The sequence below is a fragment of the Oncorhynchus keta genome, chromosome 17, assembly GCF_023373465.1.
Source record: "Oncorhynchus keta strain PuntledgeMale-10-30-2019 chromosome 17, Oket_V2, whole genome shotgun sequence".
NCBI lineage: Eukaryota > Metazoa > Chordata > Actinopteri > Salmoniformes > Salmonidae > Oncorhynchus > Oncorhynchus keta.
Window position 1 is genome coordinate 23,104,767 of NC_068437.1, and position 71,480 is coordinate 23,176,246.

At 42.9% G+C, this 71,480-nt stretch overlaps 1 protein-coding gene across 1 annotated transcript; it reads right to left on the reverse strand.

Moving 5' to 3' along the window:
- Window positions 1–6,589: 6,589 nt before the first annotated feature.
- Window positions 6,590–47,023, reverse strand: sf3b3 (splicing factor 3b, subunit 3). Its single transcript, XM_035790959.2, has 27 exons — window positions 46,883–47,023; window positions 46,167–46,293; window positions 45,907–46,062; window positions 41,419–41,589; window positions 41,045–41,217; window positions 40,586–40,727; window positions 35,671–35,783; window positions 35,368–35,505; window positions 35,016–35,119; window positions 34,749–34,914; window positions 33,631–33,726; window positions 33,159–33,231; window positions 29,919–30,070; window positions 29,495–29,650; window positions 29,186–29,341; window positions 28,725–28,868; window positions 27,154–27,276; window positions 26,891–27,045; window positions 25,861–26,035; window positions 25,220–25,425; window positions 21,943–22,099; window positions 16,362–16,487; window positions 14,408–14,620; window positions 14,123–14,221; window positions 13,596–13,739; window positions 8,676–8,780; window positions 6,590–7,423 (listed from the first exon to the last, which is right to left on the reverse strand). The coding sequence occupies exons 2-27, from the start codon at window positions 46,234–46,236 to the stop codon at window positions 7,283–7,285; spliced, it is 3,654 nt and encodes a 1,217-aa protein (XP_035646852.1). The 5' UTR covers window positions 46,237–46,293; window positions 46,883–47,023; the 3' UTR covers window positions 6,590–7,282.
- Between the last annotated feature and the right edge of the window lie 24,457 nt (window positions 47,024–71,480).

Below are 71,480 nucleotides of genomic sequence, written 5' to 3' on the forward strand. Positions count from 1 at the left end.
TCCAAAGAATAAGCACCTCTTCAAGCCATAATAACAAACATACACTGGGGTGCAACACTGATCACACAAATATGCACAAACAACCTCACTGAAAGATACCACATTTAGTTTACAAACATCTCTCTGCACTATGCCTAACTACCTATATTCCCAGCAATCTCACCAACCTCAAGAATGGCACAACACCAACCTCGAGAATGGCACAATGGTATTATGTTCTGCTGTTGAATGACACGTTGAAAATTAAAAGTAGAGGAAGAGGCAGTGACTCAAAATAACCCTCTGCTAAATACATTTCAATATCAGTTGTCTTAACTTGAATGATCAAGATACAGGTTAAATGTCCAAATACCGTCACAACATTGACTAATTTGTCTTACTACCGATTAGTAATGCACCAAAATTGCTTATCAATGAAAACTAAAATTGAAACACAGTGTAGACATTGTTAATGTTGTAAAAGATTATTGTAGCTGGAAATGGGTGATTTTTAATGTAATATCTACATAGGCGTACAGGCCCATTATCAGCAACCATCACTCCAGTGTTCCAATGGCACGTTGTGTTAGCTAATCCAAGTTTATCATTTTAAAAGGCTAATTAATGGTTAAAAAACCCTTTTGCAATTATGTTAGCACAGCTGAAAACTGTTATACTGATTAAAGAAGCAATAAAACTGGCCTTCTTTAGATTAGCATCAGCATTTGTGGGTTCGTTTACAGGCTCAAAATGGCTATAAACAAAGATCTTTCTTCTGAAACTCAGTCTATTCTTGTTCTGAGAAATGAAGGCTATTCCATGCGAGAAATTACCAAGACAATGTTGTGTACAACGCTGTGTACAACTCCCTTCACAGAAAAGCGCAAACTGGCCCTAACCAGAATAGAAAGAGGAGTGGGAGGCCCCGGTGCACAACTGAGCAAGAGGACAAGTACATTAGAGTGTTTAGTTTGAGAAACAGATGCCTCACAAGTCCTCAACTGGCAGCTTCATTAAATTAAATAGTACCCGCAAAACATCAGTCTCAATGTCAACAGTGAAGAGGCGACTCAGGGATGCTGGCCTTCTAGGCAGAGTTGCAAAGAAAAAGCCATATCTCAGACTGGCCAATAAAAATAAAAGACTAAGATGGGCAAAATAACACAGACAATGGAAAGAGGAAAAAAAAGTGTTATGGACAGACGAATCGAAGTTTGAGGTGTTCGGATCACAAAGAACATATGTGAGACGGAGAAAAAATGAAAAGATGCTGGAAGAGTGCTTTACGCCATGTGTCAAGCATGGTGGAGGCAATGTGATGGTCTGGGGGTGCTTTGGTGTTGGTAAAGTGGGAGATTTGTACAGGGTAAAAGGGATCTTGAAGAACGAAGGCTATCACTTCATTTTGCAACTCATTGCCATACCCTGTGGATGGAGCTTAATTGGAGCCAATTTCCTCCTACAACAGGACAATGACCCAAAGCACAACTCCAAACTATGCAAGAACTGTTTAGAGAAGAAGTAGTCAGCTGGTATTCTGTCTATAATGGAGTGGCCAACACAGTCACCGGATCTCAAACCTATTGAGCTGTTGTGGGAGCAGCTTGACCGTATGGTACGTAAGAAGTGCCCATCAAGCCAATCCAATTTCTGGGAGGTGCTTCAGGAAGCATGGGGTGAAATCTCTTCAGATTACCTCAACAAATTGACAACTAGAATGCCAAAGGTTTGCAAGGCCGTAATTGCTGCAAATGGAGGATTATTTGACAAAAGTATGTCCTTCAAACATGGCTTATTTAAATTAAAACCCATTATATATAACCTTGTTAACATCTTGACTATATTTTATATTAATTTTACAACTCATTTCATGTATGTTTTCATGGAAAACAAGGACATTTCTAAGTGACCCCAAACTTTTGAACGGTAGCGTTTTTGAGTGCGGTTTTAGTGCCAGCATCGTTCTATGGTGGTATGTAGACAGCTATGAAAAATACAGATGAACTCACTAGGTAGATAGTGTGGTCTACAGCTTATCATTAGATACTCTACCTCAGGCGAACAAAACCTCTAGACTCTCTTAGATATCGTGCACCAGCTGTTTACAAAAATACATAGGCCCCCGTCCGGTGTCTTACCAGAGACTACTGTTCTATCCTGCCGATAGTGGACAACCCGCCGATAGTGTATAACCCGCCGGCTGTATGTTATTAATGTCGTAGTTCAGCCACGACTTGGTGAAACATAAGGTATTACAGTTACTAATGTCCCGTTGGTAGGATATACATGCTTTCAGTTTGTTCCATTTATTTTCCAGCAATTTAACGCTAGCTAACAGTACTGATGGCTCACAAGGCACCCCAATCTCTTTCCGCAAAATCTGTTTCTTTCACCAGCTAATGACGGGGATGAGGGCCTGTTTGGATGTTTGGAGTATATCCTTCCCATCCGACTCATTAAAGAAAAATTATTTATCCCATTCGAGGTGAGTAATTGCTGTTCTGATGTCCAGAAGCTCTTTTCGGTTATAAGAGACGGTAGCAGAAACATTATGTAGAAAATAAGTTCCAAACAATGCAAAAAAAAACTAACTAGCAGTTAAAGAGCCAATAGAACAGATTGTCTCGCAGAACCAGTTTCCTTCTGTTTTCTTTGGCATTCAATATCCCAGAGTGCAAATAATCTCAAAGGAAGGGACATAGATATGGTTCATTCATACATAATAGATGTATCTTACAATCCACATCTGCATGTATGATTGGCCAAGCCTCATCCTCTACAGCACATATGTCAGAGTCAAGGCCCGCGGGCCACATCCGGCCCGCGAGAAGGTTTTTTACGGCCCCTGGGATGATCTTGATTTATTATTAGAACCGGCCCGCAGACCGCAGCAAGCCGGCAGCCCGCAGATCTTTTACACGCACCAATACTACATTTCCCACAATGCAACGGTGACGCACCGAGCAGTAGGCTGCTTCATTTCAATATTTATTGGCACAGCAGTTGTCAGCATCACAGTAAAATTAACTTTCAGATACCCATCAAAAATGGCAAAACGGAAGGTGGACACTGAGAACCGGGGTTTCAAACAAGGTGGGAGTCGGAGTATTTGTTCACGGAGGTAGCTGGAAAACCTGTGTGTCTTCTGTGTGGAGAAAGTGTGGCGGTACTGAAAGAGTATAATCTGAGACGACATTATGAAACGAAACACGCGGACAAAAACAAGAATATGGACATGGAACAAAGGCTACAAAAGGCAGAGGAATTAAAACGAGGCCTCAAATCTCGACAGGCTCTGTTCAAAAAAGCCAAATCACAAGGCCAGGCTGCTGTCAAGGCCAGTTTTATTTTGGCAGAAGAGATCGCTAAATCAGCCCGGCCATTTACGGAGGGGATTTCATCAAAAACTGCATGATTAAAGTTTGTGACGAAGTTTGCCCAGAAAAAAGGCAACTCTTTTTAAATGTGAGTCTGAGCAGAAACACCATTGCCGAGAGAGTAGACCAGTTGTCCATCAATCTAAAAGAGCAGCTTGTGAAAAAGGGAAAAGATTTCATTGCATATTCCTTGGCTGTGGATGAGAGCACCGACATTTCTGACATTGCCCAGTTGTCAATTTTCATCCGCGGAGTGGACTCCAGCCTAAGCGTGACAGAGGAGTTTTTGGCTTTACGTCCTATGCATGGCACAACTACGGGGCATGATTTGTATGAAGAGGTGTCAAGATGTGTAAATGAGATGGAGCTGCCTTGGGAAAAACTCGTGGGTTTGACAACCGACGGAGCACCTGCGATGTGTGGACACAGGAGCGGACTGGTGGCGAAGATACGGGAAAAGATGCAAGAGGAAAACGCGACAGGTGAGCTGACAGCTTATCATTGTATCATACACCAGGAAGCGTTGTGCGGTAAAGCCTTGAAAATGGAGCATGTAATGAGCATCATCACGCGCACAGTTAACTTTATCAGAGCCAAAGGTTTAAATCACCGCCAGTTCAAGGCATTTCTGACGGAGTTAGAAACGGAGCATGGTGATTTGCCTTATCACACAGAGGTGCGATGGCTAAGCCAGGGAAAGGTGCTTCAAAGATGTTTCGAGCTTCGTGAGGAGATTTGTCTGTTCTTGGACAGCAAAGGGAAAGACACAACACAACTCCGAGACGAAATGTTTCTGTGTGAAATGGCTTTTCTGTGTGACATTACGAGTCATCTGAATGCAATGAACTTGCAGCTGCAGGGTCGGGATCGTGTCATCTCTGATATGTACAGTACAGTGAAGGCATTTAAAACCAAACTGACTCTGTGGGAGACGCAGATGCGGAAAGAAAATTTGAGCCACTTTCCCAGCTGCCAGACCATGAAAGAGAAGCTCTCTACCAGTGCGTTCCCGAGCGCACAGTTGGCTGATAAAATAGGTATGCTTGCCGCTGACTTTCGACGCCGATTTGCTGACTTTGAAGCACAAAAAGCAGGTTGGAACTGCTCGGTAACCCATTTGCTGTTGACGTGGAAAGCTCACCACCAAACCTCCAAATGGAGTTGATTGACCTCCAATGCAATGATGCACTGAGGGCAAAATATGCGGCAGTGGGTGCTGCGGAGTTCGCCCGTTTCCTCCCGACACAATGCCCCAGCTGCGCATCCAGGCTGCTCAAACGTTGTCTATGTTTGGCAGCACATACCTGTGTGAACAACTGTTTTCTTTGATGAACTTGAACAAAACATCACACAGAAGTCGACTTACTGCTGAACACCTCCACTCAATTCTGAGGATTTCCTCAGCTCAGAGCCTTACCCCGAACATTGATGAACTTGTGGAAAAGATGGGACACCACCAAGTATCACCCTCAACCTCAAACAAGTGAACATTACTGTGCAATCACATATTTAGAGTTTTTACTCAGTTCAAGTTTAAAAGTTAAAGTTTAATATTTGTTTTCACTGCATGTTACTTCTCCTTAAACAAAGTGTTGTTTTTGATTAATAGATTTTTGCACTTTATTTTATTGTATTTCAATCCAATTATATTTTAGAAATATTTCAGTTGAGTGGATGATAGAAAATTGCTATTATTGTTTTTTTCTGTGAAGTAAATTTAGCCCACTTTTGCTAAAATAGAAAATATAGGCTACTGATGGTGCCTTGAATACCGGTTTCTTTCATTTAATGTTCATGTTATGGGGATTTTTATATAAAGGAAATTTGTCTTTTGTGTCTGTTGAAAATTAAAGATTACTGACAGAGCCATAAGAAAATATTGCTTTATTTATCTGATCATATTGGAATATATTTGTTAGGTTTTCAGTAGGTTCAATTAGGTTCACTAGACTATATGCGTCATTTAAAAATTTTTCAATGAACATTCGAACAGTCCGGCCCTCGGCTTGTAGCTAAATTTTTTATTTGGCCCTCCGTCCATTTGACTTTGACACCCCTGCTCTACAGGATGGGTGTCCCTAAACAGGACGGTTGTTGCTGACATATGCCAATGTGACTAGAATGTTGTTGCATACAACAGCCAACTTTCCAGGACAAACATGTATTTTATAGGCAGAAAGTTTAAATTCTTGTTAATCTAACAGTGTCTGCAGTGTCCAATTAACAGTAGCTATTACAGTTAAAAAATACCATGCTATTGTTTGACAAGAGTGCACAATAAAAACTTTTATCACAGCAACTGGTTTGATACATTCACCTCGGAAGGTAAATAATGTACTTACGTTCAGTAATCTTCCTCTGAATTGTCATCCTGAAGGTCCCAGAGATAAAATGTAGCATAGTTTTGGTTGATAAAATATTTATGTTCAAATATAGGAACTGGGGTCTACAGTTTGACCCCACTGCTGTCTCTGGCTCCACACCCACCCGGCCCAGACATCTAGATGTGTGAAAGTCGGTGTATAAGCAAATTATCCATTATGAGTGACATTCCTGGGAGCGTGTAAACTTGAATGTTTTATTACCAAAGCATTTTTGTATGTTCTCTATAGTTATGCACTTGCAAATGTATCAATTCCGCATATTTTGGCAAACTCCTGGCAGACTTGAAACAAAATATTGTGTAATGTAATTCTTCACTGGATCAGTCTGAAACTTTGTATACACACGGCTGCCATCTGGTGGCCATAATCTAAATTAAACCTAGACTCCTATCTGAAAGTCTGTCCTTTGTATTTTATTTCAAAGATGAAGAAAATAAATAAAGGTTTTGTTTGTATAATCATTTACCAGATCTAATGTGTTATATTCTCCTACATTAATTTCACATTTCCACAAACTTCAAAGTGTTTCCTTTCAAATGGTATAAAGAACATGCATAACATTGCTTCAGGTCCTGAGCTACAGGCTGTTAGATTTGGGTTTGTCATTTTAGGCAAAAAAAAAAGAAAGGCTATGATCCTTGAGGATATTATAGCAGTTTCACCATTTCAGTGAAAAATTCCATCCATGAGCAGACTGAAAAACAAGACACAGAAGACCTATTGTAAAATGAAAGCCAAAATCAGAGCTGGCTTTGTAATCCAATTAAACAGTAAACTATGCTGATATTGTTAAAACTCACTGCTCCTTTGCCACTCCCACATAATTATAACAGACAATGTGACAAAGCATTACAAGAGATAAAAAACAACACTTTATTTACAAATTTGCCTGCCTGTTTTCTCATGACGAATACGGAATGGTTTCGCTCTCCTACAGTGCGAGTATTCCTTCGCTGTTTTTACACAATCCTGTCATCCTGTGTAATAGATATGGACAATTTGTCCAAAGGAATATACTTTTTAAGCACTAAATAAACAGCTGCTGGACACTGACTTTTAGGATTCAAATCGATACAGAAAACAAAATCCATTTGTAGCACAGTTACAGAAAAATACTTAAAATGGATCGTTTAAACAAATCACACAATGCAAAAACAGTTGAGCTAATTCTATCAAAGGGTTTACTAGGCCGTGCTTCTCACGGTTGAAAACCCAGCGACTGCTCATGGAAAGAGAATAAAGCACTGATGCTACACACATGATACATTCCACAGAATCCGTCTAGGTTTAAATGACATCCTGTGAGTGAAACCCTTGGGGTAAATATTCACCATAGACTGTTACCACCATTCACCACAATTTGTGACATTTTATAGGCCTAATAAAGAAAACAGGGCCTAAAGATCGATTCAGAGTGTTCATAGATTGTGAAGAGGCAAGGAAACTATGTTTTGTCGACATCTCGGCAGGAAACCAAGAAAGCTCTCAACTCCTCATGGTAACATAGTGAGTGTATTTGTGTATGTACAGTACAGGAGGGTTCTAGAAGGCATAGCGTGTGCGGATGTCCTCCAGTTTCTTTGAGACCTCAGGTGGTGTACGGTCCAGCTCCTCAGCAACACTCTTCTGCTTGTGGGGGTCCATGGAGTTGAACTGCTCACACAGATCTCCATCAATCACATTCTGCACAAACAGACAGGAGAGAGGGTCAGACACAGTAGGTAAGAGACTGTCTGGATGGCCAAAGAACAAGGCTTCCGATTTCCGCAATCATGTTCAGAGACCGCATGCAATCTGTTAATAATTCACAGCATGTCTACAGTCCCCAAGTCCAGAACAGACTATGGGAGGCGCACAGTAGTACATAGAGCCATTACTCCATGGCATCAAGTAACTCATACAAGCAGTACAATTTGATTTATTTTTAAATACACCTCATGGAACAGCGGGGACTGTGAAGCAACACAAAGACACATGCATACAAACACACGATAACACACGCACTATACACACACGTTACAGATATGTGGTAGTAGAGTAGGGGCCTGAGGGCACACACTTAATCTGTTATGAATCTATTGTCATGTTTTTAAAATGTATAACTGCCTTAATTTCGCTGGACCCCAGGAAAAGAAGCTGCCGTCTTGGCATGAACTAATGGGGATCTATAATAAACCCCAGGAAGAGTAGCTGCCGCCTTGGCATGAACTAATGGGGATCTGTAATAAACCCCAGGAAGAGTAGCTGCCGCCTTGGCATGAACTAATGGGGATCTATAATAAACCCCAGGAAGAGTAGCTGCCGCCTTGGCATGAACTAATGGGGATCTATAATAAACCCCAGGAAGAGTAGCTGCCGCCTTGGCATGAACTAATGTGGATCTATAATAAACCCCAGGAAGAGTAGCTGCCGCCTTGGCATGAACTAATGGGGATCTATAATAAACCCCAGGAAGAGTAGCTGCCGCCTTGGCATGAACTAATGGGGATCTGTAATAAACCCCAGGAAGAGTAGCTGCCGCCTTGGCATGAACTAATGGGGATCTGTAATAAACCCCAGGAAGAGTAGCTGCCGCCTTGGCATGAACTAATGGGGATCTGTAATAAACCCCAGGAAGAGTAGCTGCCGCCTTGGCATGAACTAATGGGGATCTATAATAAACCCCAGGAAGAGTAGCTGCCGCCTTGGCATGAACTAATGGGGATCCATAATAAATACACTAATTATACTGATCCAGCCAAATGAATGTCAGGAACCACATGCAGTTGGTTGCTGGCATAACTTTTCACCCAAAATATTTGGTATCAGATTCCATTTGTTAACAGTGGTGTCCTTTGTACATATTCCCTCTACATCGCTGGGAGTATAAATTGTGGCTTTCTTTGCCCCACCATCCTAGGGGAATAGTAATGCAACCTAATCAGGTAGTACCCACCTTTACGGGGAAGTAGTAGGAGCGGAAGCTGAGGTGGTCCCTGCCACACAGAGGGGGGAACTCTGAGCGCATATGCATCTCTAAGTGCTGGAAGAAGTCATGATCCTGAAGACAGAGAGGAACACCATAGATTAATTATCGACATCAATTAATGCTGTCCAGACCCCAAAAAATATTTTGACCAATCGATTGGTTGAAATTGTAAAAACATGTATTTTTCCAAGCATTCAGAAAGTTATCAGACACTTTGACCTTTTCCACATTTTGTTATGTTACAGCGGCATTCTAAAATTTAGTAAATTGTTTTTTTCATCAATCTACACATAATACACCATAATGACAAAACATTAACCGGTTTTTAGAAATGTTAGCACATTTAATAAAATAAAAAAACGGAAATATCACATTTACATAAGTATTCAGACTCTTTACTCAGTACTTTGTTGAAGCACTTTTAGCAGCGATTACAGTCGTCTCTTCTTGGGTATGACGCTACAAGCTTGGCACACCTGTATTTGGAGTTTTTCCCATTCTTCTCTGCAGATCCTCTCAAACTCTGTCAGGTTGGATGGGGAGTGTTGTTGCACAGCTATTTGCATGTCTCTCTAGAGATGTTAGTCCGGGCTCTGGCTGGGACATTCAGAGCCTTGTCCCGAAGCCACGCCTGTATTGTCTTGGCTGTGCTTAGGGTCGTTGTCCTGTTGGAAGGTGAACCTTAGCCCCAGTCTGAGGCCCTGAGCGCTCTGGAGCAGGTTTTCATCAAGGATCTCTCTGTACTTGGCTCTGTTCATCTTTCCCTTGATCCTGACTAGTCTCCCAATCCCTGTCGCTAAAAAACATCCCCACAGCATGACGCAGCCAGGTCATGGTGGATGGTGCCAGGCCATTTTTTAAATCAAAATGAATTCTTTGGCAGAAATTCCTTCTGGAACATGTGAACTTCCATGTGCCTTAATATTAAACTTGTATCCCATCCTTAAATACAAATAAAATGGTTAAATTACGAGCCTATTTTAGCCACAGAAGAAGACAGGAACCTTCCCACTAGTCAAGATTGGCTAAGATAATGGGGGGCTGGACATGCCGGGAGATGAGTTTGGATTGGTCTGTCATGTAGCATGCTTCTGTTTATAACATGAGCTGCCCAGTATGTGTTGATAGCCATCGAGAAATACAAACATTATGCTACTTTTCTCAACAACATTGATGCCCTGAATTTAGCAGGCGCTATTGACAATCAGTTGGATATAGTTATTTGCTACTTTCTGCACACGGTCAGTGTGAACCGGAATGACTTGACAACTCTGGCCAAATAAGTTGTTGTTAAGTAAGTTGATGTTGCTACAAACAAAACAGAGTTAAATGGTCCCAGTCTGCCGTGAAGCATTCATCCATATACACTGGTAAGAATCTAGCTACATTTTCAGGTATTACACGTTTCTAATTTTGGCAGAAAGTTGTTTTCATGGCAAGTTAAAAGCGTACTGTTAGCTTGCTCGCTTGCTATGTTAAATGTATAATCTTTGTTGATTCATTCAAATCAGAAATCCATTTGCATTCTTTGTTATAGCCTAAAGTTAGCTATCTAACATTGAACCTGGTTGGTTAGCTTTAGCTACCTGCAGATTCATACTACAGCTATGACTATGTTTGTATTGGATGATATTAGTAAGATTGGGGATAATGCCGGTTCCTTGTTTAGCTAGCTAGCTAGCTACATGTCTAAACAAAATATTTATAAAATATTTTTATCTGGACACTATTTTTGAATTGCTACTATGCTATAAAAAAGTTTAATTTAACCTTTATTTAAATAGGCAAGTCAGTTATAACAAATTCTTATTTACAAGAAACCATTTCACTGTACTGTTTACACATGTATTCTGTGCATGTGACATATAAACTTTTTATTTATATAGTGTGGGTTTACTAGAGACAGTAATGTGAAGAATAATGACATGCACCAGAGTCAGATTAGCAAATAGGCCAATGACTAGATAGTGTATTTTTACCTGGAGTTTCTTTGTTGTAAGCTACTACTTTTACCAATTTTAGTCTTGAAATCTTTGTTTGTTAACTAAACTAATATTTTGGTTTAGCAAATGGCCTCACATGAATCCTTAAAGAAATGGGTGGTGCTATGGCTAAAAAGGGTGTGAAAAAGGCTGAATGGGTGTAGACAAAGAAGAGCTCTCCAGTAGGTGTACCAAAACGTTCCAACGACCATTTTCTCAAACGTGGGGTTACAAGTTAATCAACTTAACGCAGAATTACTTAACCATTGTTCTTCAACTGCAGTGTATAATATACCATTTTCTAGCTCTGAATCTCTACTTTTATCCAATGTAAAAACACGAATTTCAAATTTTGCTACATAAGCCCGAATCGAGGCAGTCGGTCACATAGACAGTTGTATGCCTTTCCAACCATGTACAATCAATTGAATTTACCACAGGTGGACTCCAATCAAGTTGTAGAAACATCTCAAGGATGATCAATGGAATCAGGATGCACCTGAGCTCAATTGAGTCTCATAGCAAAGGCTCTGAATACTTATGTAAATGTATTTTTTATACATTTGCAAACATTTTAAAAAACCTGTTTTTGCTTTGTCATTATGGGGTATTGTGTGTAGATTGATGAGGAAAACAATTAATGTAATCTATTTGAGAATAAGGGTGTAGTGTAAAAAAAAAAGGTGGGAAAAGTTGAGGGGTCTGAATACTTTCCGAATACACTGTAGACACACCTAGTGTGTTTTAATCATATCAACTATATATGCATTGAGCTTGTCTGATGCTTTAAGTGCACTGTTTAATGAAAGACACAAATTACTAGAGATACATCTTCCAGTAATCTGACCATCCTCGTCCCGCTCCTACTGACTTTACCCTCTTGAATTTTCAGATAATATGCTACACGCGGAGTCTGCAACCTTTCTCACGTGGATTTCCAATTTGAAAAGCAATCTTAAAGTTGGTCCACAGATTTTCAATGGGATTCAAGTCTGGGCTTTGGCTGGGGCCACACAACGACTTTCACATTCTTGTTCTGAAGCCATTCCAGCATTGCTTTGGCTGTATGCTTGGGGCCATTCTCCTGCTGGAATGTAAATCTTCACACCAGTCTACAGTAGTTTGCACTATGAAGCAGGTTCACATCAAGCATTTGTATTTGGCTCCATTTATTGTTTCTTACCAGTCTTCCAGTCCCTGACGCTGAAAAGCATCCCCATAGCATGATGCTGCCACCACCATGCCCTATAGTAGGGATGGTGTTAAACAAGTGATGATCTGCCAGACAAAGCGCTTTGCATTCAGGCCAAAGAGCTACATTTTTGTCTCATTAGACCACAGAGACTTGTCCCGAAGCCACTCCTGCATTGTCTTGGCTGTGCACTTAGGGTTATTGTCCTGTTGGAAGGTGTACCTTCGCCCCAGTCCGAGGTCCTGATCAAGGATCTCTCTGTACTTTGCGCCATTCATCTTTCCCTTGATCCTGACTAGTCTCCCAATCCCTGCGGCTGAAAAACATCCCCACAGCATGATGCTGCCATCACCATGCTTCCCCGTGGGGATGGTGCCAGGTTTCCTCCAGACGTGACGTTTGGCATTCGGGACAGAGTTCAATCTTGGTTTCATCAGACCAGAGAATCTTGTTACACATGGTCTGAGTGTCTTTAGGTGCCTTTTGGCAAACTCTAAGCGGGCTATCATGTGCATTTTACTGAGGAGTAGCTTCCGCCTGACCACTATCATAAAGGCCTGATTGGTGGAGTGCTGCAGAGATGATGGTTGACCTTCTGGAAGGTTCTCACATCTCAACAGAGGAACTCTGTCAGAGTGACCATCAGGTTCTTGGTCACCTCCCTGACCAAGGCCCTTCTCCCCCCCGATTGCTCAGTTTGGCTGGACGACCAGCTATAGGAAGAGTCTTGCTGGTTCCAAACTTCTTCCATTTAAGAGTGATGGAGGCCACGGTGATCTTGGGGACCTTCAATGCTGTAGACATTTTTTGGTAGCCTTTCCCAGATCTGTGCCTAGACACAAACCTGTCATCTCTGAGCTCTACGACAATTCCTTCAACCTCATGGCTTGGTTTTTGCTTTGACATGCACAATCAACTGTGAGACCTTGTATAGACAGGCGTGTGCCTTTCCAAACAATGTCCAATCAATTGAATTTAACACAGGTGGACCAGTCAAGTTTTAGAAACATCTCAAGGATGTTCAATGAAAACAGGATACACCTGAGCCCAATTTAGAGTCTCATAGCAAAGGGTCTGAATAAGTATGCAAGTAAAGCATTTGTTATTTATTTATAATACATTAGCAAACATTTCTAAAAACCTGTTTTCGCTTTGTCATTATGGGGTATTGTGTGTAGATTGATGAGGGAAATGAATTTAATCAATTTTAGAATAAAGCTAAAACTTAACAAAATGTGGGAAAAGTCAACGGGTCTGAATACTTTCCGAATGCACTGTATGACTCATCACAATTCTATCTAGATGTACAGACAGTTCCTTTAACCTAATAGTTTCTGCGCTGACATGCACCGTCTATGGAACCTTTTATAGACAGGTCTGTTTCTAAATCATGTCCAGACAATTGAATTGGCCACAGGTGGAATCCAAACAAGTTGTAATGATGGAAATTGAATGCACACACGCTGAATTTGGAGGGGTGCAAATAACTTATGTAAATTTGATTTCGGTATTTCGGTATTTCATATTCATTATCAATAAATTTGCAAAACCTTCTCAAAACATATTTTCACTGAAACATTATGGGGTGTTGTGTGTAGATTGGTATTGTATTGTATCAATTTTGAATTCAGGCTGTAACAACAAAATGTGGAATAAGTCAAGCGGTATGAATACTGTCTGAAAACACTGTGTGTGTGTGTGTGTGTGTGGTACCTCGTGGGAAGTGAAGGGCACCAGGATGCCGATGCCTCCAGACAGAGTTGTGTAGACCAGAGATTCCGAGCCTCCGGGGATCAGTGTGGTCTTCTGCAGTGACAGCACCGTCTCCCCAATGTGGTAGTTCATGATCACTTCAGCCTGACACGGGGAACAGACATGGTACAGGGTCAGGCACAGACAGGGCATTACAGAACAATTCTCACCCATGACACACACCCAGAAAACATTGCTTATATGCACCCTTTTTACCAATTGCCCACAATAAATCCAAGCGGAGGGAATTTCCCACTGACTATCTAAACATCTTCTCGCTCTGAAAAGCTTCCAATAAACAGCTAAAAGGAAAACAGTATATTTAACAGCAAATTGGCTTGGAGAGCTGCCAAGATTTGAAGAGCAGGTCTGGCCTCGGATGAGGCAAACCACAACATCACCAAGACAAACAGTGATCGAAAGCGAGAGACCGACAACAAGTCTCTATAGAGCTGTGATGCTGTGATAGAAGAGCAGAAAGCCTGTACCTTCTGAGAAGCTCCGTTCAGCAGACCTCTATCCCACAATGCTTTGTTCCCAGTTGGGTCCTCATCCACATCGTCACTGGTGTTAGGGGGAAGGCGCACCTGAGGGGGTACAAAATGTAAGTGTAAAAGCCTTCAAGATGTTTGTGGCATCATTGAAACATCATAAATTGGATAAAACTGTTAGTATGACGCGTCTGGCAAACACTCCCTTTTAGAGAAAAGGTAGTATCTAATATAATACCCAACACCTTTGACAGAAAGGAACAATAAAGAGCGACCACATACAATGCTGATGTTGCCAAACTTGTCGGCTGAAGCCATGGTGTCGTAGTCCAGCAGGCAGGCAGTGGTGACCCAGCGAGGGTGGGTGTCGTCAGCGAAGATGATCAGCTGATTCTCGTTACGCTTGTAGCGCACCCAGAACAGACTCTCCTGTACATCAGTCACTATGACCCGCTGACCGATGGTGTGGATACCAGTCACCAGGTTGGGCACATGCTGCAAACGAGACAGATGACATCAACTGAACACCTTTGTCCTCAATGGACTGCCATATGGATTTAATTTGGAAGGTCTGGAACCTAAACAAGAGGTGGACAGTGGTAAATTGTCCTTTGGTACAATGGATGGATGATGCTGTGGCCTTTTATCTTTGATTTTGGAAGGTGATTCTTACAAATCAATCTACTCCCGAACATGATTACTGCACTTAGATCGCTAACAATTCTACAGTGGTTAACTTGATTCCTTTGAGACCTGAACCTGAAGTACTTTAGTTCAGTCTTAAACTAGGCTGGGTGACAAATTCTATTTTACTATATACCGGTATCTATCCAAACAATGCTGTGGATAGATGATTTGTTCCATTAAATAATTCACTAATGATTCAAAGAATATATAGCAATCATCAATTTTAAAATCAGCAGTAAGAAACTGCTCTTCAGCTGAGAACGACTAGCAAACTTGCAAGAACAAGTCAACAACTTCGGGAGTAGAGACCCCTAGAAAACGGCATACTGCCATCATGTTGCGAAAGTAAAAACTGAAATTGAATAGGTCAAATAGAATGATTAATCTCAAATAAATAAGAGGCATACTAAGACAAAAGAAATGTGACAGTATACATGATAAACTACTGCAGGAAATTAATTGATTACATTTCTTGAAGTTCATGTTGGAATTAATTAACTATGCAAATGGTAACCACTGGTCGAGTACCAGGGTTTGTGGTTACAAAGGAGGATTTATATTCAATGTTCTACAAATAAGACTACGTCAACCTAAAATAATAGGATAAAAACTGACAGTGAAGTTTAGTTGAAAAGTATAAAGCAATCAGAATGAAGAAAGCCCATTAAAACAACTTAAAATTAATTTGCACTACTCAAAGCATGTTTAGAACTATTAATATTCAGAAACATCAAATACCATCATAAATGGACATAAATAAATTCACTAAATGTCAATGTCATAAATCATTTTAAAAACATTAATATGGCAGTTGTTACCGATGTCTAAAAACACTAATATTTTAAGTTATAAACGGTACACGACATGATTGCAAATGTAAAACAAGTGCCGTGCTAAGCACTTTCAACTCTTTGCGACAGCCCTTTTTTATTTCGGCTACATCAATGAATTTTTAAATCAGAGAAAAATAAAAAATAAACACAGCAGGTTACAAAGTAGAGCTTCATAGCCATGTTTTAATGTATGGGTTGACAGGGATTGGTCCAAATTTACATCCAGCATCCCCATTTCCATGACGAGTGCGAGCTTGCTAGCTGTGTGGGAGTGATTGACGCAGTTTGTTGAAGCAGCTGTGACGAGAGGCGGCATGTGCGCCATTGGCTGTATTTTGCCAGCTGAAAAGGTTGTGATTGATGGTTGAAAACGACGAGAATTCTGTGGCTACAGCCCTACAATCGATAAAAACATCGATAAATACAAGTGAATTGAGAGCACTTTGACAGAGTATTTTGTCTAGATCGCTGACAAAAAAATGATAATTATATCGATTTGAATCCCACTTTGTAACAGAGAAAGTAAAGTGGTGCAATTACAAAAGACAGTCGCAGGAGCATCAATCTGACCCGTTGACACTTCCTGGTCTGAGAGCTTGTTAGCCTTCCTAACCAGCCACTTACCACACTGCCGTCTGGTCTTGTGTTTACACAGTAGAGTCAATAGTTTTTTATACATCCTTGTGTGTGTTTGTAACGTCAAGCTCCCGTCTCACCTTGTTCTCACACTTCCGGAGCAGCTTCTTCTTGCCCAGGTCATAGATGCGCAGCAGTTTGCCAACGCCCACCAGCACACGGCCCTGGAATGGAGCGATTGCCAGAGGAACGTCCTCCACTGGAGTCTGTCAAAACAACATTCCTTTACCATGTCAACAATTGATCGTAAAGGTCAGTAACATACTACCCTGAAAGGACATTCTGTAGAGCATGTCAAAGCATACACATTTCTTTGAGTTTGGGTGGATGAGAAGTTGAGCTTCACCACCCATCTAGAGAACCTTGTCAGGGAACTCAAGCTGCGTATTGGGTTTTATTACCGGCACAAAGCTGTTTTTTCCTTCCAGACAGAAAATAGGTGATTTGTTGTACTTTTCTCTGTGTTGCTCTACACTGAAGGCTCTTAACTGTATCATGCAGCCTTTCGTTTTGTCAACAATCAGAAATGTCCAACTCACCATTGTGATCAACAGTGTTGTCGGGTGGACATCACTAGCAAAATGCAGGCGCAAACATTCTTATGTATAAGGCCATTTTAAGTATCCTCTATTTAGCACAACATTTTTCCTCTTGCCCTGCCAACACCGTAAATATGAATTCCTTAATAGACTCTAGAATACTTATAAGACCCACAGACTGGAAAAGGGCAGCCGGCTCCAACAGAGTCACCATTGTCCCTCAGGGAGTTGGGTAAAGGAGGGGGGTAAGAATGATGAATGACTCTCAAAGGGCAATTATGACCATCCCGAAAATAATGTCTGTGGTAAACACGAATTCGTAGTTTTAATAGAAATAATATGGCCCTTGATGTACATAGCATTAAACATAAAAACAAAATAGATCAATAATATTGGTCCAGCCTTTGCTGCTATGCTTGCAAATGTGCATAATATGCTGCAAAAAAAAGTATTAACTACAAATAACAAAAACATAGATAGGTTGTTGTAATATTAATATTTGTTTTGCACTGCATGAATCACCGGTGCGGTTGAAATCAGCATTGCTGTATGGTGCACTTCAAATGTCTTATAGTTGAGTAGCCAGCCTATGCTACTGCTCAAATGTTGCTGTAATAGGCATGCTTGTTTCTCCTCCGCATGGTGTTTTGTTGCAGGTTGTTTTTTTGAAATTCGTTATCAAGCTTTAAAAATAGAAGCCAGGCAGCAAACTTTTAATAGCCCAGCGAGGACTGTGGTATGGGTCTGTACAATTTCCCTCCGCTGCGTGCGGTAAACGGGACACACAATAGCAGCGCATCCGGCTGTAGTTTCATAAAATAGATGACTCAGCCGTCAATTTATACCTGCTTGTAAATCCTTTATCTAGTAACTAGATTACATTTAATGTAGGCTACAGTTGAGCAGATTATTATTTCGGATTTCCACACATGGGTAACATAATTTAGCAGGACCTGACAAATTTCAGCCCTTTAAAAACTGATTTTTACGTAATTCTATGTCCTTTCCATGACAGAAGACATTAGCTTTATCTTTTTTTTTAAAACCACACAAATGACCAAACGACTGGCTACTCCGACTGACAAACTGCGATCAATCTGGTCTTCAATTCAAACAGCCCAGACCAATAAAGCGACACACAGCTTGTATGATATTATGAAGAAATATATATATACAGTGGGGCAAAAAAGTATTTAGTCAGCCACCAATTGTGCAAGTTCTCCCACTTAAAACATATGAGGCCTGTAATTTTCATCATAGGTACACTTCAACTATGACAGAGAAAATGAGAAAAAAAACAGAAAATCACACTGTAGGATTTTTAATGAATTTATTTGCAAATTATGGTGGAAAATAAGTATGTATGTATGTATATATATGTGTCCCTGGGTTCGCGACCAGGCTCTGTCATATATATATATATACACACATACATAATATATATATATATATATATATATATATATATACATAATATATATATACATATATATATATATATATAAATATATATAAAAATATATATAAAAATATATATAAATATATATATAAATATGACAGAGCCTGGGCGCGAACCCAGGGACTCTGATGGCACAGCTGGCGCTGCAGTACAGCGCCCTTAACCACTGCGCCACCCGGGAGGCCTTCCAATAGAAATTTTAAAAACTATTTAGTTATGACTTGAACTTGAATTAAATGAGTTGACTCTTCACATGGGATGATTTCACCGAATAACAAAAGGGAATATTGAATGATCCATCGCATCTCCTAAAAACATTTTCAACATACATCTGTAAAATTATAGTCTAGAAATTAAAGCTGTGGTTGTCTTCCGCTCAGGCTTCCATGTCTTCTCCCTGGACCTCCTCAATGCACTCCGCTTGAACATCAGACTCTGAGGCCTCATCTTCACTGTCACTTTCCAATCTAGTTGAGAATGGCTTGTTGTTGAGCCTCAAAAAGCCTCGCATTTGCACAGATGGTCACCAATTTCTCAACCCTTGTATTGGTCAGCCTGTTGCGTGCCTTTGTGTATGTGTTCCCAAACAAGGACCAGTTGCGCTCTGAGGAGGCTCATGTTGGTGGGAATTGGAGGATGATGGAGGCAATAGGGGAAAGAGCATCAGATCCACAATGTGGCTGATGAGATATGTTGGCATGACTGCAATATTGCATCTCCATCCCAAAGCCCTTGCTTGAAAGTGTACTTTGCCAGACTGCCAAGAACCTTTCCCTTATTCAGGCCAAGGTGGCGAGACATGGTATTGATGACACCATAGGCCTTGTTGATCTCTGCACCAAACAGGATGCTCTTGCCAGCATACTTTGGGTCCGACATGTACGCTGCGGCGTGTATGGGCTTCAGGCAGAAGTCTTCACACTTTTGATGCATTTCAGAACTCTGCTTGGAACAACAGTGAAGTGGGCAGGGCAGTACAGATTACTTCTCTTACATCTGCAAGCAGAGCCTGAACATCTGAAAGGATGGCATTGTCTCCCTCAATCCGTGCAATGGCTACTGCTATTGGTTTCATGCTGCTTACCACTCTCTCCCAAAATACATAATCCAGGAGATCCTCTTGATGGCTCTGCATATCGGCAGACTGTGATATGGCCATTTCTTCGAGACTCCTTCCCCTTCATGAGACGTCAAACATGATGACAACACCACCCCAAAGGGTGTTGCTGTGCAGCTTCAATGTGGTGCTCTTATTCTTCTCACTTTGCTTGGTGAGGTAGATTGCTGCTATAACTTCACATACCTAACCATTTCCTTGGCTCACTTGTAGTGCCATGATGTCCTTGAGTAGCAGATTCAATGCATGAGCAGCACAGCCAATGGGTGTGACATGAGGGTAGGACTCCTCCACTTTAGACCAAGCAGCCTTCATGTTCATAGCATTGTTTGTCACCAGTGCAAATACCTTCTGTGGACCAAGGTCATTGATGACTGCCTTCAGCTCTTCTGCAATGTAGAGACCGATGTGTCGGTTGTCCCGTGTCTGTACTCTTGTAGAATACTGGTTGAGGGGTGGAGATGATGTAGTTCATTATTCCTTGCCCACGAACATTCTACCATCCATCAGAGATGATTGCAATAGTCTGCTTTCTCTATGATTTGCTTTAACTCTGTTGTACTCCGCATCCAGCAAATGAGTAGATAAAGCATGTCTGGTTAGAGGGGTGTATGCTGGGCGAAGAACATTCAGAAACCTCTTCCAATAGACATTGCCTGTGAAAATCAGAGTTGAACCAGATGCATACACAGCTCGAGCAAGACAATCATTTCCCTGACTACATTCCTCCATCGAGTCAAAAAAATTCCAGGAGTACCATGAGCTGTTGTTATCGACAAGTTGTCTGATTTATCATTTTCACCTCGAATAGAAGTAGAGGGACTTTTGTCAGAGGTTGCTTGTTGTGAGCGCTGAGGGAAATGTATGTACTTGGCCATTTGATTCTGCATCTTTGCTGCATTCTTCACATATGATTTGGCACAGTATTTGCAAATATACAGCTTTTCCTTCTACATTAGCTGCAGTGAAATGTCTCCACACATCAGATATTGCCCGTGGCATTTTCCTGTAAAGATTAGAAAACCCCAAAAACAATTCCATGTACAGACAAATAGTTAAGCAGTTAGATTGAACAACTCCTTTGTAAGATACATTTTTAAAATGAAACATGGAACCAGGTGAATTAACACTCCTCAGTTAGCAGACTCAAGCAAGCTAAAACCCATATGGTTGCAAAAACTAACCAAAAATGGTTAACAAGTTAGAAATTATTTAAACACTTTGCTGTAGGCTACTATTTAGTAGTTAACAAAAAAGCATGTAAGTTATAAAATATATTCTCCCCACCCAGTATTGCAATCAAAATTTACCAGAAAGCATGTAGTACTTGGTCAGACAGTGTAGTAGTGTGGGCTCAATAGTATCTCATTAGTGTGCAAGATCTTGAGATTCAGCTGTACATGTGATGGGAGAATGCACTGTGCATGCAGAGGGTTGCAATTCCATTGCATTGGGGATAGTTGAACCAACATATGCCACAAGACCTTGCCTTGTGTATCCCACAAAAAAAGGTTCACTGTTATAAGCTAACTTTTTGAGGAATTTAAGCAAAATCCCCCAAATTCCAGGGCTTAACATCCCATTGAAAATTTCAGACCATTTGCAACCCTAGATGTCAGTTCCTATTCAAGACAGGACTGGCATCCATTGCTATTGTTTCCATCAATTTAACAATCACATTTCCAGTGTAAGAGGTTACAAAACCCTTTTGGATTATGTGTCTATGGCCACAACCGACAACCTGTATTTGACACGCATGCTGCCCAAACTGCGGCCTACCCGAATATAGACATACCGGCAACTGCCAAAACAAAGGAAACACTTCAGTAAACGAGGGATACAAAGTATATGTTAAGGTGTGGGTTTGCTTTTTCCTGGCATGATTTAGGTCCACTTGTAGAATCTATGCCAAGGCGCATTGAAGCTGTTCTGGCAGGCCATGGAAGCGGGCCAGAATTAAATTGACAACCCAAATCATTACATTTACATTACATTTACATTTAAGTCATTTAGCAGACGCTCTTATCCAGAGCGACTTACAAATTACGAAGGCAGGATAGAAATGTATCACAGGCCTTGTGCTTGGCATGTGACAAAGGCTTCATAATTCAAAAAGGTAATGTTAAATTACATATTACAGGGCCTATTAAATTTCAGTTCTCTCGGTTTTGTTTTTCCAGGTTTCCCCTTCCCTCCATTTTTTTTTCCAGGGGTTTGCTCTCAAAATCACACCCCTTTGAACAAGAATTTGTTCCTTGTTGACTTGCCTGGTTAAATGGTTAAATAAAAAATGTAAAGCATAAAATACTGATAAGACCCGCTGAGACTGGAAAAGGGACAGAAAGTCAGAATGCGTCAACAAAGTCACCATTGTCCCTCAGGGGCTTGGGTAAAGGGGAGGGGTGGAAACAAGAAAGAGTACTCTGACTCTCAAATGGCAATTATGACCATTCAGAAATAACAGCCGGGGAATTCCTGTGCACATAGCTGTGGTCAACAAGACCAGGAAACCACTGGATTAGTCATATCCTCTGTCACTCACTCACCTTGTGCATAAACTCCAGTTTGTCCCCTCCCCCTCCCAGCCGATAGGTGTAGATAAAACCGCCTCCCACAGAGCGGGGGTTAAGGATCATGTCCCGGGCCACCCCAACCAGCACATACCAGTCATCACCTCCGCTGGCAAACCGACAAACAGTCACACTGCAGGGACAGAACACAAAGGCAAAGTAGGAGAGCGGGAAGGGATAAGTATTATTCCCAGTTTCAATCTCTACCTTTTGCGTGTGAACTGTGTTAAATGCTAAGATTAGGTGTTTAAAGCACTCTCCATTATTACTAAATCAAGAAGAGACATGAAGATTCATCACTTCAATAGCACAACTTCACTCTCCTCAAACCCTGCCTTAAATGACAGTTAAGATTTTCTCTGTGTAATTTCATAAGAGCTGGTCATTTGAACAGGAAAACCAGCAGAGCCAATAATAACATCTCTCTAGTGACCCTACAGAGAGCAATAACGTCTAACGCAGGCTAACTCCGTTATGGCTTGATGACCAAAGCCTATGGAGAACTTCATTTTTTGGGGGACAAACACCGAAAATAAGGTTTGTGTTAAACACAGGCTTAGGAGATGTTATACATTTTGTTCTATAAGATCTTCATCAGCAAACATCACTTGTACATTTTGAAACATTTATGTAAATCAAAACAAGCACATAAAGCACAATGGCTTCATAATTCATAAAGGTCATGTAATCTGACTGATATTATAGGGCATTATAAAATCAGTTATATTTTTTGCCTGATCCTGTTTGTTGTTTTTTCCCCCGATTTGGCTTTTCCGGGTTTCTGTTTCTCCCTGGGTTTTTGCTCTCAAAATCACACCTGTTTAATTGAAAAACAACTCAATTGGATGTTAAGTCCACAACAATGCTTTAACCACATCAGGAGTCCACTTTGGTGGTCTGGGAAAATCTAAGAAATTTAGAAATGTGGGTGCAGTTATCCTTTAATGCAAGTGTAGCCAGAAACCTTGTTTGGTTAGCAGTGTTTCTGTAGCGCTCATGTGATTGCAGATTTTTCTAAATAAATTGCCACTTGATTGATGCAAATACACATTCTGTCAGGTAGGCATACATAAATACATGAATGTTATTTTGTAGTTAACATTAAATTGATATGGTTTTTGGGAAATTATTTCCATCTACCAGCAGCACACAGAGACAGGCATTCCTGTGCTGCTTCAGGAAGTTCCAGGAATATATGAATCAGTAGCTAGGTTTCCATCCAATTGGTGATTTTCATGGAAATATTATAGAATCCGCATTTCCGCCAAATGGACTTATTGTGGATACAAATCAGTGTGTGATGACGTAGTGCCCACGAAACACAATTTCTCTTAAGTTTTCATGTACTGAATAAAAATCTAATGTTCAATGCTTATTCATCGCATTTTTGTCAGTTAAATAGAAAAATGTGCCACTCCGGTCTTGGCACCTACACTCAAGCCAACAGCTGGCAGACACAGTGCAGGTAAGTTGTGCGGGTTGTCTAGTCTACATGACGAGGTTATTCATATCTTGATTATTGTCCAGTCGTGTGGTCAAGTGCTGCAAAGAAAGATCTAGTTAAAACCCTTTTATTTAATTTTTTATAAAAAAAATTCCCTAAATGACATGCCCAAATCTAACTGCCTGTAGCTCAGGCCCAGAAGCAAGGATATGCATATTATTGGTACCATTTGAAAGGAAACACTTTAAAGTTTGTGGAAATGTGAAAGGAATGTAGGAGAATATAACACACAGTAGATCTGGTAAAAGATAATACAAAGGAAGAAAACCTTTCTTTTGTATTTTTTTGTACCATCATCTTTGAAATGCAAGAGAAAGGACAAAATGTATTAAAATGAAGAAGTTTAAGCTACAGCTGGCCCAGAACAGAGTGGTACGTCTTACTCTTCATTGCGGCACGTCTTGCTCTTCATAATCTGAAGGCGGATATAAATTCTAGGCATGCCAGTCTCTCTTGGCTAAGAGATGAGGAAAGACTGACTGCATCTTCTTTTTATAAGAAACGATGTGTTAAATCCCAAATTGTTTACATAGACAACTTACACACAGCTCTGACACATACACTTACCCCACCAGAAATGCCACCAGGGGTCTTTTCACCATCACCAAATCCAGAACAAATTCAAGAAAGCGTACAGTATTATAGAGCCATTATTGTATGGAACTCCGTTCCATCTCATATTGCTCAATTGAACAGCAAACCTGGTTTCAGAAAACATATAAAGCAACACCTCACGGCTCAACACCTCTCCCCTATTTGACCTAGATAGTTTGTGTGTATGTATTGGTATTGATATGTAGGCTACGTGTGCCTTTTATTTATTTTTGATGTAGTTCTGTCCTTGAGCTGTTCTTGTCTATTAATGTTCTGTATTGTGTCATGTTTCATGTGGACCCCAGGAAGAGTAGCTGCTGCTTTTGCAACAACTAATGGGGATCCTAATAAAATACCAAATACCAAAAGTAGATTACCGGGGATAGGAGCAAGAACATTTTTTCTTTGTCAAAATGCAGCCAAGTATTGATCATCATGTCACCAGAATAAGACCCTCAATATTTTTTTGGAAAGAAGCATCAAGCTCGACACTGTGCACTTTCACCACCCTGTGAAGTTCATAACTTAATTCATTTGTAGCCTAATAAACTGCATGGTTTCCCGAGTGGTAGTGGGAGGACCACACAACATATCATCGCATGACTCCAAATGTACTTTGATATGGTTATTACAACCTTAACATTGCACATAAAGGCGTTTCCACTGCCATTTCCCGCATAATGATTTTTTTTAAACACAAAAGATCCCACCATGTCAAACAAACAAATTGTTTGACTGCATCCATCACAGATGTTTAAAAACATTTTTTTTAAATACAATATGACTTTACTCGTATATGGTTCATGATGCATTTTCCTCATGTCTTATGTTTAACTTGGGCTAATTAATTAATTTTCTCATAAGTTGATTTCCTATTAACTTCAATAAAAAAATGTATGTTGTTGAATTCTGTTTAAATGTCAGGATTCTGTGATTCCGGCTGTTTTTTGCAGCGCGGATTTTATAGGGCCATAACATTATCTCATAGAACAAAACATATAAGATCTGACCTTATTTTGGCGTTTATCCCAAAACCCCATTTCCCCCCCATTAATTTCCCCCATAGGAATGGCTGAACGAACTAGAATTCATTCATTTCATTTTTTAGGACTACAAGCCGGGGAGCTCTTTCCCATTCATCCATCCTGTCCTCACCTAAAGGCAGCCTCATTCTGCTCCAGTTGGACAAGGTCCAGAGTGGTTCCCTGGATGGGGTTGACCAGACGCACCAGAGAGGCCCACTGGCCAGACCCGGCCTTGGGCGCCCCAAAGATGGCCTCTGGCAGGTTCTCATTGAGGAAGGCAGCAGCCATCTCTGCTGCCAGCTCCCTCTCATCCTCACCAGCTGCCTCAACCATCTCCTATAGAAGGGAACAACACAGAAGTGGTGTCAGCGTCAGTTACAAACAGAGAGAAAGAAAGGAAGGGAGAAGGGTGTGAGAGATATCTACATAAGTGTAAGCAAAGTATTAGTCTAATTCCCCATGTCAATCTACACTGTGTGTGTAATCTCTGTATATATGCTGAGATCAGAGATGTTTAATGCTCTCTCCATTATTCTGTCAGAGAAGAGACATGAGAAACTCATCACATCAACAGCATAACACCCCTTGCCTCAAACCCTGCCTTCAATTAATCCTCTTTGGGTTTTTAGAAAAGTGCTATAAAAAAAAAATTGTAAATGATTTATATTGAAGTTCTTATATCTACACTTTCATAATATCAGCCCACACAACCTACACGGCCTGGGTGTACAACACATAACCTCAGCCCTCTCAGTCAGAACAGAACCATACCTCTGCCATCTGCTGCTTGCGCTGGGCCTTGGTGGCCTCTGTGTAGGCATTGTGATCAGTCTCTATGAGTATCAGGTTGTTTGTCTCTGGGTGAATGACAAACTTGCGAGGTGTGTACTGCAGGGGGAAGGCCACCTGGTTGAACACGGCACCCAGCTTCTCCAAGGCCAGAATCCTAAGAGGGAGACAAAGGCAGTGTCAGAAGATGTGTACCACGTAACAGGTGTGCCATGCCACAACTAAGCCATAATGGGAACAGAAATAACATTTCAAAAAGTAAATGGAACATAACATAAGTTAAATATCAGTGTTATAATTGAAAATGAGGATGGTTGAGGGTGAATGAGAGAAAATGAGATGTGATCTGTGTATATGCTGAGATCAGAGATGTTTACACTCTCTCCATTGGTTTGTCAGAGAAGAGACATGAAGACTCATCACTTCAACAGCATAACTGCTCTACCGTCAAGCCTTGTCAAAGACATTTCCTCAATCGACACAGAGTGTACACAAAATATTAAGGATACCTTCCTAATATTGAGTTGCCCTAATTTAGCCCTCAGAACAGCCTCAATTCATCAGAGATGTTTAATGCTCTCTCCATTATTCTGTCAGAGACATGAGAAACTCATCACGTCAACAGCATAACACCCCTCGCCTCAAACCCTGCCTTCAATTAATCCTCTTCGGGTTTTAGAAAAGTGCTATAAAAAAAACACCCACTACCATAACCCATTCAAAGGCACTTAAATATTTTGTCTTGCCCATTCACCATCAATGACACACACACACACACACACACACAATCCATGTCTCAAGGCTTAAATATCCTTCTTTTACCCTTCTCCTCCCCCTCATCTACACTGATTGAAGTGGATTTAACAAGTGACATCAATAAGGGATCATAGCTTTCACCTGGATTCACCTGGTCAGTTTATGTAATGGAAAGAGCAGGTGTTCCTAATGTTTTGTACACTCAGTGCAGATGTTTACTTTAGTTCTCTCTGTGTTTGTGTGTGTGTGTACACACCTCAGGGTGTTGGTAGAGATTGCCACAATGCCCTCTGGACACTGTTCAGAGGCGAAGCCAGAGGCATATTCCAGCGTCTCATAGGACAGGGGCGTCAGATGGAATCGGGACTGGTAGGAATAACTCAGCCAGGAGCGACTCGACATGGCCAACACCTGAAAGAGATGGAGAGGTCAGAGAGGATACAAATACACACAGCCTCAATGTTATGTTTCAGCTCAATAAAGCTGCAAAAACACACCAACTAATAGGATTTCACTTACAGCTTCCTGTCCCTGCATCCTGACGCGGAAGAGCTTCACAGGTCGCGACCCCAAGTACCGAGTACGAGTATCAGACAGGTCTCCAGTCACTGGGTCCAGCACGGTCCTGAGCAACACACCATTCTGGGGAAAGACAGACATGTTAACGTCACAAATAAAAGCTCTAGTACGTCTTCCAACAGAGCACAAAATATCAAGTAATACAGTGGCAGAAGTAAACATGCAGTAACAGATAATGTAGGTGTGTATATATATATACTGTATGCTGAGATCAGAGGTGTTTTAAACTCTCTCCATTATTTGTCAGAAAAGAGACATGAGAAAACTCATCACTTCAACAGCACCACAATATCCCTCTACTCAAATGCTTCCTCAACACAGAGGACATATACACGATATACAGACAAAAGTATGTGGACACCCCTTCAAATGAGTGGATTCGGCTTGGCCTGTTGCTGACAGGTGTATAAAGTCGAGCACACAGCCATAGACAAACATTGGCAGTATAATGGCTTTCGTGAAAAGCTCAGTGACTTTCAACGTGGCAACGTTATAGGATGCCACCTTTCCAGTCAGTTTGTGATATTTCTGCCCTGGAACAACTGTACTGTTATTGTCAAGTGGAAACGTCTAGGACAAACAACCGCTCAGCCGCTGACTTGTAGGCCACACAGGCTCACAGAAATGGACCGTTGCAAGTTTGGGGAAGGCCTGTGGTGGTTAATTTCTTTACTATCAAATGAGGAGAAACAAACTTATCACAAGAGGTCAGAGTTATACTTCAACTAAATCTTTACTAACTTGTTAATAAGGGAGCAGGTCAATACAACACACACATATAAAGTGAATCGATTGAGTGCTCCACGTTAATAATGGCTGGTCAACGAATCAATTCAGAGCCCAGAGTCAAAAACACAAAGGTCTTTTATTGCCAAGATTCACCCCTTTCAGGCTACATGACAAACAGATTTATGGAATGGTCATTAGGTTAAGATTAGTATGAAAGATACTGTCTGCTGTGAATTATAAGTATCTCATTGTGTGGAGACCAGGGTCTGGCACCGGAGTCATCTCCCCCTGGTACCCCAGTACAGAAACATTAACTCATGCTCTGGAATGCAGTATTACCCAAAGGCATTGTAAATCTCCCAGAGGGACATCCTCAGTAGAACACACAGATGAGCATTCTAACAACCCCTTATTCTGTTCCATAAAACACCCATTTGATGCAATAACAGCATTATAACATACTCTTGTAATTTCTGTTCTGACGAGCCCTTTACTGTATAAGCATGACTATGCACCAATGCATTGTCCATACAGAAATGGTTTGTCAAGATTGGTGTGGAAGAACGGGACTGGCCTGCACAGACCCCTGACCTCAACCCCATCGGACACCTTTGGGATGAATTGGAAGCAAGTCCACACAGCAATGTTCCAACATCTAGTGGAAAGCCTTTTCAGAAGAGTGGAGGCTGTCACAGCAGCAAAGGGGGACCAAGTCCATATTAAGGACGACCATTATTTTGGAATGAGATGTTCGTCAAGCTTTTGGTCATAGTGTATTTTACCTGCAGTCCGATGTTGAGGTAGAGAAAGCCGACAGTGCCCTTCACTCCTAGCTCATCTTCCTTCTCCACTCCTCCCATCTCCACTATACACAGAGACTCAGGCTGGGCAGGCAGGGCCTGCATACTGAGGGGCTGGAGACAGTCCTACACCACAAACACAGAGGGGTTAGTGGCTACAAACACAGCTTTGAGAGATAAACGCATGTTAAAAAGAAAGATATCCACAATGGCACAGTGTTATTTGGATTTCAACTTAGTTTTTTCACCCTGGCTGTAATTGCAAAAAAAAATATAAAAAAAACTTGCGCAGAGTAAACGGGCTCTAGAAGAGTTTCCTTGCAATTGTCCAAGAACATGTGGTGCTTGTTACCAACTCGCAGAGCAGTCAGTATGAATCAGATCCATTCTAAACAAATGGACAAACAGATCGCACGGGCCACAAAGTACGGTGAGAGTCGTACCGAGGGGTCCAGTGAGATGATGCGGACGGTGTTGTCCACCAGCCCCACCGCCAGGAAACGGGAGCGCTGCTCGCCAGGGGGGACATTGGCCAAGCTCATACACACCACGTCAGCTGACATCTCCTTCCTCTCTGTGTACTCATTCAGCTGGCCAGACTGGGGGAGACAGAGGGGAAGGTTATCATAAACATTTATACTGTCAGAAGAAAAATAACCTTTACACTGAGCAGGAGAGACTTCTGGATATTTGCAAAAAGCAGATAAAACTGGCTGAGAAAATAGACACCCAGGGGTTGAAAGTATACTCACAGGGTCCATCTCAAAGTAGACCAGCTCTCCTCCGGTCAGAGCGATAACCACCTGCCTCTGGTTGACTGCGCAGCGCACAATGGTCTTCTTCCCTGGAGTCTTCCACTCATTCACACGCTTATCAGCACGGATGTGACGGATCCCATCAGGATACACCTGTACAATAGAGTTATTCAGTTTACACAGGGCTGGGGAAGAGGCCTGGTCAGGGTGTCTAATGTTTGTGAATAGTGCTGAGATCAGTGTTCAAGCTCTCTCCATTGTAATGTCAGAGGACATGAAGACTCATCACTTCAACAACAATATTAAATCTGTCATACACTTGATCTTCATTTCACTTTCACCATCAGCATTGTATTCCCTCCAGAACAGAAGGTGCATGTTCAGGCCTCTGTGAGAGGCGTGTGTAGTGTGGGTGACTGACCTGCACCAGAGCATCCTCCCCGAGCAGAGAGCAGGAGAGGGTGGGGGTGGTCCCCAGAAAGCCAGAGTCTGTCACTTCCTCTACGGTCTCACCGATAGACAGAACCAGGGTGGCGTTGACGAAGGAAACGATGATGTACGCGTCAAACTCATCTGGAGGAGGAGAGGTGTTTCAATGAGTAGGAATTTCACACGGAGGGGATTTCTGGACCCTTCCTTATATTCAATAAACCTGTGGTTAGTGTTAATCTGATACATGAAGCAATTCATCAAAATCATCAACTACATTTAAACTCAACAAAAAAAGAAACGTCCTCTCACTGTCAACTGTGTTTATTTTCGGCAAACTCAGCATGTGTAAATATTTGTATGAACATAACAAGATTCAACAACAGACATAAATTGAACAAGTTCCACAGATATGTGACAAACGTACATGAAATGATGTGTCCCTGAACAAAGGGGTGGGGGGGATCAAAAGTAACAGTCAGTATCTGGTGTGGCCACCAGCTGCATTAAGTACTGCAGTGCATCTCCTCCTCATGGACTGCACCAGATTTGCCAGTTCTTGCACCAAGGCACCTGCAAGTTCCCGGACATTTCTGGGGGGAATTGCCCCAGCCCTCACCCTCCGATCCAACAGGTCCCAGACGTGCTCAATGGGATTGAGATCCGGGCTCTTCGCTGGCCATGGCAGAACACTGACATTCCTGTCTTGCAGGAAATCACGCACAGAGCGAGCAGTATGGCTGGTGGCATTGTCATGCTGGAGGGTCATGTCAGGATGAGCCTGCAGGAAGGGTACCACACGAGGGAGGAGGATGTCTTTCCTGTAACGCACAGCGTTGAGATTGCCTGCAATGACAAGCTCAGTCCGATGATGCTGTGACACACTGCCCCAGACCATGACGGACCCTCCACCTCGATCCCGCTCCAGAGTACAGGCCTCGGTGTAACGCTTATTCCTTCAATGATAAACGCGAATCCGACCATCACCCCTGGTGAGACAAAACCGCGACTCATCAGTGAAGAGCACTTTTTGCCAGTCCTGTCTGGTCCAGCGACGGTGGGTTTGTGCCCATAGGAGACATTGTTGCCGGTGATGTCTAGTGAGGACCTGCCTTACAACAGGCCTACAAGCCCTTAGTCCAGCCTCTCTCAGCCGATTGCGGACAGTCTGAGCACTGATGGAGGGATTGTGTGTTCCTGGTGTAACCCAGGAAGTTGTTGTTGCCATTCTGTACCTGTCCCACAGGTGTGATGCTCGGGTGTACCGATCCTGTGCAGGTGTTGTTACACGTGGTCCGTCCTGTCTACCTGCAGCGCTGTCTTAGGCGTCTCTCAGTACGGACATATTCCCCTGGCCACATCTGCATGCCTAAGGCACATTCACGCAGACGAGCAGGGACCCTGGGAATCTTTCTTTTGGTGGTTTCCAGAGTCAATAGAAAGACCTCTTTAGTGTCCTAGGTTTTCATAACTGTGACCTTAATTGCCTACCGTCTGTAAGCTGTTAGTGTCTTAACTTCTTAAGGTATAGGGGGCAGCATTTTCACTTTTGGATAAATAGCGTGCCCAATTTCAACTGCCTGCTACTCATGCCAAGAATATAAGATATGTATATTATTAGTAGATTTGGATAGAACACTCTGAAGTTTCTAAAACTGTTTGAATCATGTCTGGGAGTATAACATAACTTATGTAGCAGGCAAAACCCCAAGGACTAACCGTTCAGATTCTTTTTTTTTAGGTCTGTCCGTTCAGTGAGTTCTCATTGGAAAACGATATTTCTTAGGAACTTGTAACACTGTTGAGAGTTGCGCAAGACTTGAAAAGTAGCTTGGTTTGTTGTCTTCCTGTATTGAACACAGATAGACTCGTCTTCAATTTGATCGATTATTAACGTTTAAAAATACCTAACGTTGTATTACGAAAGTAGTTTTAAATGTTTTGGCAAAGTTTACAGGCAACTTTTGAAATATTTTGTAGTGACGTTGCGCAATTTGGAAGCTGTTTTTTTCTGGATTAAACGCGCCAAATAAATGGACATTTAGGATATATATGGACGGAATTAATCGAACAAAAATACCAATTGTGATGTTTATGGGACATACTGGAGTGCCAACAAAAGAAGCTCGTCAAAGGCATGTTTTATATTTTATTTCTGCGTTTTGTGTAGCACCTGCAGGGTTGAAATATGCTACCCTCTTTGTTTACGGTTGTGCTATCATCAGATAATAGCTTCTTATGCTTTCGCCGAAAAGCCTTTTTAAAATCTGACATGTTGGCTGGATTCACAACGAGTGTAGCTTTAATTTAGTATCTTACATGTGATTTAATGAAAGTTTGATTTTTATATCATTTTATTTGAATTTGCCGCGCTGCATTTCCCTGGCTTTTGGCCAAGTGGGACGCAAGCGTCCCCTATACCATAAGAAGTTAACGACCATTCCACAGGTGCATGTTCATTAATTGTTTGTGATTCATTGAACAAGCATGGGAAACAGTGTTTAAACCCTTTACAATGAAAATCGGTGAAGTTATTTTGATTATTACAGGGACATTTGTTTTTTCTGAGTTTATTTATTCACAAAGTATGTATAATGCTGAGATCAGGTGTTTTAAACTCTCTCCATTGATATTTCTGTCAGAGAAGAGACATGACAAACTCATCACTTCAACAGCACAACAAACCCTGCCATGAGACTTCAGAGGAATGTGCCCTAATCTGGTACATGAAGATCAATCAATCTCATACCCTTATTTTGGTTTTTCACTAACCTAGAGCATGGCATCACAATCTTGAAATCTACGTCCGTAACCCAGTGTGTAGAAGTTACAATGTCTGACTTGTGCAGGCTAACCAGTTGGATGAGCCAAGTGATGTGTGTAATGGATGAATGCCAGAGTGAAAGTGAAGCCAGGCCTCTATCTACCAGGCAGCTGCAGTGGAACTAGGCCACTGCACTATACCATGACAGGAAAAATCTCTGAAATCACATGACTTCTGGGAATAGTCTGGCCGAGTGACTTTTCCTCAGAATGCACTCTGATGCCAGACTACAACATGAGACTTGACAGTAGTAAGATTAAAACAATGCCACTTTACAACCATGTCATACACAATAATTGCAACCAAATACTGCAGAAGTGGAATGTAATGAGGTAGAAGGGAAAACAAACTGCAACTAGTTAAAAACATTGATGTATTTATAAAAAATAAAATAAAAAGAACAAGCACCTTCAATGTGTCGGCGCACAGTCCACACAGCATTGGGGTTACCGGGCAGCTCAGACACAGCCATCTCTGATACCTGGAGGGAACAATCAATGATCAGACTTTCATTGTAATCTAACCTAAGCATTTACCAGTCTGTTACCTCTGCATTAACATGTTGAGGTTTGCTGAGATCAGAGGTATACACACTCCCTCCGGTGCTTTGTCAGAGACATGATTTCATCTCATCCAGCTTCTTAAAAACTTCAAACATGAGCTGGTGTGCGAGAAAAGCAACAGCACCAGAAACTTAATACCCAAACTCTGTCCCAACTCTGGTTTCCGGTGTGCATGTGAGTGAGTATCCGCATGACTTTGTTAAAATGTCATCATTGTTCAAATAATACTGTGGCATGTGCCACACTGAGAGAATGAGTGTGTGAGCACTTTCTGGGATGGGAATGTGCAATGGGAGGTGGAATAGTAGTACACATACCTCCAGTCCATGTCTGAGGACACGGAGGGTGGATTTGGGTCCCCTGCCACAGGCCACATACAGCTGAGGAGTGTCCTCATTAGCCAAGTCAGCAATCTACACAGGGAGAGAGAAACAGATGAGGTGAGTGGAACAAGGAGCCAGTGGTGAGTAAGAGATCCGTATGTATTCTCAGAGGACAGAATTTAACAAGTAGTACAGCTCCAGAAGTAAACAAGGCAGTCTCACATGTGGTGTCTGTGTCACGTTCTTACGCTGAGATCAGAGGTGGTTAAACACTCTCCATTGATAGGTTTGGATTTGTGAGCTTTAACTATTATGAATCATAAGTTCTAATAGAGACATGAGGGGTGCCGTAGCCCAGGATTTACACCAGGAGTTGTCTGTAGGAAGGGTTATGGTGGGTGCAATTAAGCTTGGGAGGGGCTGAGAGCATGGAAAACAGTCACGTGGCAGTACTGGTAAGGGGAGAGGCGTGGATAAGGGGGTCGAGGACAGGTCTCTAAGGGAAAAGGAACCATTTATTACCCCTATCACTTAGTTTCCTGCATAGCAAAAAAAGATTCAATGTTTAGCAAGGAGGAGACTCCACCCACAGTGGGATACATATACCACCACTATTGTAACCATGTCTTTGTCGGTTCAACTGGTCGATCCTTTGGGAAGAATAAACTTGGTCTAAGCTTTCAGTGTCTGTTGAGGTCTTACTCTTGATAATTAGAACCTAACAATATTTAGCCAGAAGAGACATGAGAAACTCATCACTTCAACAGGACAACATCCTTCTCCTCAAACCTTGCCGAAAGACTTCAGAAGAATCTGTGTGTGTGTGGGGACAGCGGGTTAATGCAAATCCTACTTTTTGAAAAACAAAATCAAAAAGACAAGAATCTTTGTACTCCAAATAGCTCGCATTCAAGTAAAGTCAAAATCAGGTTAATTGTGCTATAAATAGTGGGAAAACACATCTACCCCAGCTAAAGCTGTTACAATTCAGTTCAGTGGAACAGAGGGAAAGGTGTTCTCACTAAGTTCATCCACTACATAATCCATAGGAATCAAAAGCTAAAACCGTTGCACGCACACCAAACATACAACACAAAGAGATTCACACGCACCTGGCAGGACATTATGGGGGAGAGGTTCTCCTGCTCGTCCACCAGCACCAGGTTCTTGAGGGGGCGTGGCTGGAAGAAGAAGGTATCTCCCTCCTCCAGGGGCATGGCAGAGGAGAACTCTGGCTCTTCATCGTCATCTCCCAGATGGGCTATCTGGTACAGGTAACTAGCAGAGAGAGAGAAGAGAGAAGGCAATGAACACAAGAGAGCAAGAGGCATGGACATAGATGGGATGTGTGAGGTATTACAGTGTAATGAATGACTTACTGGTTACCAAACTCCGAGGACACAAATAAGAAGCCGGTCTTCAGCACGCACATGGATGTGGCTACAGGTATGGTGTCGAAGTACTTCATCCTGATCTCTGTAACCTGGGGGATACAAACGTTTATTTGAAATAGAAGGAATCACAGAATATCCCATCATGTGAACACTGACCCGAGTTAGTGTGTGTGCATGCTGAGATCAGAGGTGTTTATGCTCTCTCCATGTTTTTGTCAGAGAAGAGACATGAAGACTCATCACCTCGACAGCACGGTTCTATTTCCCACACATCAGATGAACACCTCTGCCCCCCCTCCCCCAGTTCCTGTTTCAGACTGCACCCTGCTGGCCTCACCATCTCCTCATCGGTCTCCAGGGTGACCTTGAAAATGTCACCCTGCTCCGTCTGGGCCAGGAAGAAGAACATGGATTTGGTCTTGTGGGTGGCTGAGCAGACGAAGATCATACCTCGCTCAGGGTCATCCAGGTCATTCTGTGTTCAGGCAAAATAAAAAAAGAATTGAGGGCACAGTGCAGATGGTATCAAATCAATTGTGATCCACACAAACATTCAAACTGTTAACATGTATGACCATGTCTTGTTAGCCAAGTTATTTGAAATCCGTTTTCGCGTTTATAAAACATAACATAAACTCACCCTCCTGCGTGGGATGGGACAGCGAATGTCAGGCTGGTCCCCAAAGTTTTTGTAGGTGATGTAATTCTCTGAACAGATGAGTACTCCACTGGGCCCATCAGAGCCTCCAGGAACTGGAGAAGAGAGGGGGAAAGGGTAATGATCAAACAATAGGTTTACACCTAAAAAATAATAATAATCCAGCCTGCAAACAACTCATAACCTGGCTTTGACTGCCCTCTACTGGAAATAATGTGCACTGAACAAAAATATAAATGAAACATCTAAAGTGTTGGTCCCAGATTTCATGAGCAGAAATAAAACATCCCAGAAATTGTGCACAAATTAGTTTTCCATCCCTGTTAGTGAGCATTTCTCCTTTGCCAAGATAATCCATCCACTTGACAGGTGTGGCATATCAAGAAGCTGATTAAACAGCATGACCATTACACAGGTGCACCTTATGCAGGGAACAATTGAAGGCCACTAAAATGTACAGTTTTGTCACAACGCCACAGATGTTTCAAGTTGCGGGAGCGTGCAATTGGCATGTTGACTGCATGAATGTCCACCAGAGTGGTTGCCAGATCATTTCTCAACCATAAGTTAATTTCTCTACCATAAGTCACCTCTAAAGTAGTTTTACAGAATTTGGCAGTATATGTCCAACAGGCCTCATAACCGCAGACCACGTGTAACTATGCCAGCCCAGGACCACCACATCCAGCTTCTTCATCTGCAGGATCGTCTGAGACCAGCCACCTTGACAGCTGATAGAAACTGTTAGAAACCTTCTCTGGGAAGCTCATCTGCGTGCTCGTTGTCATCACCAGGACCTTTCGAAGTCGTAATCCAGTGCAGTGGGCTAATGTTCACCTTTAATGGCCACTGGCACGCTGAAGAAGTGTGCTCTTCACAGATGAATCCTGGTTTCAATTGTACCAGGCACAACGCAGGACAGTATGTATGGCCTCATGCAGGCGAGTGGTTTGCTGATGTCAAAGTTGTGAACAGAGTGCCCCATGGGGGTGGTGGGGTTATGGTATGGGCAGGCATAAGCTACGGACAACAAACACAATTGCATTTTATCGATGGCAATTTGAATGCACAGATATACCGTGACAAGACCCTCAGGCTCAATGTCGTGCCATTCAGCCGTTGTCATCACAGAATGATAATGCACGGCCCCATGTTGCAAGGTTCTGTACACAATTCCTAGTTGCTGAAAATGTCCCAGTGTTTCCATGGCCTGCATACTGAGACATGTCACCCATTGAGCATGTTTGGATGCTCTGGATTTACGTGTACAACAGCGTGTTAGTTTCCACCAATATCCAGCAACTTCGCACGGCCAATTAAAACATTTCAATTGACTGATTTCCTTATACATGTGACTTGTTTCAGGAAACTAGGTGTATGTCGTGCAACACTACGTCACAGGAAAACTAACTTTTTTTATTTATCAAAATGCGTTTTTGGCAGAAATGCCTACTGGAACATGTGAATTTTCACATGCCTTAATAACAAACTTTTATGCCACCAGTAAATACGAATAAAAATGTTAAATTATGAGCCTAGTTGGTTTAGCCATGGAAGAGCAGCAACCTTCCCACTAACCATGATTGGCTGAGATAATGAATGGACTGGACATGCCGAGAGATGATTTCGGATTGGTCTGCCATGTAGCACGCTTCCGTCTATAACATGAGCTGGTCAGTATGTGTAGATAATCCTTTCTAACAAGGATTTTTTGAAACATATCACGTAGTAGAAGTGCGTAAGTGTTGCTCTCCACTTTCTATTGGACCAAGTATTGAAATCAGTGGAATTAAAGTATGATAGCTAAGGAGATGGAGAAAATTCTGGTATTTGACTGCAGTCGAAACGAGAACACCCAGAATTCGGATGTATAAAACAGCTTTCTCCTGATTACATTTTCAAAATAAGGGCAACCATGGCATCCGTGACACAGAGGGAGAAGTGTCCATCCAAGTAAGAGTCTAACTAGATACATTTTCAGATATTATACGTTTATAATTTAGTCAGAAAGTTGTTTTCATGTCAAGTTAGTGTACTGTTAGCTAGCTAGTGTTAGCTGGCCGGCTCGCTAACTTTACATGTATGATCTGATGAGTAATATCACTTGTATCTCAGAGCCTTTTGCATTGCTAGTTCTAGCCTAATGTTAGCTATCTAACATTGAACCTGGTTGGTTAGCTCCCTGCAGATTCTTGCAGGGTAGTAACATTATGAGTTGGGACCGTGGTTCATTGTTTAGCTAGCTAGCTACATGTCAAAACACTATGCATGTATGCATTTCAATAGAATGTTCATGTAACTGTGACAACTGTCGATAGCCAGAGCGAATTTACCAGTCTATCTAATACGATTTCAGAGCACTCACCTTGGAATGTGCCAAAGCGCAGAATAACTGACCTATTGCTGAGGGCACGACAAAGCCTATTTCCCCTCGGTAGACTGAAAAGATTTGGCATGGGTCCTCAGATCCTCAATAAGTTCTACAGCTGCACCATCGAGAGCATCCTGACTGGTTGCATCACTGCCTGGTATAGCAACTGCTAGTAGGCACTACAGTAGGTAGTACGTGGGGCCCAGTACATCAATGGGGCCAAGCTTCCTGCCATCCAGGACCTCTATACCAGGCGGTGTCAGAGGAAGGCCCAAAAAAATTGTCAAAGACACCAGCCTCCCTAGTCATAGACTGTTCTCTCTGCTACCACACGGCAAGCTGTACCGGAGCGCTAAGTCTAGGTCCAAAGGCTTCTAAACAGCTTCTACCCCCTAGACATAATACTCCTGAACAGCTAATCAAATGGCTATTCAGACGATTTGCATTGTTCCCTCCCCCCCTTTCACGCTGCTGCTTCTCTGTTCATTATCTATGCATAGTCACTCACATTTTATTTAACTAGGCAAGTCAGTTAAGAACAAATTCTTATTTACAATGACGGCCAAACCCAGACGAGGCTGGGCCAATTGTGTGCCGCCCTAAGGGACTCCCAATCTCGGCCAGTTGTAATACAGCCTGCAATCAAACCAGGGTGTCTGTAGTGTTACCTCTAGTACTGAGATGCAGTGCCTTAGACCACTTGGGAGGCCTACATGTACATATAACCTCACTAACCCGTGCCTCAGCACATTGACTCTGTACCGGTACCCCCTGTATATAGTCTCGCTATTGCTATTTCTACTGTTGCTCTTTAATTGTTATATACAGTCGGCCAAATATAATGAACCCTTGCACTTTTTTCAAATAATGCACAATTTCTTCCAGAAGACTGTTGAAATTAAAACATATTTTGGTATCCACATATGTATATCTTCGGTATGCAGTTGTCAAAGACAAACTAATCTGAATCATTTACTAAATCTTAGCTAATTCCAGAAAGAAATCCTAAAATGGCCCAGACAATATTATTGGCACTGTCTAGAAGTATTTTCGATTTCAAGCAGGTGATTATCATTTACTTTGGAATTCAACTCCCCTGTTGTGAGTTGAAGGTGCATATTGAACCAGATTGAATAGAGAAAAGGACTCATTCTCCTGTTTTGTGTCACTGTGTGTACCGCAATGAGCGTGGACAAAATAACGAAAACCAGAGAATTATCTGAGGTCAGACACAAGACGAACCGCCCTTTCTGTCTCTGCCTGGCCGGTTCCCCTCTCTCCACTGGGATTCTCTGCCTCTAACCCTATTATGGGGGCTGAGTCACTGGCTTACTAGTGCTCTTCCATGCTGACCCTAGTAGGGGTGCGTCACTTGAGTGGGTTGAGTCACTGACGTGATCTTCCTGTCCGGGTTGGCACCCCACTCGGGTTCATGCAGTGGGGGAGATCTTCGTGGGGTATACTCAGCCTTGTCTCAGGGTAGTAAGTTAGTGGTTGAAGATATCCCTCTAGTGGTGTGGGAGCTATGCTTTGGCAAAGTAGGTAGGGTTATATCCTGCCTGGTTGGCCCTGTCCTGGGTTATAGTCGGACGGGGCCACAGTGTCTCCCGACGCCTCCAGTAATTATGCTGCAATAGTTTGTGTTGAGGGGGGCGCTAGGGTCAATCTGTTATATCTGGAGTCTTATCCGGTGTCCTGTGTGAATTTAAGCACTCTCTCAGCCCTAGGACCATGCCTCAGAACTATTATTTGACCCTGCTGGTCATCTATGAACATTTGAACATCTTGGCCATGTACTGTTATAATCTCCTCTCGGCACAGCCAGAAAAAGACTGGCCACCCCTCAGAGCCTGGTTCCTCTCTAGGTTTCTTCCTAGGTTCCTGCCTTTCTAGAGAGTTTTGTCTGGAAATAGCTAGCAAACTTGCCAATATTAGCCAGTTAGCTTGGGTTCTTGACTGGTCAGAATGCTTGGATCAACCCTACTCCTCAGCCAGAGCGTCCAGTGTGCACTCTGAATGCTCATAGAGCGAAACGCTATGAATTTATGAACGGATAAACTGACAACGCACTGAGTTTATGAACGCCCAGAGCACACTCTGGCACTCCAGATTAAATTTACAGAAACACCTGTAGTATAAACCAGCCTTTAGTTTTGAAATGTTTGGTTGTTTAGTACATAGCCTCATATGTGAATCCTTACAGAGATGGGTGAGGCTAAAGCTTTAGAGGGTGTGAACAATACTGAATGGGAGTAGACAAAGAGCCCTCCAGTAGGTGTACCAAAACATTCAAGGGTCATTTTATCAAAAGTGAGGTTACAAGTTAATCAACTTTCAAACCAGAATTACTTTCCCTTGTTCCTCAACTGTAATGTGTGATATACTATTTTCGAGCGCTGAGTCTCTAATATGCAATGTAACCCCCCGCTAAATTGGAAATCGAGCTGGTTGGTCACATATGAACTGTAACGTCGGTAAATAAAATTGCTGCATGTTGCGTTTACATTATTGTTCAGTGTAGAATACCTGTAATGAGGAAGTTGCCGTGCTCCTCCAGGGCCTCGCTGTACTTGCGCACAACGTGGTTCAGACCCAGGTCCAGCTCATAAAAGGTCAGGGTTTGCTGGGTGTTGGCTGCAGCCTCGCCAGTGGGGTCATTGTCAGCTTCCTGGAAGGAGGGAGAGGTCATAGGCCACACACAGTGAGTCAGTGGAAATGAAGAGGACAGGATGAGAATTTACAGGACATCTTTAGTAGCAAAGCAGCAGGATTGTGTTGGAATCAGAGGTGTTTAAGCTCCCTACAGTGGTTTGTCAGAGAAGAGACATGAAGACTCATCAATTCAATAGCACTTGGGTGTATAGAAAATAAAACAGAAGCACATCTGAGCCTGTGTGTAAACATAGATTAGGTCCATTTCTTTAGTACGTAACAAGAGCGCATGAGCAAATTCACAAATCATAGCAGTCAGTGCTAGGCTCTCACCTCATAGTCCATCTCCAGACAGGCAAACATGGGGTTTTCAAAGCCCACATCAACTCCTACCACATGGTAGACCAGCGTGTTGGCCTTGTGAGCCTCCAGGGGAGAGGAGATGGTGAGACGCGCTGCTGCATCTCTGTTCAGGATGTACACCAGCTTCTGCTTCTCAATGGCACCTGGAAACACAGGGGTAATTAGTAAACTACAACACCTGGAAACACAGAGGTAATTAGCAAACTAGACAAAAAACATGTCCATTGCAACAGGGCATTCTGTCATCGTGCCAAGGATTTGTCAACTTGAAATTTTGTTGAATTTTCAAACCATTACCAACTCTCTCCACAACAGAATATCTATCAGTTCTCTGAGCTCTTTACCTATCATGACTGCTCTGCCCTTGGGGTCGACGGCGAGGAACTGTCCAGGGACGATGCGACGACATCCACTCTTGCCAAAGGTCTCCTGGTGGATCTTCTCGAACATGTTCTTGGAGGGGTGGTACTCAAGGATCACGATGCGGCCTGAGTCACTGCCCACCACAATATAGTCTGTGTATCAAAACCACAAATGTCTCAAATTTAAAATAAGAGCTTTTCAACCACACACATAAAACTTGCATCTACTTCACACTAGGATTGGGCGATGTCAACATTGGTCCTATCGTGATTACGTATCCATAAAACACTGCGATATACGATGTTATCGCCTACTATTGGCCCCCAAAAAAGATATAATAATTTTAAACCGACTAAAACGACCATTGAGCTATAGCAGAAAATGTATTGCTACAACTGAATGAATCATGACGAAAGACAATGTTGTTGAAAGCCTGGGCAGAGGCTAAGTACAGACTCAACTTTTCAAATATCCTTTCTGGTGGATGAGCTTCAGCATGGAGCAGGTTTGTATCTGTGTGAACTGGGACAATTTCAGCTTCCAGGAACTGTGCATTATCATGCCAAAACATGAGTTATCACGTTTGTCCTCAGCGCCGGGGTAATGATCTTTTAACCAGATGAATGGATTATCTTGGTAAAGGAGAAATGCTCACTAACAGGGATGTAAACTAATTTGTGCACAACATTGAGAAATAAACTTTGTGCATATGGAACATTTATTTTTATTTCAGCCCATTTTACATGTTGCGTTTATATTTTGTTCAGCATAGTTAATAGACCAATAAGAAAGAGTTCCATACCTCTCTGCCAATAACAGTTTTCCCCTCCCCACTCAGACAGTCCTGGAAAAAGTCTTGCTTGAGGAATTGCTCAATAACACTTTACTTAACCTCACTAGGGTAGGTGGCACTATTTTCACTTCCAGATGAAACGCGTGCCCAAAGTAAACTGCCTGCTACTCAGGCCCAGAAGCTAGGATATGCATATAACTAGTAGATTTGGATAGAAAACACTCCAAAGTTTCTAAAACTGTTAAAATAATGTCTGAGTATAACAGAACTGAAATGGCAGGCGAAAACCAGAGGAAAATCCATCCAGGAAGTGCCATTATTTTGAAATGGCTGTTTTTCCAATGAAAGCCTATCCACCATTTAAAGGGATAGGATCCAGTTTCCGTTCCCTATGGCTTCCACTAGTTGTGAACAGTCTTTAGACATTGTTTCAGGCGGTTATTGTGAAAAATTAGGGAGAATGACAAATTTGAATGAGTGGGATGTCTCCAGAGCAGTTTCCTTTGCGCGACCGAGATCGCGCCTTTCTTGTTTTTCTTTTATATTGACGACGCCATTGTCCGGTTGAAATATTATCGATTATCTAGGCTAAAAACAACCTGAGGATTGATTATAAACATTGTTTGACATGTTTCTACAAAATTTAATGATACTATTTGGAATTTGTGTCTGCCCGTTGTGACCGCATTTGAGTCATTGGATTACTGAACAAAACGCACCAACAAAATGTAGGTTTTTGGATATAAAGAGGGACTTTATTGAACATTATTGTGTAACTGGTGGTCTTGCGAGTGCAACCAATTGAAGATCAAAGGTAAGTGATTAATGTTATTGCAATTTCTGACTTTCGTTACTAATCTACTTGGCTGGTAACTGTATGTAATGTTGTGTGCTGAGCACTGTCCTCAGATAATCGCATGGTTTGCTTTCACCATACAGCCTTTTTGAAATCTGACACGGAGGCTGGATTAACAACCAGTTAAGATTTATTTTGATGTATTACACTTGTGATTTCATGAAAGTTAAATATGTACAATAATTTAATTTGTATTTGGCGCTCTGCAATTTCACCGGATGTTAGCCAGGTGGGACGCTACCGTCCCACACCCCCTAGAGGGGTTAACACCAGCGTCATGTTATAATAACCTGCTATAATATGACCATAACACTGTCATGATACACAGTATATTTACACCTGTTGTGACATATATTGCTTGATTTTATGGCTGGTTATGACACCTACATAAGAGTGTCAAAACCTACCACACATTGTTTTATTTATTGAGCATGTTAAATGCTCACTGTAATTGCGCACACATTGATGTCAGACATGCCCCGTTGCTGATGACAGGGATGAATGCAGGAGCAGATTGCAGGACAAGACACCCTCTTTTTGACATAATAGGCTTATCTTCCGTATATGATTATGGTGGCCATAGCGCGTCTTGAGTGTCATAAAGTATATTTTCTTAGTCCAAGTAAAGACACAGAATGATCATAATGCTTCATGACAGTGTTATAAAGCGTATTTTCTACAAGTTGTAAAAAATAGACTGAAAAAAAAAACATGACTAAAGGATTCATTACAACAAAAACAAAGGACTCAAGAGAAACTTAACGAAAGGAAACTTCTTGGCATGACCATTTATGAACCGTGAACATGTTGAGGACACCGATTACCAATTGCACTTTGCTAAGAAGCTATATATCTATCTAGATATATATATATATATATATATATATATACACATTTTTTTTACCATTTTCATTGAAAACTATCACAGTAAGGTACTTCCTTATTAACCAGAAATGACTTGATAGTGATAACTGCGGCATTAGACCATAAACTTGTCTTAAAGCTTTTGATAGGCCTAGTAGGATAGGTTATTGGCAATTTGGTATTCAACCTTGCAGAGGGATTTTCCTTAGATTTTTCTGTGGGCTATTGTTGTTTGTACTCTCTCATTATTAGCACTATGGATACCTTGTGATTTTAGGCTATTCAAACTACTTATTGAGATGGAACTAAAGTCACAATCATTATATACAGTGTATTCGGAAAGTATTCAGAGCCTCATTCTAAAATGGATTATTTTTTCCCCTCAAACACACAATACCCCATAATGATGAAGCAAAAACAGGTTTAGACATTTTAGCAAATGTATTAAAAATAAAAACTGAATGTCACATTTAAATAAGTATTCAGACCCTCTACTCAGTACTTTGTTTTAGCACCTTTGGCAGCGATTACAGCAGAGTCTTCTTGGGTATGATGCTGCAAGCATGTATTTGGGGGGTTTCTCAAATTCTTCTCTGCAGATCCTCTCAAGCTCGGTCAGGTTGGATGGAGAGTGTCCTTACACAGCTATTTTTAGGTCTCTCCAGAGATTTTTGATCAGGTTCAAGACTGGGCCCCTGAAGGACATTCAGAGACTTGCCCCGAAGCCACACCTGCATTTTCTTAGCTGTGTGCTTAGGATTGTTGGAAGGTGAACCTTCACCCCAGTCTGTGGTCCTGAGCGCTCTGGAGCAGGTTTTTAATCAAGGATCTCTCTCCATTCATCTTTACCTCGATCCTGACGAGTCTCCCAGTCCATGCGACTGAAAAACATCCCCACAGCATGATGCTGCCACCACCATGCTTCACCATTGGGATGGTGCAAGGTTTCCTCCAGACGTGACGCTTGGCATTCAGGCCAGAGTTCTTTCTTGGTTTCATCAGACCAGAGAATCTTGTTTCACATGGTCTGAGAGTCTTTAGGTGCCTTCAGACAAACTCAAAGCAGGCTGTCATGTGCCTTTTACTGAGGAGTGGCTTCCGTAAGGCCACTCTAGCACAAAGGCCCGATTGGTGGAGTGCTGCAGATATGGTTGTTCTTCTGGAAGGGTCTCCCATCTCCACAGAGGAACTCTGCCAGAATGACCATCAGGTTCTTGGTCACCTCCCTGACCAAGGCCCTTCTCCCCCGATTGCTCAGTTTGGCCAGGCAACCAGCTCTAGAAGGAGTCTTGGTGTTCCAAATTTCTTACATTTAAGAATGATGGAGGCCACGGTGTTCTCGGTGACCTTCAATGCTGCAGACATTTTTTGGTACCGTTTCCTAGATCTGTGCCGACACAAACCTGTCTCGGAGCTCTAAGACAATTCCTTCGACCTCTGACATGCACGGTCAACTGTGGGACCTTATATAGACAGGTGTGTGCCTTTCCAAACAATGTCCAATCAATTGAATTTACCACAGGTGGACCAGTCAAGTTTTAGAAACATTTCAAGGGAGATCGAAAACAAGATGCACCGGAGCTCAATTTCAAGTCTCATGGTATAGGGTCTGAATAAGTATGCAAGTAAGGCATTTGTTTTTTATTTGTAATACATTAGCAAACATTTCTAAAAACCTGTTTTCGCTTTTTCATTATGAGGTATTGTGTGCATTTCAAGCATTTCGCTACACTCGCATTTAACATCTGCTAACCATGTGTATGTGACAAATAAAATTTGATTTGTGTAGATTGATGAGGAAAACAATTTAATCAATTTTAGAATAATGCTGTAACGTAACAAAATGTGGGAAAAGTCAAAGGGTCTGAATACTTTCTAAATGCACTGTATTTACAGCAGAAAAATCAATCCCCAGTGTACATGCTGACACACACACATACATCTCATAACACACACCTTTAGTTCCTCCTGTCAGCCTGAAGGCCATGAGGGAGCGAATGATGCCAAACACCTCCATGGTAAGCAGGGTGTGAACCTTCCCTGTATTGGCATCTGGACGCAACAGCTCAATTATCTTCCCCCTGGAAACAACTATCTCCTGCATCTTGGTTCCTGCAAGGCAAGACAACAATGATAACCATACCAGATCACAGGTTACATTATCCATGTTATATAGATAGACTCAGGGAGACCCCAAGAGAATAATGTTTATGTACCTGAGAAGTTTCCATGGATGGCGTGGGTGATGCCAGTGGCACGCTGCAGGGTCAGGTTATACAGAAACATAGTGTCTGTTTCTCTACCTTCAGGTGCAGGTCAAAGAGGCCACAGCAACACCAGGTTCTGAGGAAGAAAGGAGGAGTACATGTTTTGCATTGCCGCAAACATGTGTTATAACATAGCTAACTTAGTGCGGTAGCTAGCTAACTATTGCACAGTGATGTTATTGTGGATACTGCAGACACATTATACACCCGCAAGCAAAAACATTGTCACCTCAGTTGATGATAGCTAGCTACACAACATAGACTACAAACAAAGGCGCTTTCAAAGACACGGGTGCCGCTGCTAGTTAGCTAGCTATCTAGTTAGCTACTACGTAGAGCCCAGCCTAGCCAACGGTGTAAAGTTGATTCTACACAAACCCAGCGGTCATTGTTGCAACCAGCCAGGTCCAACCTAACCGCAATAATAACAGTAACGTTGGCCCACCATTACAAAATATTTTAACGAAATAGACCATGTAACTTTGCAAAACAAGGCTTGCTTGCTCGAGTTAGCTACCCTAGCACTCGCAGTTGTTTCATTCAATCACTCCGTATACCCACAAGCGCCCATCTTCAAAATTGAGGAGGACGTTAAAAAAAAGCATATTGATATATATTTTGTTTTCTATGTTGTATTGTGCGGATATTGTATGAAAATGATTTACCGATGTATCAGTTAGGATTAAACTGATATCAACTCGATTATGAATTTCAGTCACACCGTCAACTTGTTGATACTTCTGCGGACAAACGCTTTCCTGTCGATCGTGGGTCCTCTTCACGATCTGCGACGTCATCAACAATCGGTCCACAATGTGCCTGAGACCAAGCTACACAATTATATGGGAATAACACGAAACTCAAAGCAGTTACGGCATAGAAGTTATGTTTGATTTATCTAAAACAGAAAATATACATTTTACTTGTCTTGAAATTATCCGAAAAATATAACGAAAAGGCGCAATTAATTACAGTTGACGAGCTATTCCAATAGGTGGCGACAATGCCCATGCTTTGCTTAGGTTGGACAAAAGGTGCAGGTGCAGCCGTGCAGGGAATAAGTCAGTGTGGACTGCAGATTCAGAGAGATCATTTCTGATTGTTAATTTTTTATTGTTTATTTCCCTTTTGTTTATTGTATATTTCACTTGCTATGGCAATGTAAACATGTTTCCCATGCCAATAAAGCCTTATGGATGTAATTTAATTGAGACATTTCCTCCTAAAAGCATCCACAACGTGTTAGAATAAAGTCACTATAGCTCACAGAAACTACATGATGTAAAGGTTCTGAACTGAAATATGTCTAGCAGCATATACATTTTTGGGATAAGTTCATGTGCATAATAAAGAGTTCCCTACAGCAGTGGTTCCCAAACTTTTCATAGTCCCATACCCCTTCAAACATTCAACCTCCAGCTGTGTACCCCCTCTATCACCAGGGTCAGCGCACTCTCCAATTATTGTAAGCCTGCCACACACTATACGATACATTTATTAAACATATGAATGAGTGTGAGTTTTTGTCACAACCCGGCTCGTGGGAACTGACAAAGAGCTCTAATAGGACCAGGGCACAACTAATAATATAATAATAATCAATCATTTTGCTCTATTTAAACATCTTACATATAAAACCTTATTTGTTCAATGAAAATAGTGAATAACTCACCATATGTTAAAGAGAAGGGTGTGCTTGAAAGGATGCACATAACTCTGCAATGTTGGGTTTTATTGGAGAGTCTCAGTCTTAAATAATTTCCACACACAGTCTGTGCCTGTATTTAGTTTGCATGCTAGTGAGGGCCGAGAATCCACTCTCACATAGGTATGTGGTTGGAAAGGGCAACAGTGTCTTAAAAGCTAGATTTGCCAAGGCAGGATACTCTGAGGATACCCAATCCAGAAATCTGGCAGTGGCTTTTGATTCAATTCAATTTTCACAGAACCGCTTGTTGCAATTTCGATGAGGCTCTCTTGTTCAGATATCGATAAGTGGACTGGAGGCAGGGCATGAAAGGGATAACAAATCCAGTTGTTTGTGTCATCCGTCTCAGGAAAGTACCTGCGTAATTGCGCATGCAACTCACTCAGGTTCTTCGCTATATCACATTTGACATTGTCCGTAAGCTTGAGTTCATTTGCACACAAAAAAATCCTACAATAATGGAAAGACCTGTGTGTTGTCCTTGATAATGCAGACAGCGAAGAGCTCCAACTTCTTAATCGTAGCCTCAATTTTGTCCTTCACATTGAATATAGTTGCAGAGAGTCTCTGTAATCCTAGATTTAGATTATTCAGGCAAGAAAAAACATCACCCATATAGGCCAGTCGTGTGAGAAACTCACCATCATGCAAGCGGTCAGATAAGTGAAAATTATGGTCAGAAAAGAAAACTTTACTTAAAAGCTTGTCTCTCAATTAAAAAAAAAACATGTCATTACTTTGCCCCTTGATAACAAGCGCACTCTGTATGTTGTAAAAGTGTTACATAGTCGCTGCCCATATCATTGCATAATGCAGAAAATACACATGTGTTCAGGGGCCTTGCTTTAACAAAGTTAACCATTTTCGCAGAAGTGTCCAAAACATATTTTAAGCTGTCAGGCATTCCCTTGGCAGCAAGAGCCTCTCGGTGGATGCTGCAGCATACCCAAGTGGTGTCGGGAGCAACTGCTTGCATGCGCGTTACCACTCCACTATCTCTCCCTGTAATGGCTTTTGCGCCATCAGTACAGATACTAACATATCTTGACCACCAAAGTCCATTTGATGTCCCAAAGCTGTCCAGTACTTTAACAATATCCTCTCCTGTTGTCCTGGTTTACAGTGGTTTGCAGAAGTGGATGTCTTCCATAATTGACCCCCCATAAACGTAACAGACATATACCAGGAGCTGTGCCAAGCCAGCCACGTCTGTTGACTCATTCAGCTGTAACATATAATTCACTGGCTTGTATCCAAAGCAGTAATTGTTTCAAAACATCTCCTGCCATGTCACTGATGCGTCATGGAACAGTGTTGTTTGATGGAGACGTTGTCTGTATAGTTTTTGTTGGCCTTTTCCCCCAGCATTGTCCCAGCCATATCTGCAGCAGCAGGAAGAATTAAGTCCTCCACAATAGTATGGGGCTTGTCTGTCCTAGACACTCAGTAGCTCACCATATAAAACGCTTCTAGCCCCTTCTTGTTAATGGTATCTGCTTTGATGCATGTCTTGCTACTCGGAAATCGTCTTAATTCTCGCTCAAAATACTCCCGTGGCTTATTTTTCAATTTGGCATGTTATGTTTCTAAATGTCTGCGCAAGAGTGATAGTTTCATCGAGTTGTGAGATAGTACTTTTGCACATATAACACACTGTGGCTGAGTAAAGGTACTACTCGCAATATAAGTGAACCCCAAATCAATGTAGTTCTCATCATATCTGCGCCTCTTCAATGGTCTAACGTTCCTGTCTGTTGTTCGGTGCTTTCCTGGGTAAGGGGACAGTAGCTCTTCCGATGCATCAGATTAACAACTATCAGTGTCCATGCTATCTGGGCTAACAACAAATTTAGAATTACTGATGCTAGCATTGGATGTGCTCGTGGAAGCAGAACAACTTGTGTTGTCAACAGGTGCAGGTGTAGTACTGCTGATAGTAGCAGTACTACCAGTAGAACTGGTATGTGTCTCTATGGACGCTGGCCTTATTTTTTAAACCATTTATCCCATTATCGAGCAAACGGAATGAGCAGCAGCTACGTTTGGCTACACAACTCTCTAGCGGGAATTCCAACTAACTGTCGGTATGTAGCCTACATTCCCGCTAGAGTAACGGTTCATGTGATTGGATGTTATTATTTGACTAAGCTACCTGTATTGGACATTGTGTTGTTATTTCACTGAACACTAGATGGTTTAATTTTGTTTTTGGCAGTGAAACGAGGCTACTTAGGCGAGAGAAAAAACTCACCCAAATATATAGCCCCGTTGGAAAATATAAATGAACTGTCTGAAAATGTTTAGAGAAAAATAAAAAATCATATATATCTATATAGGGAGTTCTGAGGTAGCGGGACGCATGAGAAGAAAAGAAAAAGCACTTTTTAAATAAAGCATTACATATCATTGTATTTGCGTAGTGGCAAGGAGCAGTAGAGTAGAGGCACTTATTGAAGTTGCACACATAGGGAACATTTTTAGTAGCCTGGGGTCCGGGAAAATGTTGGCCTTTATAAACACATTTCATACAATTCTTTGTCATTTTACATGACCGGAGACTTTGGTAGAATCCCTTTTAATACCACACAAATTATCGAAATGGCAGGCTACTTTGACACAGACAAATTGATAATCTGAGATCAATAAAAACGACCTTGTCTTGAATCCATCAATAGCCTAGGCCTAGGTGTGTATTATAGTCATAAAAATGCTTTTCAGTTTCACTGACTCACCCAATGATGCTCAGCTGGTGATGGCTGATGTGCTCGTGCCAAAAGCCTATCTCTCTCTTTTTGTAAAACAATATTTGGAAGTTTATCAAATATTTTGGCAGACTTCATGTAACAGTTTAGCTTCCGTCCCTCTCCTCACCCCTACCTGGGCTTGAACCAGGGACCCTCTACACATCAACAACAGCCACCCACGAAGCATCGTTACCCATCGCTCCACAAAAAACACCTGACTTGCAGAGCAAGGGGAACAACTACTTCAAGGTCTCAGAGCAAGTGACGTCAACGATTGAAATGCTATTAGTAACCATTTCACATCAGTTACACTCACCCCCCTTTTGACCTCCTCCTTTTCCGCAGCAACCAGTGATCCGGGTCACGGCACCAATGTAACCTGGGCTCGAACCAGTCACCCTCAAAGCATCATTACCCATCTCGCCACAAAAGCCTCGGCCCTTGCAGAGCAGGGGGAACAACTACTTCAAGGTCTCAGAGCGAGTGACGTCACCAATTGAAATGCTATAAGTGCGCAACCCGCTAAACTAGCTAGCTATTTCATATTGGTTACAAACAGCATAGTCTTCTCTTTTCAGCAGGAGCCATTTTCTTTCCAACCAGTGTTTTCCCTCGATTGTATTTGAAATATTGCGAAAGGCCTGTTTTGTCTGGGTGCTGTTTTTTCACTGACAGATTTGCATCGCGTTCCTGACTGTAGGCTATTCCTTGTTAGAAACTGAGGGGTTCGAGCCCTGAATGCTGATTGGCTGACAGCCGTATACCACCGGTATGACAAAACATGTATTTTTATTGCTCTAATTACGTTAGCAACCAGTTTATAAAAGTCTGAGGCTTAGCCCCACTTGCCTTGAATGACAGGTCGCCACTCTATGAGAGACATAATGATGCGCTTCTCACACAGCCAGCGCCAAGCGATGGTCTCATACATAGGTTACAATATTTTGCCAACCATAAACCACACATAAACCAGACCCAACCCAAATCAACTCTTATAATATTAGGCCCTGGCCTAAAATCTACTTTTTTACATACGTCTTTTTGTGGGGCAACTCGATTGAACTAATAGGCAACTCGAATGAACATTGATCACTTCGGGTGGCAGCGTAGCCTAGTGGTTAGCGTGTTCGACTAGTAACCGGAAGGTTGCGAGTTCAAACCCCCGAGCTGACAAGGTACAAATCTGTCCTTCTGCCCCTGAACAGGCAGTTAACCCACTGTTCCCAGGCTGTCATTGAAAATAAGAATGTGTTTTTAACTGACTTGCCTGGTTAAATAAAGGTAAAATAAAAATGAAAATTGATCACTTCTATTCAAATTTTTACATTGCAAAAAGTGACTATTTTTCATGCCACAAGAGGTACAGGATTCGGCCAAACAGATTCCCGAAACAAAACAGTTCAAAAAGGAGAGCTGCCACAGGATCCGGCTCTAATTAAGCACTGATATGCTACAGATAAGCATGTGCAGGGTAGTATAGATCTTGCACAAGCATTTATTCATATTCAATCATCTGGCATATGTGCGCGTGCCTGTATTTTCGACACGGTGGTCATGTCTTATTATGATGATAGGACAGTTCCCTTGAAGCACACCACTATGGTTTTGCTGAATTCACCCAGCTGAGGCTATTGTGTTGAAATGGATTTATGACCAGAAGGACTACAAATCCCAAAGCCATTTTAGAGATTTTGAGAAATGTGGATTACCATTCTCCAAGCAGCAGGGTTTTATATTTTATATTTCAAAATAAAAGACCCCTGCAAAGACCTGCTAAACTGGGAATATAATTGTACATTTGTTTACAATCGTTTTTCCACCTTTGTAAAAAATATAATGATAATTTCACCTTTTATTCTCCAATTTCGTGGTATCCAATTGATATTTACAGTCTTGTCTCATCGCTGCAACTCTAGTACGGACTCGGGAGAGGTGAAGGTAGAAAGCCATGAATCCTCCGAAACACAACCAAGCTGCACTGCTTCTTGACACAATGCCTGCTTAACCCAGAAGCCAGCCACACCAATGTGTCAGAGGAAACACCATAGACCTGGCAACCATGTCAACATGCATGCGCCCGGCCAGCCATAAGAGTCGTTAGAGCACGATGGGACAAGGACATCCCTGCCGGCCAAACCCTCCCCTAACCTGGACACGCTCGGCCAATTGTGCTCCACCCCATGGTTCTCCCGGTCACGGCCAGCTGCAACAGACTGGACTCGAACCAGGATTTCTAGTGGCATAGCTAGTACTAGTACTGAGTGCCTTAGACCACTACACCACTAGGGAGGCCCCGTACATTTATTATTGTATTATTTATACCAGCATTTCTTTAGAAAGTTTTAGTTTACACCAATACTGGTATGTTGACTTGACTACTGTCACATCCTGAGTTTCACCTGTCCTTGTGCTTGTCTCCACCCCCTCCAGGTGTCACCCATTTTCCCCTGGGTATTTATACATGTGTTTTCTGTCTGTCTGTGCCAGTTCGTCTTGTTTTGTCCAGTCAACTAGCTTGTTACTCCGTGCTCCTGTTTTTTCCTTTTCTCTGTTTTTCCTAGTCCTCCTGGTTCTGACCCTCGCCTGTCTTTACCTCAAGCCTGCCTGCCACTCTGTACCTCCTGGACTCTGACCGTGTTATGATCTTTTACCTGTCCACGACCATTCTCTTGCCTGCTTGGATACTAATAAATATCAGAGACTCAAACCATCTTCCTCCCATGTCTGCATCTGGGTCTCGCCCTGTGCCCTCATAACTACATGTCGACTACATGACTTTACTACAATCATGTGATAACTTTTGATTGCAAGCGACTGGAAATGTCTGCAGTTCCTCCTCACTAACTGCAACTTGAAGTTGGAACCAAAGCATTGTGGAAGACAACCTGTTTTATTGGAAGAAAAAAGCACTGCATGCTGATAAATGGTTGATGTCGCCATCTATCAATAGGCATGTTTCCATTGACCCAGGTTTATTCAGCAAAATCAATGTCAGCAACAACAAAAATGGAAACAGCAGATATGAGACATTTTCTAAAGATCGACATTGTTATCCATTTGACAGGCGTTGATTTTTTTTGTCTAACTTTCTTTATTGCGACAAACAATGATGGATCTGGGTTTTCCAAATGAATGAGGATTGCCGAATAATTTTGAAGGTACACGGGGCACATGATGTCAACACTTACCCCTAGCTATGAAGCACCACTCATTTCATTCTAAATCAAATCAAATCAAATCAAATCAAATTTTATTTGTCACATACACATGGTTAGCAGATGTTAATGCGAGTGTAGCGAAATGCTTGTGCTTCTAGTTCCGACAATGCAGTAATAACCAACAAGTAATCTAACTAACAATTCCAAAACTACTGTCTTATACACAGTGTAAGTGGATAAAGAATATGTACATAAGGATTTATGAATGAGTGATGGTACAGAGCAGCATAGGCAAGATACAGTATATGGTATCGAGTACAGTATATACATATGAGATGAGTATGTAAACAAAGTGGCATAGTTAAAGTGGCTAGTGATACATGTATTACATAAGGATGCAGTCGATGATATAGATGAATAATGTAGGGTAAGTAACATTATATAAGGTAGCATTGTTGGTAGAGCATGGCGCTTGTAACACCAGGGTAGTGGGTTCGATTCCCGGGACCACCCATACGTAGAATGTATGCACACATGACTCGCTTTGGATAAAAGCGTCTGCTAAATGGCATATATTATTATTATTATTAGTGATATATTTACATAATTTCCCATCAATTCCCATTATTAAAGTGGCTGGAGTTGAGTCAGTGTCAGTGTCAGTGTGTTGGCAGCAGCCACTCAATGTTAGTGGTGGCTGTCCTGCACGGAAGGAGCTTGATGCTCCTTTCCAATGCCTACTGCCTGATAAATCTAAATCTAATTTTTCAACAATAAAAATGTTTCTTGGCAGGATTCTTATGACTTTCAAAAATGGCTGAATTGTTTCGACTTGCTTTTCTAGTTGGCTGGATGCAAGTTCCATCATCCAATTATGTCAAATCTACAGGAGTGCAAGTTTCATCATGTCACGGACTGTGGCAATACGTGGCACATGAAAATTATTACAATATGGCAAAATATTAAATTATTGCATTCTATCGATGCTGACTGTTGTGGGCATAGAACATTTGCCTCGCACCATAAATGAGCAATTCTAAAACGGCTAATCGCTAACAGTCATGCTAAAATGCTCATGCATTCCAATGCAAAATGCTATGTGTAGTACTAACGCTAGCTAGCAAGCAAGCTCAAAACACGGTAATTGTATACAATAAGCCACAAAACTTAGCTCCACATAATGAAACAGATCTCACTGCACTTACATTTAGATGTACGCACAATTAAAACATCAGACATACATCAATTCAGTCCACAAGAGGAAAAGTTCAGCAGGAGGGAAAACTGTGGAAGTGCTCATCAAGATGGGGAAAGCACGTTTCTGACCACACAGCGTGCTGGGGTCATAGACTAACTGAAACTGAAGTCCCGGAAATCAAGGCCACTGATAGGCTGAACGTGATGTGGTAATAACTATATGGAGTGACCTAGACCAATAAGACACGAACAAAAGTGGGAGTCCTCTGAATTGGAGACTAAGCTGCCCTACTAGAACTGACCATAAAAGATGGCTAGAATCAGCTGACTGAAGTTGGACTTTTTAACAGCGGCCACCAAATGTGTTGTACAGATTTGAAATCAACAACAAAGGGGCAGAGCTCGACAAGGATCTCAGGACTGGATACTTAGGCTGCTGGAGCCACGAAGCAGCAATGGGCGGTGGCGGCAGCAGTAGAGCTTGATGTCATACTTTCCAGGTCTATACCCAAACAGTTCGAACTTCTAATTTAAAAAATACATCTCTTCAGAAATAAGTCTCTCGCTGTTACAGCCTGCTATCGATCCCCCTCCGCTCCCAGCTGTGCCTTGGACACCATATATGAATGTATCGCCCCCCATCTAGCTTCAGAGTTCGTTCTGTTAGGTGACCTAAACTGGGATATGCTTAAAAGAGATGCCCTCAATCTCACACAAATCATCAAGGAACCAACCAAGTACAACCCTAAATCCGTAAACATGGGCACCCTCATAGACATTATCCTGACCAACTTGCCCTCCAAATACACCTCTGTTAATTTCAATCAGGATCTCAGCGATCATTGCCTGTATCCGCTATGGGTCCGCTGTCAAACGACCACCCCTCATCACTGTCAAACACTCCCTAAAACACTTCTGCGAGCAGGCTTTTCTAATCGACCTGGCCCGGGTATCCTGGAAGGATATTGACCTCATCCTGTCAGTCGAGGAAGCCTGGTCGTTCTTTAAAAGTAATTTCCTCACCATCTTAGATAAGCATGCCCCTTTCAAAAATGCAGGACTAAGAACAGATATAGCCAGCCCTTGGTTCACTCCAGACCTGACTGGCATTGATCAGCACGAAAACATCCTGTGGAGTACTGCAATAGCATTGAATAGTCCCAGCGATATGCAACTGATCAGGAAAGTCAGGAACAAATACACGCAGTCAGTCAGGAACGCAAAGGAAAGCAGAAATGTGCATCCTGTAGCTCTAACTCCAAAAAGTTTTGGGACACCTTAAAGTCCATGGAGAACAAGAGCACCTCCTCCCAGCTGCCCACAGCACTGAGGCTAGGTAACACGCCCACCACCGATAAATCCATGATAATTGAACATTTCAATAAGAATTTCTCTACGGCTGGCCATGCTTTCCTCCTGGCTAATTCCAAACCCCGGCCAACAGCTTCCGAGCCGGTCACGGGTGCACCTCAGCCACGCGCAAGGTACTAAACGATAACCGCCATCGATAAAAGACAGTACTGTGCAGCCGTCTTCATCGACCTGGCCAAGGCTTTCAACTCTGTCAGTCACTGTATCCTTATCGGCAGACTCAATAGCCATGGTTTCTCTAATGACTGCCTCGCCTGGTTCACCAACTACTTTGCAGACAGAGATCAGTGTGTCAAATCGGAGGGCCTGTTGTCCTGACCTCTGGCAGTCTCTATGGGGATACCACAGGGTTCAATTCTCTTTTCTCTGTATATATCAATGATGTTGCTCTTGCTGCGGGTGATTCCCTGATCCACCTCTACGTAGACGACACCATTCTGTATACTTCTGGCCCTTCCTTGGACACTGTGCTAACTAACCTCCAAATGAGCTTCAATGCTATACAACACTTCTTCCGTGGCCTTCAACTGCTCCTAAACGCTAGTAAAACCAAATGCATGCTTTTCAACCGTTCACTGCCCGCACCCACCCGCCCGACTAGCATCACCATTCTGGTTCTGAACTAGAATATGTGGACAACTATAAATACCTAGGTGTCTGGCTAGACTGTAAACTCTCCTTCCAGACTCATATTAAACATCTCCAATCCAAAATCAAATCTAGAATCGGCATTCTATTTCGCAACAAAGCATCCTTCACTCACGCCGCCAAACTTACCCTAGTAAAACCTACTATCCTACCAATCCTCGACTTTGGCGATGTCATCTACAAAATAACTTCCAATACTCTACTCAGCAAACTGGATGCAGTGTATGACAGTGCCATCCGTTTTGTTACCAAATCACCTTATACCACCCACCAATGCGACCTGTATGCTCTAGTCGGCTGGCCCTCGCTACATATTCGTCGCCAGACCCATTGGCTCCAGGTCATCTATAAGTCTATACTAGGTAAACCTCCGCCTTATCTCAGTTCACTGGTCACGATAACAACACCCACCCGTAGCACACATTCCAGCAGGTATATCTCACTGATCATCCCCAAAGCCAACACCTCATAAGCTGGAGACTTATATTTCCCTCACCAACTTTAAACATCAGCTATCTGAGCAGCTAACCGATTGCTGCAGCTGTACATAGTCCATCTGTAAATAGCCCACCCAATCTACCGACCTCATCCCCATACGGTTTTTATTTACTTTTCTGCTCTTTTGCACACCAGTATCTCTACTTGCACATCATCATCTGCTAATTTATCACTCCAGTGTTTATCTGCTAAATTGTAATTCTTCGCTACTATGGCTTATTTATTGCCAACCTCCTCATGCCTTTTACACACACTGTATATAGACTTTATTTTTTTCTACTGTGTCATTGAATTGTTTATTGTGTTATTGGCTTGTTTATTGTTTATTCCATGTGTAATTCTGTGTTGTTGTCTGTGTCACATTGCTTTGCTTGGCCAGGTCGCAGTTGTAAATGAGAATTTGTTCTCAACTGGCCTACCTGGTTAAATAAAGGTGAAATATATATATTTTTTAAATTATGGTCTCAGTACAGCAGATGGCGGAGGTTTGGCCGCAGGTCTCGATGAAGCTCTCAGGACTAGATATTGCGAGGCCTCCCCTTCAGCGACAGGAGAGGTCCCAGGGACAGGAGTTGGGATCTGCTGGATCTCCACAGCAGCGACGGGTGGAGATTTCAGGACAGTAGACGGGCAGACCACCACGTCAGTGAAAGGAGAGGGCTCTGGGACCGGAGATCAGCTGGATTCCCAAAGAAGCAACAGGCGAAGATCTCATGACAGGAGACAGCTGCACACCTGAACGGAAGAAAACAGGGAGAAAAAGAGTGCCCAGAGCTCTTGACTTGGGGCCTGACAGAGCTAGTGACTTGGGGCCTGAGTGGGCTACAGAATGTGAGCTAAGGTATGTTAGATCTATCAGGACAGAAAGTTATAGACCTACTGAGATAGGAAACTAGGGACCCAGCTCAGCAGGAAACTGAAGCCACTAGGTGATCTGGGAACTAAGGGATAAGATAGTCTGGACCTGCTATAGACTGAGCACCTAGTAGGGCAGAAGGTTAGGTGTCTCCTATAACAGGACACTGAATATCTCGGCCAGGAGGGTCCCCCACAGGGATGTCAGGAGGGTTCCGCATGGGAACGTCAGGAGGGTCTCCCAAGGCTGGAGCTAGCAGGAAACAGTTGAGAGGGGCTAGCAAGAACCCCAGGGCTGAGACCGACAAGTTTCAACAGGCAGGGACTGACAGAGCCAAGACAGAAAACATGGACCGAGCCATGCAGCAGAGCCTGGAGGGGGCTCCCAGGGAGGAGCAGGGAGACATCTTTGGACAGCAGTAGGCTGGACGTCCAAGGTAGGACTGGGCAGATCCCACCAGACAGGGACCGGAGAGGTCTGAGTGGCAGGAAAAGATTTGGTACCTTCAGCAGCTACAGACAGGGCTCCCGCATTATGGACCAACTGACATTCGGAGGTCTCAGCTGGAGTAGGGTTCTCCCTCAGGGTGAACTCTGGTATCTCCTCCGTCCCTGGTGAAGTCTGTAGGTCTTCCTGCTCGCGAACAGGTAGCCGAGACTCTGCGACGGGAGCTGGTTGAAGCATAGCTGTGGGAGTGGCGAGCTGCCGCGCCATGGCAGGAGCCAGTGTAGTAGGCCTCACTACGAACTTGAACTACATTGTCAGAACAGGCTGGATCTGCACTGCTGTGGTCGGCTGGAGCACAGTGGTAGGGTGCTCTGCCAGGGTGAGCTCTGGTAGCTCCTCTGGCCCTGGAGAAAGCTGTAGCACCGCTGTGAGGGACCCCACAATAGGGATCAGATCCGAGACTGGGGCTAATAATGAAGCGGATGTAGAACGGCGCTGCGTCTCGAGCAGCTTCTGACGTGAGCTGGTTGCACATCTTATTGGACTTCTACATATGAAACTCATGCAAATGTGCTCAAGTAAACATTACAGTAATGTTGAAATATACATAATATAATTACAACGAGCATGAGTGATATACAGTACCAGTCAAAATTGTCATAGACTAACTGAAACTGAAGTTCCGGGAATCAAGGCCACTGATAGGCGCAAAGACATGTGGCGATAATAATTTTGCGTGACCTTGACCAATTAGACACGAACAAATGTGGGTGGAGGTCCTCTGAATTGGAGACCTAAACTGCCGACTAGAAGTAACCATAAAGGATAAATTCAGCTGACTGAATCCGGTCATTTTAACACAATACATGTTTACTGTTTTGGGTGGATATTTAGAGCTTAAAAACATCTGTCACGTTCGTCGTAAGGATCGGACCAAGGCACAGCGTGAGTAGAGTTCAACATCATTTTAATAAATCAAAACTCACTTAACAAAACAACAAACAACCAAACAAAACGTGAAGCTACTGAGGTGCACTAAGGCAACTATACATAGACAAGATCCCACAACACAAATGAGGAAAATGGCTTCCTAAATATGATCCTCAATCAGAGACAGAGATAAACAGTTGTCTCTGATTGGGAACCATATCAGGCCAACATAGACATACAAAAACCCCTAGGCATACAAAAACCCTAGAAATACAAAAACTAGAGTATCCACCCTAGTCACACCCTGACCTAACCAAAATATATAGAAAAACAGAGATATCTAAGGTCAGGGCGTGAAAGTACCCCCCCCCTCCCCCAAAGGTGCGGACTCCCGGCCGCAAACCTGAACCTATAGGGGAGGGTCCGGGTGGGCATCTACCCTCGGTGGCGGCTCCGGTTCTGGACGCAGCCCCCCCTCCTTACGCTGCTCCCTTCGCTTTTGTGGAACCGGACCGTGGATCATCGCCGGAGGCTTTGGACTGCAGTTCGTCGCTGAAGAGTCTAGACTGGGGACCGTCGCAGGAGACCCCGGACTGGGGGCCGTCGCTGGAGACCCAGGACTGGGGACCGTCGCTTGAGACCTCGGACTGGGGACCGTCGCTAGAGGTTCCACACTGTGGACTGTCGTTGGAGGTTCCGGACTGTGGACCGTCGTTGGAGGTTCCGGACTGGAAACTGTCGCCGGAAGCTCTGGACTGGGAACTGTCGCCGGAAGCTCTGGACTGTGGAGGCGCACTAGAGGCCTGATGCGTGGGACCGGTACAGGTGGCACCAGGCTGAAGACACGCACCTCAGGGCGAGTGCAGGGAGGTGGCACAGGACGTAATGGACTGTGGAGGCGCACTGGAAGCCTGATGCGTGGGACCGGTACTGGTGGTAGTGGGCTGGTGACACGCACCTCAGGGCGGTTGTGCGAGGAAGAGGCACAGGACGTACTGGACTGTGGAGGCGCACTGGAGGTCTGGAGCGTAGAGCTGGCACAATGCGTCCTGGCTGGAGGCTCACTTTAGCTTAATAAGTGCGTGGCACTGGCACAGGATGCACTGGGCTGTGAAGACACACTGGGGATACAGCGCGTAAAGCCGGCGCAGGATATCCTGGTCCGAAGAGGTGTACTGGAGACCAGGAGCGCTGAGCCGGCACAACCCGTCCTGGCTGGATGCCCACTCTAGCGCGGCAAATGCGGGGAGCTGGAATAGAGTGCACCAGGCTATGAATGCGCACTGGAGACACCATGCGCATTACTGCGTAACACGGTGCCTGACCAGTCACACGCTCCCCACAGTAAGCATGGGGAGTTGGCTCATGTCTAAACCCTGACTCCACCAATCTCCCTGTGTGCCTCCCCCAAAATATTTTTTGGAGTGACCCCTCGTATCGTCGCAGTTCCTCTTTTGCTGCCTCTGCCTGCTTCCATGGCAGGGTTTTGTCCCCTGCCATTACCTCCTCCCAGGTCCAGGATGTCCTCCACTCACTTTTCTCCCGGGCCCAGGATCCCTGCTCCTCTTGAACACGCTGCTTGTTCCGTTGGTGGTGGGATCTTCTGTCACGTTCGTCGTAAGGATCAGACCAAGGCACAGCGTGAGCAGAGTTCCACATCATTTTAATGAATCGAAACTCACTGAACAAAACAACAAACAACCAAACTAACCGTGAAGCTACTGCGGTGCACTAAGTCAACTATACATAGACAAGATCCCACAACACAAGTGAGGTAAATGGCTACCTAAATATGATCCCCAATCAGAGACAACGATAAAAAGCTGTCTCTGATTGGGAACCATATCAGGCCAACATAGACATACAAAAACCCTAGACATACAAAAACTAGAGAACCCACCCTAGTCACACCCTGACCTAACCAAAATATATAGAAAAACAGAGATATCTAAGGTCAGGGCAACTTCTTTATCTAAGTATAAGTTAATCATCTACTTGTTCCACATTTTGTTATGTTATGTTTAAATGGATTAAATTGATATTGTTTTGTCACTGGCCTACACAAAATACCCAACAATGTCCAAGTGGAATTATTATTTGTTATTATTTTTTAACAAACAAATTAAAAATGAAAAGCTGAAATGTCTTGAGTCAAGAAGTACTCAACCCCTTTGTTATGACAAGCCTAAATAAGTTCAGGAGTAAAAATTTGCTTAACAAGTCACATAATAAATGGCATGGACGCACTGTGTTCAATAATTGTATTTCAAATTATTTTTGAATGACTATACCTCATCTCTGTACCCCACACATACAATTATCTGTAAGATCCCTCAACCAAGCAGTTAATTTTAAACAGATTCAACCAAAAAGACCAGGGAGGTTTTCCAATGGCTCGCAAAGAAGGACACATTTTGGTAGATGGGTAAAAATATCCCTTTGAGCATGGTGTTGGCATGGTATTAATTACACTTTGGATGGTGTATCAATACACCCAGTCACTACAAAGAGACAGGCTTCCTTACTACCTCAGTTGCCGGAGAGGAAGTTCACCATGAGGCCAATGGTGACTATAAAACAGTTACAGAGTTTAATGGCTGTGATGGATGAAAACTGAGGATGGATCGACAACATTGGAGTTACTAATTGACAGAATGAAAAGAAGGAAGCCTGTACAGAATTTAAAAAACATTTCAAAACATGCATCCTGTTTGTAACAAAGCACTTAAGTAATACTGCAAAAAATGTGGCAAAGCAACTAGCCAAGAAGACAGTGAATGTTGCTTTTTATTTTATTAACCCTTATTTCACCAGGTAGGTTGACTGAGAACACATCATTAACAGCAACAACCTGGGGATTAGTTACAGGGGAGAGGAGGGGGCCAATTGGAAGCTGGGGATGATTAGGTGTCCCATGATGGTATGAGGGCCAGATTGGGAATTTAGCCAGGACACCAGGGTTAACACCCCTGCTCTTACGATAGATGCCATGGGATCTTTAGTGACCACAAGGAGTCAGGACACCTGTTTAACATCCTATCCAAAAGACTGACCCTTCAACCCCATTTCCAGCAGCATCTGGTCTCCCATCCAGGGACCGACCAGGAACAACCCTGCTTAGCTTCATTGTGAGTGGCCGAGTTACAGTTTTGACTTAAATATTGAAAATCTATGACAAGACCTGAAAATGGTTGTCGAGCAATCCAGGTGTGGAAAGCTCTTAGAGACTTATCCAAAAAGACTCACAGCTGTAATCACTGCCTAAGGTAGTTCTACAAAGTATTGACTCAGGGGTGTGAATACTTAAAGTATGTCAATTAGATATTTCTAGATGTAATTTTCAATTAATTTGCTAACATTTCTAAAAACATATCTTAATTTTGTAATTATGGGGTATTGTGTGAAGATGGGTGAGAAAAATATATACGTGTAATTAGTTTTGAATTCAGGCTGTAACACAACAAAATGTTAAATAAGTCAATGGTATGAATACTTTCTAAAGGTACATAGGCCTACATGTGACACAAATATCAATTTTCACAAAGTTTGCTGCTTCAGTGTCTTTAGATATTTTTGTCAGATGTTACTATAGAATACTGAAGTATAATTACAAACATGTCAAAGGCTTTCATTGACAATTACATGAAGTTGATGCAAAGAGTAAATATTTGCAGTGTTGACCCTTCTTTTTCAAGACCTCTGCAATCTGCCCTGGCATGCTGTCATTAACTTCTGGGCCACATCCTGACTGATGGCAGCCCATTCTTGCATAATCAATGCTTGGAGTTTGTCAGAATATGTGGGTTTTTGTTTGTCCACCCGCCTCTTGAGGATTGACCTCAAGTTCTCAATGGGATTAAGCTCTGGGGAGTTTCCTGGCCATGGACCCAAAATATCAATGTTTTGTTCCCCGAGCCACTTAGTTATCACTTTTGCCTTATGGCAAGGTGCTCCATCATGCTGGAAAAGTCATTGTTCATCACCAAACGTTTCCTGGATGGTTGGGAGAAGTTGCTCTCGGAGGATGTGTTGGAACCATTCTTTATTCATGGCTGTGTTCTTAGAAAAAATTGTGAGTGAACCCACTCCCTTGGCTGAGAAGCAACCCCACACATGAATGGTCTCAGGATGCTTTAATGTTGGCATGACACAGGACTGATGGTAGCGCTCACCTTGTCTTCTCCAGACAAGCTTTTTTCCAGATGCCCCAAACAATTGAAAAGGCAATTCATCAGAGAAAATGACTTTACCCCAGTCCTCAGCAGTCCAATCCCTGTACCTTTTGCAGAATATCAGTCTGTCCCTGATGTTTTTCCTGGAGAGAAGTGGCTTCTTTGCTGCCCTTCTTGACACCAGGACATCCTCCAAAAGTCTTCGCCTCACTGTGCGTGCAGATGCACTCACACCTGCCTGCTGCCATTCCTGAACAAGCTCTGTACTAGTGGTGCCCCGATCCCGCAGCTGAATCAACATTAGGAGACGGTCCTGGCGCTTGCTGGACTTTCTTGCCCTGAAGCCTTCTTCACAACAATCGAACCGCTCTCCTTGAAGTTCTTGATGATCCGATAAATGGTTGATTTCGGTACAATCTTACTGGCAGCAATATCCTTGCCTGTGAAGCACTTTTTGTTTAAAGCAATGATGATGGCACGTGTTTCCTTGCATGCAACCATGGTTGACAGAGGAAGAACAACGATTCTAAACACCACCCTCCTTTTGAAGCTTCCAGTCTGTTATTCGAACTCAATCACCATGACAGAGTGATCTCCAGCCCTGGCCTCGTCAAATCTCACACCTGTGTTAACAAGAAAATCACTGGCATGATGTCAGTTGGTCCTTTTGTAGCAGGGCTGAAATGCAGTGGAAATCGTTTTGGGGGATTCAGTTAATTTGCATGGCAAAGAGGGACTTTGCAATTAATTGCAATTCATCTGGTCACTCTTCATAACATTCTGGAGTATATGCAAATTGCAATCATACAAACTGAGGCAGCAGACTTTGTGAAAATTAATATTTGTGTCATTCTCACAACTTTTGGCCACGACTGTATACATTGTAGGCTACACATGGGTTATTGTAGGTGATTTCTACACTGGCAATTTTAGAGGCTTAATCTGTGTCTGGGAATTCGGCCCTTAATGAGCATGTACCCCAGACACCAGTTGTGGGGTCAATACCAAGTGCATTTGACTGCTTGGCATATTGCTTGTCATGGTGTTTACCCAGTAATTTATGTGAACTGATGTATATGTATAATCTAATTGTCAGATGTGTGTGTACTGGTAGCGAAGTCAGGTGCAGGAAAGCAGAGATTTGGGAACAGGCGCACACTTTATTTCGGCAAAAGTGTAAAACGCGCAAAACAGTCACAAGAATTATGTTAAACAATAAACATCTTTGTGAAAAAAACACGGTAAAACAAATAATCTTACACAAAGACATGATGGGGAACAGAGGAATAAATACATGTAGATTGATTGGGGAATGAAAACCAGGTGTGCAGGGAACAAGACAAAACAAATGGATACATGAAAAATGGAGAGGCGATGGCTAGAAAGCCTGTGACGTCGACCGCTGAATGTCGCCGGAACAAGGAGAGGAGCCGACTTCGGCGGAAGTCGTGACACTAATCCTTTTCATAGTGTTTACCCAGTAATTTATGTCAACTGATGTACATGCATAATCTAATACTTTTCATAGTGTTTACCCAGTAATTTATGAGAACTAATCTACATGTATAATCTAATCATTTTCTGTACAGTGAGTATTTTGTCCTTCATGTGATTGAATCAAATTCTGTTCTTTACATCCTTACTGACAAAAGCAAAATAAAGGTTTAGAATTAAATAAATACAATCCAGGCTGTAGTGATGTTGACATACAATCATTTACCATACAGTAAGAATCTTTGTGGACTCCATTTAATCACATCTGTTACAATTCCATGTTGTACAATCACAAATGATAATGAGGAAGGTACACAAGGGCATGAAGTAATGGCAAACAACAGAGCATATCCCATATGCTGCCAAAACACCTCCTATGTTCTCATTCTAGTAGCCTATGCACTCACTCACTTCCTGGGTATATTATGAGAAAACCATCACTAAAATACTAAACAAGGGTTGTGACTAACCAGGTTTCTTCCATGTTGATCATGTTCAGCATCATGTAGGAGAAGTGGAATTTTGACAGCATCAATTTCATTGGCAATGACAAAGGCCATTGTTGTGTTTCCTAGAAACAGCCGAAGTTGTCTGACTTGCTGTCAGTGCATATGTACCTTCCCCGACTTTACTTGTCGATTTCAGTCTACAGTCAGCTACTTTCGGCATTCCACTCCAAAACGCCCATTGTCTAGGCTATATTTAAGCAATAAGGCACAAGGAGGTGTGGTATATTGGCCATATACCACAAACCTTCGAGGTGCCTTATTGTTATTATAAACTGGTTACCAACGTAATTAGAGCAGTAAAAATAAATGTTTTGTCTTACCCGTGGCATACAGTCTGATATAACATGGCTGTCAGCCAATCAGCATTCAGTGCTCGAAGCACCCAGTTTATAATTAAAGAAATCCTCTTCCCACTGGGTGTAACAGTATAACTTCAGACCGTCCCCTCGCCCATACCCGGGCGTGAACCTCTGCACACATCAACAACCGTCACCCACGAAGCATCGTTACCCATCGCTCCACAAAAGCCACGGCCCTTGCAGAGCAAGGGGAACCACTACTTCAAGGTCTCAGAGCAAGTGACGTCACCGATTGAATCACTATTTAGCGCGCACCACCGCTAACTAGCTAGCTATTTCACATCCGTTATATGGGCAAAAACAGGTAGAATCTACATAGTTTCCACATCGTGTAAACAGAACAATTCAACGTCATCAACGTAAAGGAATTTTGTAATTTTCCCACCCAATGTTTAGCCTAAATCCAATGACATGGTAAAATTTGTTGTTTATTTCAAATTGAATGCATGTTAGTTGACAACTATCAACTATCAACTATCAAAACTAGACGTTGAACTGACGTCTGTGCCCAGTGGGTTTTTAAAAAAAAATGCAAATATATGTAATTGGAATTACTCAGTAGAGTCTGCATAACTTAAAATCGTATCATGTGCTGACCAATGGGTTTAATACAGAGTGCTGTTGACTCCTTGATCCACCCACTCCATTTATTGCAATGCACTATTTCATTTTATTTATTTAACTAGGCAAGTCAGTTAATTAAGAACAAATTCTTATTTAAAATGACGGCCTACCCCGGCCAAACCCTAACCACACTGGGCCAATTGTGCACCACCCTATGGGACTCCCAATCACGGCCAGTTGTGATACAGCCTGGAATCGAACCATGGTCTGTGGTGACGCCTCTTAGACAGCTGAAGCCACTCGGGAGCCCACTGCGCTGTATGAACTACATATTGGCTTATAGAGAATATTTTTAATATTAGCTGAGGTAAAAGTGGGGTTGGGATTACTCAGTAGGGTCTGTTGAATCTATATATGGTGCTATTTCTAGTATTCCCAACTCCACTTTAACCTCGGCACATAGAATATTTTTTTCTCTACAGCCCAATATTGGGAACATACCAGTTTGAATTTTTTTCGATAGTGGTCCTAACATATTTTTTTTAAAAGCATATTTTTAATTACTTCCATAAATTCCTTGTTGCATTTACTTATAAGCACAACACAAATGGACATCGAATGTAATATGTTTTTTTGTGAGTTATTCACACAGCAATGTTTTAAAATGTGGGCTTTTATTTTTAATGATTCGTCATTATCATGCAAAGTGGCGTTTTCGTTTGTGCTGCTGGCAGAATACTAGTGGAATGCGGATCTCTATTTTTCGGGAGCTGCCACAGCCATCGGGGTTTGAGCTGAGAAACTGGATCCTTCCTCGCTGAAACACTGCCCTACCTGTCGAATTTAAGGCAGGGATGTGTTTTTACCAGTAAAAGAAACTGCCTCAAAATATTTTGTATTTTACCTAGACTACATTTTACAATATAGGCTCACATCTGGATTCGTCACTGCACAGGCTGAATACGACATATCATGATGAAATTTGCCTAATGCTCGTCAGACGGTTTCCTCTCTCACTTTGATACATTCATTGTAGCTTAGAGTGGAAACTAATTTACATTCCGACAACGTGAGTACATAGAGGCAAACACATAGCCTATCGTTAGATGCATACGACAAATTAAATTAGAATATATTTTTTTTTTGGGGGGGGCAGCACAGATTGGTGATGGCTTTCGAGGTTTAGAAGCTGGCGAAATCAGATTTACAAGGTAAGGCTTTCAAGAATACTGCTTGAATTACATTTTCATTAGACTATTCATTAGGATGTGTTGGGGTTGAATGAAAAGCCTAGATTTGTGAAAGAATTACGAGATGTTGGGGATATAGTCTATTTCCGTTTAATGCATCGGTTTGGTGGTCCCCAATGTAGGATATCTCGTTTCTTTGTATCTTGTTCTCAGCTCTCAGTTTTAAACAGGGTGTTGTTCAATTTCTGAACTGCCCCATCGATCTGCCAGTGTTGCTAAGATACAGCAGTGCCATGAAGGATGGAGGGCAAGTGTTCGGGTGAGGGGTTGTAGGGACACTGCGATGAACAGTAATAACCTATGATGCGTGCATCTCAACTGGTTCCTGACTGGTAGGCAACAATGTTTTAGGTCAAGCGTGGAGGCTCTGGCTTGGTTACTTTGTTGCACCAGGAATTAGAAAAGTTTATGGGCACACGACATATTAGGCCTACACGTTTGTATTGTCCATTTCAAATTCACTTCTTCATTTAGAATCATGCATGTGAGCTTCAAGTTTCAATTTTTTATGGCATGTGCACAAGTACAGTGAAATGCATTTTTGCAAGCTCTAAACCCAACAATGCAGGAATCAATATCAAGTTTGCACTAAGAAATAACATAAGGCAGAACAACACACAATAAATACAAATAATAGCATATTTGCAATGTGCAGGAATACTGGAGTGATTTACATATGTATAGGGGTAAGATGACTAGGCATCAGGATGTATGATTAACATAGTAGCAGAAGCATAAATGACGATTGTATGTGAGTGTGTGTGTGCATGTGTGTTGAGCATGTTATGTGTGTGTTGGAGTGTGGTGAGGCCTGTCAGTGTGCATGATTTTAAAAATCAAATACAGTTAGTCTAGTCATTTTGTTAGTTATTTAGCAGTCTTGCTGCTTGGGGATATAGATGTCCTGGATGGCAGGGAGCTCGGCCCCAGTGATGTCCTGGATGGCACAGAGCTCGGCCCCAGTGATGTCCTGGATGGCAGGGAGCTCGGCCCCAGTGATGTCCTGGATGGCACAGAGCTCGGCCCCAGTGATGTCCTGGATGGCAGGGAGCTCGGCCCCAGTGATGTCCTGGATGGCACAGAGCTCGGCCCCAGTGATATCCTGGATGGCACGGAGCTCGGCCTCAGTGATGTCCTGGATGGCACAGAGCTCGGCCCCAGTGATATCCTGGATGGCACGGAGCTCGGCCCCATTGATATCCTGGATGGCACAGAGCTCGGCCTCAGTGATGTCCTGGATGGCACAGAGCTCGGCCTCAGTGATATCCTGGATGGCACGGAGCTCGGCTTCAGTGATGTCCTGGATGGCAGGGAGCTCGGCCTCAGAGATATCCTGGATGGCACGGAGCTCGGCCTCAGAGATATCCTGGATGGTACGGAGCTCGGCCTCAGTGATGTCCTGGATGGCACGGAGCTCGGCCCCAGCGATGTCCTGGATGGCAGGGAGCTCGGCCCCAGTGATGTCCTGGATGGCATGGAGCTCGGCCCCAGTGATGTCCTGGATGGCACGGAGCTCGGCCCCAGTGATGTCCTGGATGGCAGGGAGCTCGGCCCCAGTGATGTCCTGGATGGCACGGAGCTCGGCCCCAGTGATGTCCTGGATGATAGGGAGCTCGGCCTCAGGGATGTCCTGGATGGCAGGGAGCTCAGCCCCAGTGATGTCCTGGATGATAGGGAGCTCGGCCCCAGTGATGTCCTGGATGATAGGGAGCTCGGCCCCAGTGATGTCCTGGATGGCAGGGAGCTCGGCCCCAGTGATGTCCTGGATGATAGGGAGCTCGGCCCCAGTGATGTCCTGGATGGCAGGGAGCTCGGCCCCAGTGATGTCCTGGATGATAGGGAGCTCGGCCCCAGTGATATCCTGGATGGCACAGAGCTCGGCCTCAGTGATGTCCTGGATGGCACAGAGCTCGGCCTCAGTGATATCCTGGATGGCACGGAGCTCGGCCTCAGTGATGTCCTGGATGGCACGGAGCTCGGCCTCAGTGATATCCTGGATGGCATGGAGCTCGGCCTCAGTGATGTCCTGGATGGCACGGAGCTCGGCCCCAGCGATGTCCTGGATGGCAGGGAGCTCGGCCCCAGTGATGTCCTGGATGGCATGGAGCTCGGCCCCAGTGATGTCCTGGATGGCACGGAGCTCGGCCCCAGTGATATCCTGGATGGCACGGAGCTCGGCCCCAGTGATGTCCTGGATGGCAGGGAGCTCGGCCCCAGTGATGTCCTGGATGGCAGGGAGCTCGGCCCCAGTGATGTCCTGGATGGCACGGAGCTCGGCCCCAGTGATGTCCTGGATGATAGGGAGCTCGGCCTCAGGGATGTCCTGGATGGCAGGGGCTCAGCCCCAGTGATGTCCTGGATGATAGGGAGCTCGGCCCCAGTGATGTCCTGGATGGCAGGGAGCTCGGCCCCAGTGATGTCCTGGATGATAGGGAGCTCGGCCCCAGTGATGTCCTGGATGGCAGGGAGCTCAGCCCCAGTGATGTCCTGGATGGCAAGGAGCTCGGCCCCAGTGATGTCCTGGATGGCAGGGAGCTCGGCCCCAGTGATGTCCTGGGCTGTCCAAACCATGATCTGTCGCGCCATGCAATCGAGGGTGCAATCGAGGGCGGTGCTGTTGCCATACCAAGCAATGATGCAACCAGTCAAGAAGCTCTTAATGGTGAAGCTGTAGAACCTTTTGAGGATTTGAGGTCCATTGCCAAACCTTTTCAACCTCTTGAGGGGTAAGAGGCGCTGTCACGCTTTTTTCACAACTGTGCACATGAATGGACCATTTTAAGTCCTTAGTGATTTTGACCCAGAGGAACTTGAAGCTCTCGACCCACTCCACTGTAGCCCCGTCGATGTGGATGGGGGCGTTCTCTATTTAATGTTCTGCTATTTAATGTTTCAATGTGGTTGTGGTATCCATACCAGTTATTATTATAGGTCAATAAGATGTTTTGTTATTAAGTTATTGACAGTTATGTGTTAAGTTCCTATTTGTGGCCAATTTCAAAGTTTCAAAAGAACGTTGGTGTGGAGACGACTCTCAAATTGTACCTTCTTAGATAAGTGATCATAATGTAGAACTAATAGATTAATGTGTTGATATATGCACATGATAGCATACTATATGGGTATTCATCACTATTTCTTGCCAATTGAAAATATGGGTTTTTCATGCTAGCAGTCAATACAGTGGCAGCATAACTTGTTTTTAGAAATGTTAGCAAATGTATTGAAAATGAAATACAGAAGTATCTCCTTTACACACCCCTGAGTCAATACTTTGTAGAAGCAGCTTTGGCAGCCATTACAGCTTTGAGTCTTTCTGGGTAAGTCTCTAAGAGCTCCCACACCTGGATTGTGCATC

What these genes read in the sequence shown, in the direction of transcription:
- sf3b3 (XM_035790959.2), bottom strand. Translation starts at nt 46,236, where the DNA reads ATGTTTCTGTATAACCTGACCCTGCAGCGTGCCACTGGCATCACCCAC. An exon ending in GCTGACAGGAGGAACTAAAG is followed by an intron (nt 41,590 to 45,906) that starts GTGTGTGTTATG and finishes TTTGATACACAG; the next exon opens with ACTATATTGTGGTGGGCAGT. An exon ending in TGCCCTTCACTTCCCACGAG is followed by an intron (nt 8,781 to 13,595) that starts GTACCACACACA and finishes CTCTGTCTTCAG; the next exon opens with GATCATGACTTCTTCCAGCA.